At 39.0% G+C, this 57,867-nt stretch overlaps 3 protein-coding genes across 3 annotated transcripts; 2 read left to right on the plus strand and 1 right to left on the minus strand.

Moving 5' to 3' along the window:
- The first annotated feature begins 15,351 nt into the window (after positions 1-15,351).
- LOC118800135 lies at positions 15,352-28,055 on the plus strand. Its single transcript, XM_036560293.1, has 5 exons — positions 15,352-15,431; positions 17,981-18,334; positions 26,026-26,187; positions 27,180-27,232; positions 27,691-28,055. Exons 1-5 carry the CDS (start codon positions 15,389-15,391, stop codon positions 27,868-27,870), a joined length of 792 nt encoding a protein of 263 aa, XP_036416186.1. The 5' UTR covers positions 15,352-15,388; the 3' UTR covers positions 27,871-28,055.
- Positions 28,056-32,683: 4,628 nt separating this feature from the next.
- LOC118800137 lies at positions 32,684-46,753 on the minus strand. Its single transcript, XM_036560294.1, has 6 exons — positions 46,536-46,753; positions 41,203-41,249; positions 40,361-40,711; positions 37,697-37,972; positions 37,455-37,505; positions 32,684-35,781 (listed from the first exon to the last, which is right to left on the minus strand). The coding sequence occupies exons 1-6, from the start codon at positions 46,559-46,561 to the stop codon at positions 35,702-35,704; spliced, it is 831 nt and encodes a 276-aa protein (XP_036416187.1). The 5' UTR covers positions 46,562-46,753; the 3' UTR covers positions 32,684-35,701.
- A 104-nt stretch (positions 46,754-46,857) lies between these two features.
- Positions 46,858-56,714, plus strand: LOC118800147. Its single transcript, XM_036560310.1, has 5 exons — positions 46,858-47,024; positions 49,859-50,215; positions 52,563-52,676; positions 54,728-54,780; positions 56,173-56,714. Exons 1-5 carry the CDS (start codon positions 46,988-46,990, stop codon positions 56,299-56,301), a joined length of 690 nt encoding a protein of 229 aa, XP_036416203.1. The 5' UTR covers positions 46,858-46,987; the 3' UTR covers positions 56,302-56,714.
- The last annotated feature ends 1,153 nt before the right edge of the window (positions 56,715-57,867 follow it).

The following is a 57,867-nucleotide window of genomic DNA, read 5'->3' on the forward strand; positions in this document are numbered from 1 at the left end:
TAAGTGAGGTGACAGTCAGATAAGTGGGGTAATAAGGCAGGTAAGTGAGGTAATAAGGCAGGTAAGTATGGTAATAAGGCAGGTAAGTGAGGTAACAGTCAGATAAGTGGGGTAATAAGGCAGGTAAGTGAGGTAACAGTCAGATAAGTGGGGTAATAAGGCAGGTAAGTGAGGTAACAGTCAGATAAGTGGGGTAATAAGGCAGGTAAGTAAGATGCTAGAATAAACACTGGTCTGTGACGGTGGTTTCAGAGGATGGAGTTGAGTTGATACTGTATACCAGTATATTTAGAAGTGCAGTTTAGAAGCTGGAAAATTGTTTATGTGTAATATTTTAACTGTGATGGCTTGACTTCCTCATCTGGCTGAAGTGCCAGCCTGAGGGAAGGAGCTGGAACAGGTGGTGTCCAGGGTGGGACGAGTCAGTGGAGTGGATCTTCTCTGCATGCTTCCTGGTTCTGGAGGCATGCAGTTCCAGCAGTGTGGGCAACTTAACCCCAATAGTCCTCTCTGCAGACCTGATGATGCACTGCAGTCTGTGGAGGTCATGCTCTCTGGCTGAGCTGCTCCACACTGTAACAGACGTGGTGATGACACTTTGATACTTTGGAAATGAACGTAAAGAAGGTGAAGTCTTATGAGCGTATATTGATCCTAGTGTTGAATAGCTGGCAAACCAAGGACACCAAACATGCGTGAAATATCAGGGATCTCTGTAAGGAGGCACTGACAGCTATTAAAGGGACCTATTATGTCCATTTTCATTGTTCATAATTTTATTTTTCAGTCTACTGGAATAGATTTAATATTTAAACACATTATTTTACTCACACTGTTCATCTCTATTCACTCTCTGTCTGAAACGCTCTGTAAAAGCTCCTTCGTCTTTAAGCTCCTCCTCCTCCTGAAGAGTCAGTTCAGCCACTCTGTTCTGATTGGTTAACTGCCAGAGCAGTTGAGAGCGGTAGCAGAGTCGGTTTAAGAGGAGTCTGGCCTCTTCTTGTTTCTCCTGTTATATCAAAAACATGACGGCAAAACGCCAGAGGGCACCAGTGAGCACGCCTTCAATGAATGGGAGTGAATGGAGCTGAAAATGAAAAGTTAAAATAGTTTCTAATCACTAGCCACGTTTACATGCAGCCTGATAATCCGTTAATAATCCGACTAATAGCTCAATCGGAATAGAATACGTCCATGTAAATACCTCAATCGGAATAGTCTAATCCGATTGAGGCCATTCGGAATACAATTTCTATCCGATTAAACGAGGTGGGTAAACTTCTAAATAATCCGTTAAATAGAAGAATAATAGCCATGTAAACGCCTGAATCCGATTACATCCCAATCGGAACGTGTAAGTATGTTCTGCGCATGTGCGTCACGTCACGGCGAAAGTTTATACCGTTCAGCATGGCGGAGCAGAAACTGGTCTGGACCTCACGTGATGTTCGCTGTCATGGTAACGTTTACTCTAAGCGCTACTCCACGCATGCACGTCATTTTGCATCGGATTACTTGTAGTGCGCATGTAAACCAAGATTTTCTGAATATTGTGGAATAGACTGCATATAAACACCTCAGTCTAAATCTGTAATCGGATTGTATTCAATCGGATTGGCAAAAATCGTTGCATGTAAACATAGCCATTGAACCAGAACTTTCCTTTAGTTTTAGACAGTAGAAGTTTGGATTTCACTAAAAAAGCAAAGAAATCTCACCTGTGTGTTTTCTTTATTCTACAGTAAACGGGTTTTGGGCAGCAGGACACTAACATTAATACTACTACTGAGTGCTGATTGGTTAACATTACTGCTACTGAGTGCTGATTGGTTAGCATTATTGCTACTGAGCGCTGATTGGTTAACATTACTACTACTACTGAGTGCTGATTGGTTAAGATTACTTCTACTGAGTGCTGATTGGTTAACATTACTGCTACTGAGTGCTGATTGGTTAAGATTACTACTACTGAGTGTTGATTGGTTAGCATTACTGCTACTGAGTGCTGATTGGTTAACATTACTGCTACTGAGTGTTGATTGGTTAGCATTACTGCTACTGAGTGCTGATTGGTTAACATTACTACTACTACTGAGTGCTGATTGGTTAAGATTACTTCTACTGAGTGCTGATTGGTTAACATTACTGCTACTGAGTGCTGATTGGTTAACATTACTGCTACTGAGTGCTGATTGGTTAACATTACTGCTACTGAGTGCTGATTGGTTAGCATTACTGCTACTGAGCGCTGATTGGTTAGCATTACTGCTACTGAGTGCTGATTGCTTAGCATTACTACTACTACTGAGTGCTGATTGGTTAAGATTACTACTACTGAGTGCTGATTGGTTAACATTAATGCTACTGAGTGCTGATTGGTTAACATTACTGCTACTGAGTGCTGATTGGTTAACATTACTACTACTACTGAGTGCTGATTGGTTAACATTACTGCTGCTGAGTGCTGATTGGTCAACATTACTGCTACTGAGTGCTGATTGGTTAACATTAGTTCTACTGAGTGCTGATTGGTTAACATTACTTCTACTGAGTGCTGATTGGTTAAGATTACTTCTACTGAGTGCTGATTGGTTAACATTACTGCTACTGAGTGCTGATTGGTTAGCATTACTGCTACTGAGTGCTGATTGGTTAAAATTACTGCTACTGAGTGCTGATTGGTTAGCAGTACTGCTACTGAGTGCTGATTGGTTAACATTACTGCTACTGAGTGCTGATTGGTTAACATTACTACTACTGAGTGCTGATTGGTTAGCATTACTGCTACTGAGTGCTGATTGGTTAACATTACTGCTGCTGAGTGCTGATTGGTTAACATTACTACTACTGAGTGCTGATTGGTTAGCATTACTGCTACTGAGTGCTGATTGGTTAAAATTACTGCTACTGAGTGCTGATTGGTTAGCAGTACTGCTACTGAGTGCTGATTGGTTAACATTACTGCTACTGAGTGCTGATTGGTTAACATTACTGCTACTGAGTGCTGATTTGCTGATTAGTTAGCAGTACTGCTACTGAGTGCTGATTGGTTAACATTACTGCTACTGAGTGCTGATTGGTTAGCATTACTGCTGCTGAGTGCTGATTGGTTAACATTACTGCTTCTGAGAGCTGATTGGTTAACATTACTACTACTGAGTGCTGATTGGTTAAGATTACTTCTACTGAGTGCTGATTGGTTAGCATTACTGCTACTGAGTGCTGATTGGTTAGCATAACTGCTACTGAGTGCTGATTGGTTAACATTACTGCTACTGAGTGCTGATTGGTTAGCATTACTGCTACTGAGTGCTGATTGGTTAGCATTACTGCTACTGAGTGCTGATTTGCTGATTAGTTAGCATTACTGCTACTGAGTGCTGATTGGTTAGCATTACTGCTACTGAGTGCTGATTGGTTAGCATTACACCTACTGAAAGCTGACTGGTTAGCATTACTGCTACTGAGTGCTGATTGGTTAACATTACTTCTACTGAGTGCTGATTGGTTAACATTACTGCTACTGAGTGCTGACTGGTTAACATTACTGCTACTGAGAGCTGATTGGTTAGCATAACTGCTACTGAGCGCTGATTGGTTAACATTACTGCTACTGAGTGCTGATTGGTTAGCATTACTGCTACTGAGTGCTGATTTGCTGATTAGTAGCATTACTGCTACTGAGTGCTGATTGGTTAGCATTACTGCTACTGAGTGCTGATTGGTTAGCATTACACCTACTGAATGCTGACTGGTTAGCATTACTGCTACTGAGAGCTGATTGCTTAACATTACTGCTGTTGAGTGCTGATTGGTTAGCATCACTGCTGCTGAGTGCTGATTGGGTAACATTACTGCTACTGAGTGCTGATTGGTTAGCATTACTGCTACTGAGTGCTGATTGGTTAACATTACTGCTACTGAGTGCTGATTGGTTAACATTACTGCTGCTAAGTGCTGATTGGTTAACATTACTACTACTGTGTGCTGATTGGTTAACATTACTACTACTACTGACTGCTGATTGGTTAACATTACTGCTGCTGAGTGCTGATTGGTTAACATTACTACTACTGAGTGCTGATTGGTTAACATTACTGCTACTGAGTGCTGATTGGTTAACATTACTGCTACTGAGTGCTGATTAGTTAAGATTACTGCTACTGAGTGCTGATTGGTTAAGATTACTACTAGTACTGAGTGCTGATTGGTTAAGATTACTACTACTGAGTGCTGATTGGTTAACATTACTGCTACTGAGTGCTGATTTGCTGATTAGTTAGCAGTACTGCTACTGAGTGCTGATTGGTTAACATTACTGCTACTGAGTGCTGATTGGTTAGCATTACTGCTGCTGAGTGCTGATTGGTTAACATTACTGCTTCTGAGAGCTGATTGGTTAACATTACTACTACTGAGTGCTGATTGGTTAAGATTACTTCTACTGAGTGCTGATTGGTTAGCATTACTGCTACTGAGTGCTGATTGGTTAACATTACTGCTACTGAGTGCTGATTGGTTAGCATTACTGCTACTGAGAGCTGATTGGTTAGCATAACTGCTACTGAGTGCTGATTGGTTAACATTACTGCTACTGAGTGCTGATTGGTTAGCATTACTGCTACAGAATGCTGACTGGTTAGCATTACTGCTACTGAGTGCTGATTTGCTGATTAGTTAGCATTACTGCTACTGAGTGCTGATTGGTTAGCATTACTGCTACTGAGTGCTGATTGGTTAGCATTACACCTACTGAAAGCTGACTGGTTAGCATTACTGCTACTGAGTGCTGATTGGTTAACATTACTGCTACTGAGAGCTGATTGGTTAAGATTACTGCTGCTGAGTGCTGATTGGTTAACATTACTTCTACTGAGTGCTGATTGGTTAACATTACTGCTACTGAGTGCTGACTGGTTAACATTACTGCTACTGAGAGCTGATTGGTTAGCATAACTGCTACTGAGCGCTGATTGGTTAACATTACTGCTACTGAGTGCTGATTGGTTAGCATTACTGCTACTGAGTGCTGATTTGCTGATTAGTAGCATTACTGCTACTGAGTGCTGATTGGTTAGCATTACTGCTACTGAGTGCTGATTGGTTAGCATTACACCTACTGAATGCTGACTGGTTAGCATTACTGCTACTGAGAGCTGATTGCTTAACATTACTGCTGTTGAGTGCTGATTGGTTAGCATCACTGCTGCTGAGTGCTGATTGGGTAACATTACTGCTACTGAGTGCTGATTGGTTAGCATTACTGCTACTGAGTGTTGATTGGTTAACATTACTGCTACTGAGTGCTGATTGGTTAACATTACTGCTGCTAAGTGCTGATTGGTTAACATTACTACTACTGTGTGCTGATTGGTTAACATTACTACTACTACTGACTGCTGATTGGTTAACATTACTGCTGCTGAGTGCTGATTGGTTAACATTACTACTACTGAGTGCTGATTGGTTAACATTACTGCTGCTGAGTGCTGATTGGTTAACATTACTGCTACTGAGTGCTGATTAGTTAAGATTACTGCTACTGAGTGCTGATTGGTTAAGATTACTACTAGTACTGAGTGCTGATTGGTTAAGATTACTGCTACTGAGTGCTGATTGGTTAACATTACTGCTACTGAGTGCTGATTGGTTAAGATTACTGCTACTGAGTGCTGATTGGTTAACATTACTGCTACTGAGTGCTGATTGGTTAACATTACTGAGTACTGAGCCCTGATTGGTTAGCATTACTGCTACTGAGTGCTGATTGGTTAGCATTACTACTACTTCTGAGTGCTGATTGGTTAACATTACTACTACTACTGAGTGCTGATTGGTTAAGATTACTTCTACTGAGTGCTGATTGGTTAGCATCACTGCTACTGAGTGCTGATTGGTTAACATTATTGCTGCTGAGTGCTGATTGGTTAACATTACTACTACTGAGTGCTGATTGGTTAACATTACTGCTGCTGAGTGCTGTTTGGTTAGCATTAACACTACTGAGTGCTGATTGGTTAACATTACTACTACTGAGTGCTGATTGGTTAACATTATTGCTGCTGAGTGCTGATTGGTTAACATTACTGCTTCTGAGTGCTGATTGGTTAACATTACTGCTGCTGAGTGCTGATTTGCTGATTAGTTAGCAGTACTGCTACTGAGTGCTGATTGGTTAACATTACTGCTACTGAGTGCTGATTGGTTAGCATTACTGCTACTGAGTGCTGAATGGTTAGCATTACTGCTGCTGAGTGCTATTTGGTTAGCATTACTGCTACTGAGAGCTGATTGGTTATTACTGCTTCTGAGAGCTGATTGGTTAACATTACTGCTGCTGAGTGCTGATTGGTTAACATTACTGCTACTGAGTGCTGATTGGTTAGCATTAATGCTACTGAGTGCTGATTGGTTAGCATTACTGCTACTGAGTGCTGATTGGTTAGCATTACTGCTACTGAGCGCTGATTGGTTAGCATTACTGCTACTGAGTGCTGATTGGTTAGCATTACTACTACTACTCAGTGCTGATTGGTTAACATTACTACTACTGAGTGCTGATTGGTTAAGAGTACTGCTACTGAGTGCTGATTGGTTAACATTACTACTACTACTGAGTGCTGATTGGTTAACATTACTGCTACTGAGTGCTGATTGGTTAACATTACATCTACTGAGTGCTGATTGGTTAACATTACTACTAGTACTGAGTGCTGATTGGTTAAGATTACTTCTACTGAGTGCTGATTGGTTAACATTACTGCTACTGAGTGCTGATTGGTTAAGATTACTGCTACTGAGTGCTGATTGGTTAAGATTACTTCTACTGAGTGCTGATTGGTTAGCATCACTGCTACTGAGTGCTGATTGGTTAACATTACTGCTGCTGTGTGCTGATTGGTTAACATTACTACTACTGAGTGCTGATTGGTTAACATTACTGAGTGCTGAGTGCTGTTTGGTTAGCATTACTGCTACTGAGTGCTGATTGGTTAACATTACTGCTACTGAGTGCTGATTAGTTAGCAGTACTGCTACTGAGTGCTGATTGGTTAACATTACTGCTACTGAGTGCTGATTGGTTAACATTACATCTACTGAGTGCTGATTTGCTGATTAGTTAGCAGTACTGCTACTGAGTGCTGATTGGTTAACATTACTGCTACTGAGTGCTGATTGGTTAGCATTACTGCTGCTGAGTGCTGATTGGTTAACATTACTGCTGCTGAGTGCTATTTGGTTAGCATTACTGCTACTGAGAGCTGATTGGTTAACATTACTGCTTCTGAGAGCTGATTGGTTAACATTACTTCTACTGAGTGCTGATTGGTTAAGATTACTTCTACTGAGTGCTGATTGGTTAGCATCACTGCTACTGAGTGCTGATTGGTTAACATTACTGCTGCTGAGTGCTGATTGGTTAACATTACTACTACTGAGTGCTGATTGGTTAACATTACTGCTGCTGAGTGCTGTTTGGTTAGCATTACTGCTACTGAGTGCTGATTGGTTAACATTACTGCTACTGAGTGCTGATTAGTTAGCAGTACTGCTACTGAGTGCTGATTGGTTAACATTACTGCTACTGAGTGCTGATTGGTTAACATTACTGCTACTGAGTGCTGATTTGCTGATTAGTTAGCAGTACTGCTACTGAGTGCTGATTGGTTAACATTACTGCTACTGAGTGCTGATTGGTTAGCATTACTGCTGCTGAGTGCTGATTGGTTAACATTACTGCTGCTGAGTGGTATTTGGTTAGCATTACTGCTACTGAGAGCTGATTGGTTAGCATTACTGCTACTGAGAGCTGATTGGTTAGCATTACTGCTACTGAGTGCTGATTGGTTAACATTACTGCTACTGAGTGCTGATTGGTTAGCATTACTGCTACAGAATGCTGACTGGTTAGCATTACTGCTACTGAGAGCTGATTTGCTGATTAGTTAGCGTTACTGCTACTGAGTGCTGATTGGTTAGCATTACTGCTACTGAGTGCTGATTGGTTAGCATTACACCTACTGAAAGCTGACTGGTTAGCATTACTGCTACTGAGTGCTGATTGGTTAACATTACTGCTACTGAGTGCTGACTGGTTAGCATTACTGCTACTGAGAGCTGATTGGTTAGCATAACTGCTACTGAGCGCTGATTGGTTAACATTACTGCTACTGAGTGCTGATTGGTTAGCATTACTGCTACTGAGTGCTGATTGGTTAAGATTACTGCTACAGAATGCTGACTGGTTAGCATTACTGCTACTGAGTGCTGATTGGTTAGCATTACTGCTACTGAGTGCTGATTTGCTGATTAGTAGCATTACTGCTACTGAGTGCTGATTGGTTAGCATTACAGCTACTGAATGCTGACTGGTTAGCATTACTGCTACTGAGAGCTGATTGCTTAACATTACTGCTGTTGAGTAGCATCACTGCTGCTGAGTGCTGATTGGTTAACATTACTGCTACTGAGAGCTGATTGGTTAACATTTCTGCTACTGAGTGTTGATTGGTTAACATTTCTGCTACTGAGTGTTGATTGGTTAACATTACTGCTACTGAGTGCTGATTGGTTAACATTACTGCTACTGAGTGCTGATTGGTTAGCATTACTGCTACTGAGTGCTGATTGGTTAACATTACTACTAGTACTGAGTGCTGATTGGTTAAGATTACTTCTACTGAGTGCTGATTGGTTAACATTACTACTACTACTGAGTGCTGATTGGTTAACATTACTACTACTACTGAGTGCTGATTGGTTAGCATTACTGCTACTGAGTGCTGATTGGTTAACATTACTACTAGTACTGAGTGCTGATTGGTTAAGATTACTTCTACTGAGTGCTGATTGGTTAACATTACTGCTACTGAGTGCTGATTGGTTAAGATTACTGCTACTGAGTGCTGATTGGTTAACATTACTGCTACTGAGTGCTGATTGGTTAACATTACTGCTACTGAGCGCTGATTGGTTAGCATTACTTCTACTGAGTGCTGATTGGTTAGCATTACTACTAGTATTGAGTGCTGATTGGTTAACATTACTACTACTACTGAGTGCTGATTGGTTAACATTACTTCTACTGAGTGCTGATTGGTTAAGATTACTGCTACTGAGTGCTGATTGGTTAGCATTAGTACTACTACTGAGTGCTGATTGGTTAACATTACTACTACTGAGTGCTGATTGGTTAACATTACTGCTGTTGAGTGCTGATTGGTTAACATTTCTGCTACTGAGTGTTGATTGGTTAACATTACTGCTACTACTGAGTGCTGATTGGTTAAGATTACTGCTACTGAGCGCTGATTGGTTAAGATTACTGCTAATGAGCGCTGATTTTTTAGCATTACTGCTACTGAGTGCTGATTGGTTAACATTACTACTGCTACTGAGTGCTGATTGGTTAACATTACTGCTACTGAGTGCTGATTGGTTTACATTACTGCTACTGAGTGCTGATTAGTTAACCTTACTACTACTGAGTGCTGATTGGTTAAGATTACTACTACTGAGAGCTGATTGGTTAACATTACTGCTTCTGAGAGCTGATTGGTTAACATTACTGCTGCTGAGTGCTGATTGGTTAACATTACTTCTACTGAGTGCTGATTGGTTAGCATTACTGCTACTGAGTGCTGATTGGTTAACATTACTGCTACTGAGTGCTGATTGGTTAGCATTACTGCTACTGAAAACTGATTGGTGAGCATAACTGCTACTGAGTGCTGATTGGTTAACATTACTGCTACTGAGTGCAGATTGGTTAGCATTACTGCTACAGAATGCTAACTGGTTAGCATTACTGCTACTGAGTGCTGATTGGTTAGCATTACTGCTACTGAGTTCTGATTTGCTGATTAGTTAGCATTACTACTACTGAGTGCTGATTGGTTAGCATTACTGCTACTCAGTGCTGATTGGTTAGCATTACACCTACTGAATGCTGACTGGTTAGCATTACTGCTACTGAGAGCTGATTGGTTAAGATTACTGCTGTTGAGTGCTGATTGGTTAACATTACTGCTGCTGAGTGCTGATTGGGTAACATTACTGCTACTGAGAGCTGATTGGGTAACATTACTGCTACTGAGAGCTGATTGGTTAACATTACTTCTACTGAGTGCTGATTTGTTAACATTACTACTACTACTGAGTGCTGATTTGTTAACATTACTGCTGTTGAGTGCTGATTGGTTAACATTACTGCTACTGAGTACTGATTGGTTAACATTACTGCTACTGAGAGCTGATTTGCTGATTGGTTAGCATTACTGCTACTGAGTGCTGATTGGTTAAGATTACTGCTACTGAGTGCTGATTGGTTAGCATTACTGCTACTGAGAGCTGATTGGTTAACATTACTGCTGCTGAGTGCTGATTGGTTAACATTACTGCTACTGAGTGCTGATTGGTTAACATTACTTCTACTGAGTGCTGATTGGTTAACATTACTTCTACTGAGTGCTGATTGGTTAGCATCACTGCTACTGTGTGCTGGATTACTGCTGCTGAGTGCTGATTGGTTAACATTACTACTACTAAGTGCTGATTGGTTAGCATAACTGCTACTGAGTGCTGATTGGTTAGCATTACTGCTACTGAGTGCTGATTGGTTAACATTACTACTACTGAGTGCTGATTGGTTAGCATTACTACTACTACTGAGTGCTGATTGGTTAACATTACTGCTGCTGAGTGCTGATTGGTTAACATTACTACTACTGAGTGCTGATTGGTTAACATTACTACTACTGAGTGCTGATTGGGTAACATTACTGCTACTGAGCGCTGATTGGTTAACATTACTGCTACTGTGTGCTGATTGGTTAGCATTACTGCTACCGAGTGCTGATTGGTTAGCATTACTGCTACTGAGTGCTGACTGGTTGGCGAGCGGAGCAGCTCTTTGGCTGTTTGTGCTCACTGACTTCATAAATGTACATAAGGCTTCGTTTTACACTCACGGCTCTTTCAGTGTGATTTCGGAGATCATCCAGTGTTGTGGAACCAACGCCGAGCTAAATGAGGTTCTGATAGAGCATGTAGAGATTTAGCTGGAGGATTTTAAACTGGACGCACAGTTAGTATAACTGAAGTATAACTCAAACAGAACTGGGTGATTTGAGCTGATGTTGTCGAACAAGAGAGAGAAATCTGGCAGTGCTGTCCACTAGATGGAGCTAGAAGACCGTTAGTGTGAACAGCTGGTGAGCTCACTTTAACAGAACACATACTGGGGGTTTATTAAGGTCCTGTTCTTTATTCAGTAAAGCCTGAATTAGACACTTCTAAACTGTTTATTCATTACGTATAAAGCCTTATTCAGTATAATCTGTATTAAAACATAACTGGAGGACTGTTATGTGAAAATCACTTATAATTATGTCATTAGTTGTAATAATGTATGATATACAAATGATTGAGCATCATTTATCATCTAAATTCACATCTTATTACTGTAGAACTGGCAGCATATGATTCTTATATGTTCTATATAGTGTCAAGCTTATTGCTTTATGTCAGTTTATTACTTAAGAGCTAATAGTAGTTTAATAAGTCACCAATTCTACAAGATGTGTCCCATATTCTTACTCTTGTCTAACTCTTGTATGGAACACAACGCTGACACATTAGTGAAGTCCTCATTCTTTTTGCTAACCAGAAAGTCATGATTAGATGATTTGTGCTGCTAATTGACTTGTTTAGCACTTTTTGGCCTCATTCTCAATCATTTGAATAACAGCATCATAACAAAGTGTTTATAATACAACTATTTGTGATTTTCACACAAAAATGTATTATTACAGTTATGTATTATTACAGGTTATGATGAATAAAGCGTAGAGTACAGTGAATAAAGCATTTATAGAAGTATAATTTATTAACTACAGGGACTCCAATGCAAACTGGTGGAACTATTTTTAGATTACACAATTGTGTAATTAATCTTTGGGCCTGCCGGCAGCCCCATGGTCATGTAAGGGGTTAATAAATCCCCCTATATGTGTCCCTTAAAATAAAGCAATATCAAAAAACTGTAAATTAGAGTTATTTTAAATATGCATTTAAAGCTCTTACTGCTCTTGCTACATAATATTCCTGCAGTCTTCTGAAGTGTTTTAATCTATCTTAATTTACTATAATCTATCTGAACCTTCTATAAAATTATTGTATTGTAAAGATAGTAATGGTGGAATTACTATAGGTCTTTTTCATAAGGGAACAGCTTCAGGCGCCCTAATCAGTTCATGTTTCTCCATAGTAAACGTGACAGTTGAGCTGCTGAAACAAACAGCTTCCATATCTCAGACTGGCTGACCAGTTTGTTTTTCATGTGAGTTTGATGGTTTACCTGCTCTACCAGCATGACTACCTTTCCCAGGCTGGCCATTCAGCCTAGTGCAGCTGGATGTCCACTAGAGGGCAGTATCGATCTGTACTGAAAGGATGTCTGATGTCAAGCTTTTAGTTCAGGATATTAAGTGATGCTGTTCAGTAGGTTAACATTCACAGTGGTTTGAGAGGTTTGTTGAGGCCATATAAACTATACTGGAAATAAGACAAATACTACATTGGCAATACTACCTTACAGAGGAATTCCGCCAATTTTTCCACCAATTATTGGAGGAATTTCACCAATAATTCACTGGTTAAGATATAATCAGAGTCATTCAGAGTGATTTCATGTGAAATAACTCATTTGTAGAGAAATGTACCAACATTTTCTTTACAGGGATGGTGATAGGAACCAGAGGTCGCCATGGCTACAGTGTAAATATAGCCATTCTGAGCTTTTATATGGAATGTTGATGACTAGAGAGCTGGGACCAGAGGATTGGTCTCTCCACCGAATCCCTCTCTCTAAGGGCTCTTTTCACTTTCACTGGCCCTCTAATCTTTGACTAATTTCAGAAGGTCCTTCACCTTTTATCTTGACCAAACTGTTATTGTTTTAAACCAAGAGCTTCCTTGTTCTTCTTTGTACATGTGCAAGTCAACATTAATGAATGTTTTTATTTACAGCTAAACCAACATAAACCCTGTGTAAAACCGTATGGCTGTGTACTATAGCATGCTGGTCTGTGCTGTTCTTTTTAGCTAGCTAAGCTAAGCTAAGGCTAGAGTTGGCTAACTTAATGTAAATGTTTACCATCACACACTAAGTCTGGCTAATTAATTCAGTTCAGATGAACCTGAGTGATGTTGTTTTGTTGAGTTTTGTTTTAGTCTAGTTGTTCTCTTAAAGGCTCTCAATACCAATTTCCTTAGTAAGCTCAGTAAAGTTACTTTGGCCCAATCCCATTTCACCCCTCGCCCCTACTTCTCCCTTACTCCTCTGTTTTGCGTGTTTTCGTCTAGATGTAGGGTGTCCTGATTCTTGTTGAGATAGAGGGTTAGGGTGAAGTGTTAGAGCTACATGACCCTCCAAACTGAGGTTTTACATTCTGGCGCCTCAGGTTTCAGAACTGCTGCACCAGGGATCTGGTGAATATCTGACTTCAGCTTCATATCACTGAAGAATTAGGGGTGGGCGATAATAAATAATTGCCCCCCTCTTTCAAGGCACATGATGTCCTAAATGTAACTAAAGCCCAGCAGTGAGGAGCTGAACTTTACCCTCCTCTGCTGTCACTGCAGACTGGCAGGGCACAGAGCAGCGCTGGTAGCTGTTAATGAAGTGATGCTCTTTTTATTTGAGGGACCCATTTCAGAGGAACATTTCAACCACTAACCCATGTAACTCAGTTTCAAGGGGCAAGGAGACACTCGAAAACAAGGGGTAGGGGTAAAAATAAGAAATGGGACTGGGCCTTTTTGTCTAATAAGAACATCCCTCACCTCAACTCTCACTGGACGGGCCTGAAGATTGGCTTAAGCTACCTACCTAAACAAAAAATCCTTCTTTGTGAAGTTTTTGCTTCTTTGTAATAGCTTGTGCTAAATGACCAGGGCCTACCAACAGGCCCAAAGTTTTATTACAGACTTCTATAAACTAAAAATAGCTCAGCCAGTCTGCATAGAAGTCCCTGTAGTTACTGAATAATAAGGCTTAGTCTGTAATAAGCCTGAGATTTTTGGTGTAGAGTGTATTACTGACAGGTTGCTTGTTTCTCTTTCTGGGCTGAGTGTTATTGGTACTGATTAAATCAGTTCTAAAGTGTCATAGGAAACTGTGGCCGGCTTCATCACTCAGATGTTTTGACTGTTTTCTCCATTTTCATGCTTTTATTCCACTGTTTTTCTGCTTTCTTCTTGACTTGTTTTCTGATATAAGGTTTTGATGTAGTACACTCTTTAACAGGATGGTTCTCTTTAGTAAAGACAATAGAGAGACAATAGAACGGTTGGTGAATGAGGCCTGTTGTTTTCACAAAGATTCTGATGTTCACCCATGTTCTCTTATTTGGGGTTTGTTCTGAGGTAAGAACAGAATCTACACACACTAAAGAGCACAAAGGTGAGAACAGTTCTGCGCTTTAAGAACACAATATGAATCTGACACAGACTTTTTCTTAGGACCATTAACAAGAACACATTTAAGAACACACTTAGGAAGACATTGGTGAATGAGGCCCAATGGTTCTATATAGAACCATGAAAACTCAAAGAACCATTTGCAAGGAAGAGGTTTATTGCATAGTGTATGTAGCACCAAAAAGGGTTCTCCTATTGTTACAATGTCAAGCTTGCAACAATAGCAGAACCCTTTTTTGGTGCTGTACAGAACCATTTTCAAAAAGGTTCTATATAGAACCATATACAACACATTCTCCATCAGTCTGAAAAACGATTTCACCATGCAGAGAACAATTTAAGCATGCAAATGGTTCTTTAAGGAACCACTGTCTTTACTCAAGAACCCTTGAAGATGCATCTTTTTAAAGAGTGCATTGATAAACACTGTTACAGCAGTTTAGCTTCATGCATTCACACTGAAGTTATAAGGAGTGTTTCAGCCCTGACAGCTTTTTAATGAGGCATAATACAAGGCAGCCAAAGAGAACAGAGCTCATTTACATATATCAGTCTTAAAGGTACAGAAACAAAAACAGCCTGTTTGTTTGGAGGAATAAAGAGAGGATGGAAAAAGGTAATGTAAGAATGAATTTGAAGAAAATGGTAAGATTTGTTTTAAAAAATTATCCATTGCTGTTCAGAAACACCTGTTTACCAAACATGTATGGAGGTGCAAGTAATGATATTGAGCTGCATCAGCAGATCCTCTGTGGTTCTACATTACTTCATCACTGGTCTTCTGAGTTGAAGAACAGGATGTGGGGGGGTTTGAGGAAGTCTAAACCCACACCAGAGGTCTCAGCAGCGCAGTGACAGATACAGACAAGTCAGAGACAGACTCAGTGGAGGATCCTCTCTGTGACAGATGGCCAAGTTACAGTCTACGGTTGTTCTACAGCTTCTGTTTGGTGAGTTTACTTATATAAGCACTAATAATTAATGCTTGTCACTTGTGGGAATTGATTTAAAAAATGCTGGTTTAAAATCAATTCATTTTGGATCATATCTAAAACTTGCGCACTGTACAGTGCCCCAGTCACTGTATAATCACTGGATCACTATGCATTCCTGTGTGAAAGTTTGATCACCCTGGTCAAATGACATGTTTTTCTGATTTTCTAATTGAAAATAAACTAAAGCATCCTCTACATGGAACATAAAATATAAATTGGGCCATAACTTTTACACAGGTCACATTTTATGTTTTATTTTTTTTTCTCCAATGTGTTAAATTCAGTAAATAAACAGTAATTGTGTATTAAAGTGTGCAGAAGTGTGTCTCTGTAGAGGACGTGTTCACTTACTTTCACTTAGACAATCAACAACAACATGTAATTTGACCGGATGCCCAAATGTTTGCATGCAGGTCTATGTTACTTACTTTTTCATCGATGAAATCAATGTGAAATCATCAAAGAATTGCACAGTAATGACAAATTATTCAATTAAACCCTGTCGTTATCTAGGTTTAAACTTCTTCGCAGCTGGCCGCAGATATTCCAGCACGTTTGTACCGACCTGTGAAGAGAAGATAACAGAGACACACATTTTGCACTCAGAAACAACACCTTATCTACAAGAGAGATGAGTGCAGATATAAAGCCTAGTCAAACCAAGCTTGTCTAGTTAACTAACATTAGCTATATAACTTGGTAAGCTAATGTTAGCTAACTACAATAAAATGATTACACAGATAACATTAATGTTTACTTAAAAATGACCTAATTTTCAGCTATTAATGATAGATACTAATTATTAATCAACAAATGGCTTTAGCCACCAGTGACCCTTCAGTAAGACAGTGGAAACAAACATTATTATTACATGCTAACGCTCACATCACAACCAGTTTATAAAATAGTTTTGTCATTATCCCCTTAAGGCTTATCTTAGGCTTATTATTCAGTAACTACAGGGACTTCAGTGCAAACTGGCTGAGCTATTCTTAGGTTATAGAAGTGTGTAATAAAACTTTGGGCCTGCCGGTGGGCCCATGCCACTTAAGGAGTTAAATCAAAGACCTATTTTTACTGATTTCACTTAATAAAAAGTAGTAAAAGTGTATATTTTATGTAGCGAGTAGTGTTGATATTGTGACACAGTCACTAAGCCAGTAGACGGGATTCCCCCCCAAAAAAATACTTAAAACTGACCAACACCATGGAAAAAACGACATAATGACCCAACAGCCTCAAACAGCATTTGTACTTTAAAACAAAGAGGTTCTATATAAAGTATTATATGAGCGTAACTGAAATACTTTTCGATTTGCCACAGTGTGACAGTTTAAATCAGAACTATTGTAAGTCTACAGTTCCAGCAGAGGTACTTCCTTTATGTACGTTTTTGTTTTGTAGAAAAATAAATAATTCCCAGGTGGATCTGTAACTGCAGAGCTCACTTTTAAATGACTAACCAAACAACTGAAAAGACAGAACTTTGGACTGGAGACATTTAAAGACTGAGGCTTGGTCTTGACTAGTTCTTGTTCAGACTCATTCGGACTCAGTTTTGACCTGGTCTCTCTCCCACTCAGATTTAGTCTTGACCTGGTCTCTCTCCCACTCAGATTTAGTCTTGACCTGGTCTCACTCCCACTCAGATTTAGTCTTGACCTGGTCTCACTCACACTCAGATTTAGTCTTGACCTCGTCTCTCTCCCACTCAGATTTAGTCTTGACCTGGTCTCACTCCCACTCAGATTTAGTCTTGACCTGGTCTCACTCACACTCAGATTTAGTCTTGACCTCATCTCACTCCCACTCAGATTTAGTTGTGACCTGGTCTCACTCCCACTCAGATTTAGTTGTGACCTCGTCTCACTCCCACTCAGATTTAGTCTTGACCTGGTCTCACTCACACTCAGATTTAGTCTTGACCTCGTCTCACTCACACTCAGATTTAGTCTGGACCTGGTCTCACTCCCACTCAGATTTAGTATTGACTTGGTCTCACTCCCACTCAGATTTAGTCTTGACCTGGTGTCACTCCCACTCAGATTTAGTCTTGACCTGGTCTCACTCCCACTCAGATTTAATCATGACCTCATCTCACTCCCACTCAGATTTAGTTGTGACCTGGTCTCACTCCCACTCAGATTTAGTCTTGACTTGGTCTCACTCCCACTCAGATTTAGTCTTGACCTCGTCTCACTCCCACTCAGATTTAATCGTGACCTGGTCTCACTCCCACTCAGATTTAGTCTTGACCTGGTCTCACTCCCACTCAGATTTAGCCTGGACCTGGTCTCTTTCGGACTCTGCTGTGACCTGGTCTCACCCTCGTTCGGACTCAGTCTTGACCTGGTCTCACTCTTGGTCAGACATTCTGACTAGGTCTTGACCTGGTCTTGCTCTGGTTCAGACTCAGTCTTGACCTGGTCTTGCTCTCAATGGTATTTAGTCTTGATGTATGCTGGCTGATGGAGACTCATTAACCCTTTCTATTACTTTTTCAGGAACCTTTAGACTGTGTCTCCTTCACAGAGCTTCATCTGACCTCAGATCTGTCCATCCTGGAGAAAACATCACCCTGCACTGTGACATCACTGCAGATTATGAGATATCGTGGTATCACCAGAGCTCAGAGGAGATGAAGCTGCTGGTTTCTGCTGGAAAAGATAAACTGAATAAATCATTTTCCCTCAATCATAATGTGGATGAAGATCACTATGATGGAATAGAAAACTCAGGTTCAGTCAGTTTAGTGGTTATTGGTGTTAATGAGACTGATTTGGGTCTGTATTACTGTGGAGGACGAGGACAAAAGTCACTGCTGCAGTTTGGAAGAGCCATCAGACTGACCTTCGCAGGTTAGTGCTAATACGTTATTCAGTCTGCTTGCTTAGTCTTAATTTGTTGTTTGTTTGAATCAACCTATCAGTGAAAGAGCTGAATGAAGACTGCAGAAGTAGAAGGCAAGGCAGGTTTATTTGTCGAGCAACTTCTATACACTGAGGTCGTTCAGAGTGATTTTCAAATGAGAAAATACAAAGATAATTTAAATAAAAATGTAAAGTTATATAGGAGAATAAAATTAAAGACATGATTAAAACATGTTTAAAACAACAGATTTAAAAGTGAAGAAGTGTCGGGGCTCTTCTAATGACCTCAACTGGGTCCATTTAAGAGCAGCATAGTATCTAAACGCTGCTTCTTCACCTTCGGCAGGACTGACTGACTAGTTCCTAATGATCTGAGAGCTCTGCTTGGCTCATATCGCTGCAGCAGATCAGATAAATACGCTGCTTCTGCACCTTTAAGATGTTTATAGAGCAGTAACAGCTCCTATTCTAGGAACAGACTGGTAGCCAGTATAAGGATTTAAGAATGTGATGTGTTCCTTCGTTTACTCCTAGTGAGACTCTGGCAGCTGCATTCTGAACCAGCTGAAGCTGTTTGATTGTCTTTTTTGGGAGTCCAGTTAGGAGACCATTACAGTGATCAATCCTGCTGGAAATACAGGTGTGGATGAGTTTCTCCAGCTCTGCTTTAGTCTGAACATCTCTGATCCTGTTGATGTTTTTAAGGTGATAAAAGCTGATTTAGTAACTGCTTTGACACGACTACTAAAACTGATATCCGAATCTATTAGTACACCTCGGTTACTTACTACTTCTTTAGATTTTAAGGCTCTTAAATCCAGATAGGCAGCTAGTCTGTGCTTTGCTGTTCCAGAATAAAATAATCTCTGTTTTATCTTTATTCAACTGCAGAGAGTTTTGTCTCATCCAGTTAGTGATGTTCTCAAGGCACTTACAGTGTGAGGCAAGGGTACTGTAATTGTTTAGGGAGAGGGCCAAGTAGATCTGAGTATCATCTGCACAGCTGTGGTAAGATCTCCCATAGTCTTGTAGTATTTGGTCACGAGGCAGCATGTATAAATTAAATAAGAGTGGCCCAAGAATTGAACCCTGGGGGGACACCACAGGTCACTGGCACTCTCTCAGAAACATTATTTCTATTTTGACAAAGTAGTCCCTTCCTTGTACAAATGAACTAAACCAAGACCTGAGAGTCCTGAGAGTCCAACCCAGTTCTCAAGTCTATCTATGAGAATTTTATGGTAAATGGTATCAAAAACAGATGTTTTCCAGAGCCTGTATGTAAACAAATGTCATTAATGACTTTAATTAAAGCCATTTCAGTACTTTGATTAGGCCAAAATCCTTACTGAAATTTGTCCAGACAGCTGTTTATGGACAGAAAGCCAGCAACTTGCTTGAAGATGATTTTCTTAATGATTTTTCCAATATAAAGGAGATTTGGAATTGGTCTGTAATTACTTGAAAGTTGCTTCTAGATTTTTTAGTGAGATGTTTACTACCTGAAGTAAGTCAGCTGATATTGAGTGACACACTATAAAGACTTGATTGGTAATGTGTTAAGACTGCAAGTGTAAGATTTGAGATGACTCACTGTATCAATTAAAATTTCACTACTGATATCAGAAAACTGGGACATTTTACTCACAATATCTTCGTGTGGTGATGGATACGACATGGGCTCTTTGGTGGATATACATGTATTAATGGCTTGTCTGATATTAATGATTTTAGTATTAAAAACGTTTGCAAACTCATTACATTTCTCAGTTGATACTAAATCAGGGGCCATTTATGTAAGTGACATAGTTAGTTTGTCAACCCTGGCGAAGAGTATTTTGCTGTTAACATTATTGTTGATATTGCTAGAGAAAAAGGATCATCTGGCTTTGCACATTATTGTTTGCACTTTATTATTCATGTAGCCTATTTTTGAAGATTTCCTTGTGAATTTGAAGCTTGGTTTTACACCATCTGTGTTCAGCCTACATTCTCTCTTTTGGAGTTGAACTGCAGTAGCATTCCTCCAAGGTGCTTTCTGTTGACATGACATGATTTTAGCTTTAACTGGTGCTTCTCATTCATAACACTGGCAATTTCTGAGTTGAAGCTCTCCAGCAAAGCATCAACAGAGTCAGATGGTTTGCATGGTGCAGAGCAGATTTTGCTCATGAAAAGTCCTTCTAAACCTTTTCTTAAAGCAGATGTGTCCGGTCCTGATGTTTAGTGAGGTCCGCATTTCAAAGAAGACATAGTAATGATCTGACAAAGCTTTGAGACCACATCCAGAGTGTGGTCATGACACATGCTGAGAGAGTCCAATATAGCATAGAGGTCTTTGGCATAACTGTCTTTAGGATTGTCAATATGTATGTTAAAATCACCAGCAATAACAAAATGATTAAAATCAGTTGAAATAAATGCTAACATATCTGTAAATTCATCAATAAAATTAGCATTGTTTTTCAGAGGCCTATAGACAATTACTAGTAATATTCTTAGTTTCCCTTTCAGAACCACACAAAGACAATCAAAGGATGTGTAATCATCAAATGCAGCTACACCTCCGCTTTTTTGGCAGCACGTCAGACATTTATGAAGTTAAAGTTTGGTGGAGCCAAATCAATTAATATGGTTTCAGCATTACATTCGTTTAACCATGCTTCTGTTAAAAGCATGAAATTAAGCTTATGGGATGTAATAAAATCATTAATTAACTAAGATTGAAAATAAGATCTACTATTTAGAAGTGCTAACTTAGTATCGTGTGTGCTTTGCTCCAAAAGCTGTGACTCACATTTTACACACTGCAGATTGGATACATTCATATTATCTGACATGTACACCCTTTCTGGTAAGTTCTGGGAGAGATTACCGGCACACAGGGTCCGAGCTTGTTTGTACTGCTGAAATCATTACTGTAGCAGCACAGACTTGAAAAATACCAATTTACTGGATTACTTGAGAATGGGCTGACCACTTCCCTTTCTCTGAAAAAAGATAAACCACTATTGACTAATAAGTCACCTTCTTCTTTTTTTTGCTTATTCACATCAGTCTGAGGTCTGCTTGTGTCTGGATGGAGAATTAAAAGAAAAAGGCCACTCAAGACCATGCATTACAGTGGTTGGTGGTGAGCTGGTATACATGACCAAAAACAACCAAATCTTAATAAATAATTTAATTTGCTATTTCATTTTTATTTAATTATTATGCATTGTTTTGTTTAGGTTTATATATAGCAAGATGCACCAGGTAACGAATGATAAGCAACATGATTATTAATAACTTTATTAATACAGGGTTCAACTTGTGAGTGGTCATTTGTTTGTTGAGTATTTCATGATGTTTTTGAATTTGGCCCAGCCAATCAGATTCAAACATCTGGCAGACACTGGCAGTCAGCAGATCAGTAAACAGAACCAGTTCAGCGTCTTTGTGTCTTAATACCATGTTCCTGGGTGCTGATTAAATCTAGTCCTACATTCCTACTGAGTACTCTACAGCAAGGGCCTCCCACCCCCACAGAGTGTGGATTGGTTTCCAAATGAGTAACTTGTTCAAGTGTGAACCTGTGGTTGAGGAGGAGGGGGGGTTCCTCAAGGTGGCAATATGTTCCTACAGGTTTCATTCCCTCCTTAAATAGAGGCTCTTGGTTTGCACCTACAGTTCTAGAAAAACCTAAACTGACACAGAACCTTTAACTCTTGAAAAAGATTATTTAACTCATTTGCAGAAATGGATATCAAAAGTGTTTTGGGGAACCAAAAGTGGTTCATCCATGGCATTTTTTATATAAGGAAGCTTGAAAAAAAAAAAAAAACTTCTCTAATTAAAAATTATATTTCAAATTTTTTTTTAATGCAGTTTGGAACTAAAGCGTTCAGTTTTAAGGCTCCATGCCTCCTGATAATCTCAAGCTTTACTGATTAACTCATGCAAAAGTTTTGTTTTGTTGATGTTCTAAGTGAAAATAAGTTAATCTTCTACAGAGAAAACACATTTTTCGTGCACAATTACTGAATATTTACTGACTTCAACCTGTTGAAAATAAACCATGCAGGCTAAGCAGAAGTTAAAACACATTTCAGATTATGTGTTTCATAATATCGCAATTTGTTAAACTCAGCAATTAAACCGAAACTGTGAACTTAAATTTGCTCACTGTGGAGCATGGGCGTCAAACTCAACCACTAAAACGGCCACATTAAAAAATGTCGACAAAACCGTGGATCAGACAAGTACGTTTTTATTTGATTTTTAATTAATGTTAGACCAAACTGGCCATTCTTTATTCAAAGTACATAAAAAAACTTCAAGAGTGAAATACAGGCACTCGTAGTAGACCTTGAAATATTACCTGCATACTTAAATATTTAAAACCTAAATGTCCCCAGGAGCTGGGGCTAATATGAATAGAAGATTAAAATACTTTGTGGGCCAGATAGGATTGTGTCATGGGCCTGATTTGGCCTGTGGGCCTTGTGTTTGACACATGGGCTGCAGAGGAGGTGTTAACTTATTTTCACTCAAGAAATCAACAAAACATAATTTGAGCTGAGTGGATCAAAAGTTTGCTTACGAACGTACTGTATGTGTCTAGCTGATGCAAAAGTGTTTCAATAAAGAGACATAAGCAAATATCCCAGGGTTGTAAAACAAGCTTTTTTAGTCCATGTATTTTTAGGCTAAGCTATTGTTTATCATTTATTTACATCCGCGCATTTATTCACAATGCTGACTACAGTGGAAGAAACCATGAGTGATGATGACGAGGTGTTTATTCCACAGAAGCAGGCTGAGGTTCATGTGGTTACTGTAGGGCTTTGATGGAAGCGTCACGGAAATGAAAGTGCTTTAAACTGCTTTGTGTAGGTTGGTGTCCACCGTGTGTTTAGATAAAGCTGAAAATATCTTCCTAAATATTAACATCCATATCTGGGAAATAACTGTGTCCGAATGTCCTGATGTTTTGCTGTGGTTAATGGAAACTGGATGTTCAGACATCCAAAAAATTGTTCAGAACTCAGTATAGATGTGAGCAGCATTTTCACACTGAAGACATTTCTGAACATATTTATTGCAGTTAAATTTATTTAATGCAGTCAGGAAGATGGTTAAAAGTACCCCAGTAACAGTGGAGTCTATCAGCAGGGAGCATGGTGAGGATAAATACCTGTATGTGGAGATAAAGTATTCATATCTTCTTCTTGATAATGCAGTTTCCTTTAAAGGGTGGGAGTATTTTTGTCTTTCCTGTAAGACCACATTCTCTCATGTTCGGTAATCTTAGGTGGCCTGATTTAAGGGGGATGCAGGGGGACGCCTTCCCTCTGTTAAACAAGATTATTTCCATTTGTATTTTAAATTTAGACACGCAACTTACATAGAACTAGTGCAACCCAGTCCAGGGGAAAAATGTGTGCATTAAGGAGGCAATTGCATAAAAAAAAAGTACAGGTTTTCATTGATAAACAAAGTCCGTAACACTTTCTTTGATTCATACATAACACTGACACAGCTATGTCATGTTGCTGTCATGAGTTGTCATGGCAGATGTTTTTCAGTAATATAACAGAGTCATGTCGCCATTACCACTAACTGTAAAGAAATAAAGTAGTGTACAAACATTTCAGGCAAAGGTTTTACATTTAAAAACCCATTTATCTGGGCAGTGAGTGTTTATTTGCTCATAAAAACTAACATGCAAGTAGTGATTTTTTTGCATGTCAATGTGTTCATTCATTTCTGAATCTCTCCTTGAGGAAGACCAGTATTAGTTATAATCCAATACCCGCTTAATGATTTTTTATGTTGGTGGTGGATTTCAATAAATCCATGTGACGGCTTGGAGCACTGAGGAGAATCTGGAACCCAACTTTGCTCTTCAAACTAGCTGACAAGATATTAACTACTTTTTTAATAACAAGAAATTATTGTTACTTTTTACTTTTACGTATTTATGCTTATGATATATATTCTATCCATATTGGGTGATTTTACAAGAAAAGCACATTTATGGCCAAATGGCTTTAATAACGTGATTAGGTGTCTCGGACCTTTACACAGTGCTGTATGTCCTAATATTTGATGTCTTGACCAGTAATGGCATGGTGTTGCCAATCAAGAGGACAGTGCTCAAAGCTATTACAGTGGTCCAGTCTAAGACTGGACTCTGCTGCGTTGCCCTATTCAGTATGTCAATGATGCTAAACCCCCACTCTTCCACATCACCCCTAAACTTTTTTGCCTGTGCTCATCCACAACCTATCTAAGATGAATGTTCCTCATCATTTCCATAACTGTTAGTCATGCAATTTCCTCTGTTCTAATGATGCACACCAAACCTACATGAGGGCTAATAGTTAAGAGTACAATTGTAATATAATGCATATTAAGTTATAATAAAAATCTATTACATATATTTGGTGTTATTTGATTAAATGAATGATATATATATATATATATATATATATATATATATATATATATATATATATATATATATATATATATATATAACCTGACTTTTTTCCAAGTCATTTTACACAGACATACACAGTACACCCACATATACAGTCTTTTTCTGTTTAATCTATTGGCCAATATAGTGACAGCATATCATGAGAGACATCTGAAAAGACTTGACCACATAACTAGACCACATTTACACCCACCATCCCAACTGAAACTTTTTTTGTGATCAGCTTTTTAATTGGTATTTATGACAAGGGGAAAGGACGTGGGCGAGGCAGAGTGGCAACAAGTAATGTTGTGGTGACACACAGGTCAAAAGTATAGTGAACAAACAGCATCGGGGAAAAATGTTACAACATACAGGCAAAAACTACACTAAGTCCTTTACAATTTGTAAAACTATTGCAAAAGTCAATGGGCTTCATTGTCCAATGTCTTCTTAAGTCTGTTCTTAAGTGTGTTCTTGAGAAAGATCCTAAGAAAAAATCTCCGTCAGATTCATGTCGTGTTCTTAAATCACAGAACTGTTCTCACCTCTGTGCTCTTGAGTGTGTGTAGATTCTGTTCTTACCTAAGAACAAATCCCAAATAAGAAAACACTGTCAGAGTCAGAGTCTTCGTAAAAACTGCTTAAGTGGGTTTTAAGAAGAAATTCTTCTAAAGAACAGTTGAATGAGACCCAGTGTTCTCTTTAAATAATCTTGGACATACAGTTCTCAAATTGGAAGATATAAATTCCAAAAATAGTTCTGCTCCTGGCAAAAAACAAAAGGAGGAAACGTTTTCGTCTTTGTGTAGCACTGAGGAACGTCTGTTGACTGAAATGTTTGCTGTGCACTTTGTACACGAGCACCATACTTCAGCAGTGAAGAGTAACCTTTGATATTTCTAACTATGCAGCTTTTTTTGGCTCTTTCCTTTGGTCTGCAAGTCACTTTTGGTGACTTTCGTGATGACTAAATTCCCTCATTTTCCAGTAGTTAAGCCTGGCTGTGAGATATTCCATGCAAACTGTAGACATGAAGAACTTTGTCAGTGAAAGTTGTGAGGTGATCCAAAACCGGCCATTGGTGTCTTTCATTGAGTCAAAGATAAAAGAGAATCTGAATCAACAGACACAGACGTACAGGTGACAGTGGAATGTTAATATCAAGTCTACTGACCATTCTATACATCCATTCGTTTGTGCTTCTGTATTCCAGATGATGAAAATTATGAAGAAAAGACCGAAAATGCTGAATGTCCTCCAGATTCTCCAGATCCCAAGTCCTACCAGATTCTAATTGTAGTCCTGCTGTCTGTCTGTTTGGTCTCTGTCCTGATGAACATCATCTTCTTGTGGCTGTTCTGTTACAGGGTGCAAGGTGAGAACTTCCTGCTGAAGGACCTACATTCACCCAGTTTAGAATCCCTCTGTGCCCTTCCCCTTACTCAACATCCTTCCTGTGAACCCTTCACTCAGCTCTGCTGATCTACTGAAAAAAATCTAGCCTTTCAAAATGTTTTAACCTCAGAAATGCTGCCAGCAGGTCCAGGCTTATCACTCCAATAACTATACGAATAACTCAGTCTGCATCGTTTCTCATGTAGTTATTGAAAATTAGGATGGAATTAAGCCTGTGATATATATTCTAACCCAGGCTGATGTTCACTGACCACACCACCAGACCCTCCTTTGGGTACAAAAACTTTTTTCCCCTTTCTTCCTTCATTTTCTATTATAGTCACTCCATTACTGTGGAGTTCCTCCATAGTAGTGTGGATATAACTTGATATATTACAGGTAGTGGTGAAGCTGTGTATCCTCTGCAAGGTGCAGTGAAGCTTTGTGTGTTGGAGGAAGCTTGCGCTAGCCTTCACCCTCCCAGCATTGGTACTAGTGTGTAATACGGAGAGATGTAGCTAGTGGGTGGAAAAAAGTGGTTAGAACATTAGAAAATTGGGTAAAAGATAAACAAGAAACAAAGAGACAGTGGACAGACAGATATATATATATATATATATATATATATATATATATATATATACCATGAATCTATATAAAAAACTAGTTTTAGACCAAAATCTTCTCAAAACTATCATAAAACCAGTCAGTGAATTCATAACCATTTCATGTAGTAACTTTCTGTGAGGGAGCTTTTAGAGGTGGACGTCTGGTTCCTATCACCACTACTGTGAACAGTTCTGACTCTCCACGTTTCTCTAGAACAGAGTGTTTCAAACCAAAGTATGTGAAAATACATAGTTAAAAATGTTTTTCTAGATACAAACAAGTCAAGAACCAATTATGAGCTTTTACTGTTAAGAGCGTCAGTTTTGTTTTTTTTTTTTTCTAATGGAGTTTCTTATCTTTCAGGCAAGCCAAACATTTGCTGGCAAGACACCAACAGCACCCATTCACTTGAGAAGGTATCAGAAACACTCACATGAGCTAAAAAAGTTGTGCAAAGGTCAGAGACCACCCCTCATTTATTTCCAGTCAAAACAGTCAAGTTATTTCAGGTCAGGTCAGGTCAGGTGATGTTTCAGAGGAGATTAGATATAAAATAACCAAATTGATTATGAAAAAATAAAAAGTCAATGGAAAATAAGAGTGGACGCTGGAATAAAAGTAAAGAGCGACACATTAAAGTGAATAAATTGATGTTATATGTAGTATATTTTGAGGCTTCTGTGTAATTCTCTGTTAAATACGTGTTTTCTGCTTTTTTGTGATGCTAAAAAAGAAAAACTTGTACTTAATGACTGTTTTAACTGGACATGAAACAAACTAAGGCTGGCCTTTGACTATTTTACAGTACATTACATCATAAAGCAGTGCTAGCAAGGCAGTTAGCAAGTGTGTTGTTGCTTCATGTGCTTGTTAGGTGTCTCAGGAGTTGGAGATGCAGTACGCCAGTCCTGTCTACAACAGAGATCTCAGTCCTGTCTACAACAGAGAAGCCGCTGAAGAAAACACAGCGCCTGCTTCAGACAACGTGACCTATGCAAAAGTATCAAGGCCTGCACCACAAAGCGCCACAAACATCAGACACCTTCCGGCCTAGACCTTGTCTCACGTAGACTAGTGTAATCTGAGATGGCCTGAAGGCTAACAGATCAAGAAGTCACTGCTCTATGACCCTGATTCTCACAGGGGAACCCAGGTGATGCACATTTTTCCTACTAAGTGAGATTCATTAGCTGATTGGCTAATGAATGACTGTGATCTAAGCAAGGAGATTTAGACCGGTAACACCAACATGAACCACCCGCACTGAGACTAAAAACTGTGAAGCTACCACTAAAAACTGTAGTTGGAGTGGTTGGAAGAATGTTTTGCCATTGGGCTGGTGATGTTTTGGGTTGATTACTTTGGGCTGACACATAGCAACCCACACATATAAACACAGGAAAGCACAGACAAACTGTAAACGCTTCAACCAAGTCTGTATTTACAGTAATTTACAGGTTAAATCAGTGCTTAATCCAGCTTTTCCTGCTTTTAGATTGAGTAGGAATTATCCTGTTCATATTTGGTGTGACAGTATGAATCTGCCGCTGGGTGACAGACAGTGACCTACAGACCACATTACTTTTAGCATTGTTTACCAATGTAGCAGTTGCCATACATTGGTAAAGTCATATGCAAACCCAGATAGCAAGAGGATAGCTGACCACTCTTGGGCCACTGATGGCAAAGCTGGTGGCCCACTGGCTGTTTGCTCAGTGTTTTCCAGGCGTCCCTGGAAAGAGTATTAAACAAAACACCTTTTTTTATTTTCCACTCACAGTCCAATTTACTTATTTTTCCTTTATTTTTCATTAGCTTTTGCAAATTAGTTGAGTAAATAATTTAAATCTAGCAAGGTATCAGCAAAATTTTGAACAAAAGCATTTTATATTAAATCTAGTCATTCATTTTTCTCTATAATATTTCTATCGTCTTACAACCCCATTACCAAAAAAGTTGGGATGCTGTGCAAAATCTAAATAAAAACAAAATGCAATAATATCCAGATCATTTAAACCCTATATATAATTTTTTTTAAAGAATTCTCTGTTTTGAATTTAATGCCAACAACATGTTCCAAACAAAAGGCTGGCAAAGTTGTGTAATGCTTAAAAAACACCTGATAGGCAACACTGCATTAAAAACAGATATGATTCTGTAGCGGAAATCACTGCATGGGCTCAGAAACACTTCTGAAAATCACTGTCTGTGAAAACAGTTCATCACTGCATCCACAAAACTCTAAAATGCAAAGAGGAAATTGTACATAAACAGGATCCAGAAACGCTGCCACCTTCTCTGGGCCTGAGCTCATTTAAAATGGACTGAGGGGAAGTGGAAAAGTGTCCTGTGGTCTGACGAATCAACATTTGAAATTCTTTTTGGAAGTCATGGACACTGTGTCCTCCAGGCTAAAGACCACTCAGCTTGTTATCAGTGCACAGTTCAAAAGCCAGTATTCATGATGGTGTAGGGGGCATTAGTGCACATGGCATGGGTGACCTGCACATTTGTGAAGGCACCATTAATGCTGAATGATGTTCACATGTTTTGGCAACATATGCTGCCATCCAGATGACGTCTTTTTCAGGGAAGGACTTGATTATTTCAGCAAGACAATGTAAAACCACATTCTGCATGTATTACAACAGCATTGCTCTGTATTAAAAGAGTCCAGGTGCTAAACTGACCTGCCTGCAGTCCAGATCTGTCACCATTGAAAACATTTGTCACAGTATGAAATGAAAAAATGACAAAGGAGACCCTGAACTGTTGAGCAGCTGAAATCCTGTATCAAACCAGAACAGGAAAACATTTCACATCCTGAAATACAGCAGTGTCTCCTCAGTTCCCAAATAGAGTGTTGTTAAAAGAAGAGGTGATGAAACACAGTGGTAAACAGGCCCCTGTCCCAACTTTTTTGGAACGTGTTGTTGGCATCAAATTCAAAATGGGCAAATATTTTTCAAAAAACAATAAAATTCCTCAGTTTCAACATTTAATATGTTGTCTTTGTAGTATTTTCTTTTAAAAATATGGTTTACTTGATATCATGGCATTCTATAGATAACATTTCAAATCACAGGCAGTGTGTGTTTAAAATCTGTTTGAGATGTAAAATTAGTTAGATCTTGCATGCAGTAATCTGGGTGGTCTGAAGGTGGACCAGCAGTGGCAAACATTCAGCGTGGTGCCGACTTTATCAAGCCAGTGGGAATGGACAAGAGTCTGAAAAAAGCAGGGAAAAAAACATGCAACTATGGTGCTGAAAATTCAAAGAAGAAAGCACCTGAAGAGGAGGCAGTGAAATGCTCTAAAAATCATAAAACATCTTAAAATATTATATTACCAATGTAGCACTTTGCATACGTGAATCATATGAAGACCCAGATAGCAAGAGGATAGTGGACCACTTCAGTCCCACTGAAAGCAAAGCTGCCCCCACTGGCTGTTTGCTCAATGTTTTCCAGGCAGCCCACTGGTGGTTAAGCAGAGTATTAGACAAAGTGCCACTTTTCGTTTTCCACTCACAGTCCAAGCAGGTGGGCAGTGAGGATTGCTGATAGGAACTTAGCAAGCATTAGTTTATTACATATCAACTGTCTGATTACATGATTATGTCACATCTAGTTCTTATCGTCAGCTGGTCAGCCTGAGCATTTCACTGTAGCAAATAAATAAGAATCAGAAATTAAAAATTAAGGAGAAAAAATGCAGACTGTGGGAAAAGCCAACATAATCTGAATACAATGGTTAACTAGCCTTTCTCTCTTAGCTGTTTGCTAGTAAAAAGTTATTACCTAGTACCTAATAGCAGTTGTGGGAACTAAAATAAGTGATTGGGTCGCAGTTTTTTCCTCATTTTCTTTTCTCTGCCAAGACTTTAGAACACAGTGTTTAACTCTGCTAAGTTAGCCAGTCAGCTAAGTAGCGCTTAGCTGGTAAAGCTTTTATTAACTGGAACCCCACTTAGAAAAATCTAAAGAGTCACCTTAACAACAAAGCATTAATCCTCTTCTACCTGACGCCGTGCAGTGTTTAAATCAGTTCTAATGATCTCAGTTTTGAGATCAATGGCTGTTTTGATGATCAATGGCTGTTAATCAATGATTTAATGACTGATGATCTCAGTTCTGAGAGTTTGCTGTTGAGACCACTGTGTTTACAACCATGAAGTAAAAAATTAGAATGATGTAAAATGTATAGTAATAAAAGTCTTTTGATTTGGGACTTTATACCAGTGGTTCACAGTTCCAGTTGTGAAGTCCCCTTTTGCACTGAGGTGTCAAACCACTCATGTTTTCAGAGGAACAGGGGAAGTCCAAGAATGAGACTTTACTAAAAACACATCTTCACTAAAAATGCACTGACTGTAAAGTGTCTTGACTTACCTTTTAAAACAACAAAGCTGTGAAAAGTGTTCTTTGGAGCGATTCCATAGAAGAATCCTTGATCTGTGGTTATACGATACAGAGACCACAGATTAGAAAAAAGCTGGATTAGTTCTTTAAGTAATCATCCATGAAAAGGTTCTTAAGGGAACTAAAGTTGGTTCTTCTATTGTAGTGGTCAGTAATGCTCCTCCTGGAGATCTACAGTGAAAAATGTGCTGAAATTAGTACTTGATTCAGAGATGTCCATCATTTCCTCTTAAGTACGTTATCTCACACTGACACAGTTGTTGCTATAAGTGGAAATGACTGAACACGAGGACTGAAGCCCAGACATTACGTATCTTAATGCATTCACCACTTTCAAACGTCTCTTCGAGGAAGTCCAGTATTTATAGGAGTTATTGCCCAGTACTTGGTTGATCTGATCAATAACTCCTTCCGTTAAATCAACTGTGCTGCTGATGGAAATCAACCTATCCATCCGGCATCAAAGAGACGTCTAAAACCAAACTTTGTTCTTCAAAGTGGCTCGCAAGTTTCACAAGAAACACACTGCCAATATTTTAATCAGTGTATATATTTTAATCAATGTATATCTTTATTTTGCTGTTGTCTGAACAAAACCTTGCATCTCCAAAATGGTAACTTTACAAGAGAAGGAAAAACCTACTTTACTTTTAATGTAAGTCAATGGAACTAGAATGTTTTCCAAGTCATTCTGGGTCGTTTCTTTTGGTCAATTCATCATGAGATTTACAGACAATGTAAAAGGTAACAGGTGTTTTCAAATTATGCCAAAAACTGAAAAATAGCAAAAATGGAGACACAAGGTTTTGTTCTGACAGCAGCGATATATGTATGTATATATATATATATATATATATATATATATATATATATATATATATATATTTTTTTTTTTACATTTTTGCTTAATTTAAAAACTCTAAACTCTTATTATTCTTTTATTTATCTTTTATAATAATACATTTTAAACACATGTTGTAAAAATAAATAAATAATTTTATTTATCTTTTGACTCTTGTTTTTATTCTGTGTTTATGCATTTTTTGCACAGTAATTCCCTATTTTACTTTCAGTTTCACTTTGTGTATAAGAGATGTGCAGTCAGACAAATCAGTTACTCCTAAAGTCATGTGCTTATTAATGCTATTCATCTGTTCTGCAGAGTGGAACATGTGAAATTAGGTTAATTAGGCTATTCAAGGACTTCTGACAGTGGTAATCAGTTGGATCAGATCTCCAGAAGCAGAAGCCTGGCTGGTGAGCACGGCTCTACAGCACCACTCGAAAAAACTGTTTAGCTCTTCCATCTCATCGTGTAGTGTACTTTAGCTCATGGCGCCACCTGTGGGTGTGCAGGTGAAACTGATCTTCAGATTACAGATTCCTGTTTCTTCATCTTCTTCTTTTTTAATGGAGCCATGTATTGATTGATTGAAGACAAATACGTAATTGGACATTATTTATTAGCATATTTTTTAAATAATATAAAACACAAGGAAATCAATTAACATAACAATCTTATAATAATAATTAATAAGAGGACGTGAACAGAATTAAATAAACGCCATAAAGAATTTTCTTAAAATTTTTAATCAGAAATATCATAACTTCTAAAGAGATAACTGGATATAATTACATAATTGTGAATCTATATTGCACAAATTTCATAGCGAGGAACGCTGTTGACCTGGTTATGTTTGGGTGGTGGACCATTCTCAGCACTGCAGTGACCCTGATGTGGTAGATAGCCTGGTATCGTGTGAAAGTGTAACTATGATACGTTAGTAAGTTACACGTCCAATAAGATGGTATCAACTGAATATAGTTCCTCTTGTAACAAATATAATATTGTGGTTAAGTAATTTCTATGCTATTTCACTCTGAGTGCAGCATGTTGTCCACAGTTCTTCTCAAAGTTTTTATTAGACACTAAATACAGACTAAATACCTAAATACAGACTTAACTGAGTCCCTTTAACAGAGAATTGTAGTTTAATCTTGTTATCGGCTGCAGCCACCCCGGCTAGGAAAGCCAGCACAGATCAGGGTGGCTAGTCACCAGCAAAACCGCATGTGTTGTGTTTTGGATGTTGGTATGCTGGTCAACCACAGCAGGACCATACTGGTTAACCAGCTAAACCAGCAAACGACCAGCACAAGCCAACTTAGACTAGTATGAAATTCATGCTGGTCTGCGCTGTTTTTTTCAGCAGGGTTTTGCTTTGTACAACAGTAAACCTTTACTAAAACACCTGTCAGCTTCAAATAATGAGCTTTTCATTCCAGAAAAAGTCTGAAGGAGCAGAACTGAAGTGCTACATGCAGGAAATGCAGTGTGTAAAGGAAAACAACCTGAAACGGTTAGGCTGTAGTTTGTACAGCAAGTATGCTGGCTAGCTAGCACAGTAACGGATCAAGCTTCCAGACAGCGAGCATATATCGGTCCACTGGCTTGATAAAGTTGGCACCCCGATCTGGACTGCTGGTCCACCCTCGGACCACCCAGATTGCTGTCCTGCATACAAGCTCTAACTAGTTTTCATCTCCTCAAACAGATTTTAAATGCACAGAGACTTTTATTTTAGATAAAATACTACAAACAACTAAGAGAAAAAAGATAATGATTAGACATAATGTGAATGATTTTATAGAAAATGTTGTTGCTGACACTGTTAAAATTATTTTACTGATTAAAATGATTTACTAAACTAATTTACAATGTATAACTAAAGAAAGCTGGTAAAGTAAATTGGACTATGAGTAGAAAAGGAGCGATTATAAGTGGGATTTTGTCTATTACTCTGCTTAAACACCGGTGGGCTGCCCAGAAAACGCTGAGCAAAACGCAAGTGGACCACCAGCTTTGTCATCAGTGAGCCAACAGTGGTCCACTGTCCTCTTGCTATGAAGGCCGATGTTTAGTAAATTGAATATAAATTTTAAATGAATGTAAAACTGAATGTAAAATTTAGTAAATGAATGTGATCTGTCCCTTAATAAAACTTCATCTAGATTAGCTGACATCAGTTAAATAAGCTATTGTGCTAGCTGGCATACCAAACTAGCCAACAGGTTCAAGTTGTTTTGCCTCTTTGCTTAAAACACCACATTTCCTGCATGTAGCGCTTCATTCTGTCCATCAGACTGAAGGTTTTTCTGTCATAAAAGTCTCATTATTTGAAGTCGTGTCAAACTCATCACTGCAGACGGAGAAGAATAGTATTGCAGTAATGACTCTGCATGACTAGCAAAACCGAGAGTATAAGTTACACACGTAAAGTGGAAAATGAAAAGTTTTATTCAAGGCTTGGTTTTGTTTGTATATTTTCTCAGGCTTTAGTCGTAAGTCTGAGTCAAGCTGGGAGTCAATTTAGGGTAAATCTGAATCACACCACAGTCAAAACATGAAAGAGATTTGAGGGAAATCAGTAGGCTGTCATGCTGGATGAATAACAGAGGCTGCCTCTTCAGATGAGCTAATGCTAACAGTACAGCTAACCAGGACAACACTGGATGCTGATGAGGACTTGTTTTCTTATATACCAGGTCTTTTCTCCTCAGTGGACGATGTGTAAGCATGCCAGTTTGTCAGAGAAATGTGTTCATTGTTTCTGGACCGAGCTAACGTCAGCTAGTAGTTACAGCAGTTAGCAGCACAGCTGCGCTAGCTCTGCCTTCTCAGTCACATCTTTAACAAAGATTCCTAATGTTTTATAGCAGCCAAGTGTAGTATTTTATAAAATATGAGCACACTTTACAGTTTTGTTAAAACAAAAAATAGCATTTCTCTGAATTGTTAGCCTGTATATTTTCTCAGGTTTTTTCGAGATGCAGCCTGATGATTTCAGTATTGAAACAAGCCAGGCACCCCTGCACATCCCTAGTGCTGACTTCAACTTACTAAAATTACTTTATTGTTAAAGAATGCAAACGTTGAGATGGTGCTTGTGTGTATTAGGCACAGCGGTGTTGCTGGAGTTTTCAGTCATTATCATTGCTAGGTTGAGAGTCGTCCACCACCCAAACATCAGTAACTGACCATCTGTGCAGGTCTAGCAGGTATATTGTTAAATGAAATGCTATAATTAGAGCTTTTCACAAAATAAAACCCACAGAAACCAAACGAAAGCTAATATGCTAGTCAGCCACATGCTTAATTAGACGGGGTCCATATAGGGACCCCTGGAGCTAACAAGGGTTACGTGCTTTGCTCAAGAGCACAAAGGCAGTGGTCAGAGGAAGGTCAGGGACATTAGACTCGGCGAGTCTCTACTACTCAATGCCCCTAGTAGCTTGGTTGGTATTGGCACCACTAACCCTGAGGTTCAGGGCGTGGAGCCCCGTCCCACTGAGCCACTGCCTCACCCACTCGTTCTGATTTTCATCAGCAGTCGATCAGCACCACCCACCGTGACACGGCCAGGCAGAGCTGCGTTAGCAGTCAACTCAGACTGTAGCTCTGTCTCAGAGGAGATTCAGTATGAGAGCGGAGAGCAGCAGGACAGCAGAGACACAGAGAGATGGACTGTTCACCCTGACACTGCCTACAGAGAGAGAGAGAGAGAGAGAGTGGGAGAGAGAGAGAACAGAGAGAGAGAGTGGGAGAGAGAGAGAGAGAGAGAGAGAGAGAGAGAGAGAGTGGGAGAGAGAGAGAGAGAGAGAGGGAGAGAGAACAGAGAGAGAGAGTGGGAGAGAGAGAGAGAGAGTGGGAGAGAGAGAGAGAGAGAGAGAGATTATAAGGTTTATAACACATTCTGGTTAAATGCTTCCCACAATGATCGTTTGTAAAATTCTGAGAGTCCTGCCTCCAGTGAGTGTGTTTACATGCACTCAGTAATCTGATCATAATCAGATTCCTGCAGTTATCAGATTATTCAAATGGCCATGTAAACACCATATTCCGATCTAGAAATCTGATTAAGAAATCTGATAAAGAGGCTGTATTTTAGCTCAGTAATCAGATTTCTTAGTGCTGTAAACTCTTACTCTGATTTCTTTCAGATTTCTCAGTCTGAGCATGTGCAAAAACAGATGGCGGTACCGGAAATAAGCCAGCAGCAACGGCAGAAAACACTTTTGGAGCGACACTGAAATCAAATACATGCTTGACAAAATGAAGGATTTAATGTTTTTTCATCTTCTAGATGATGTATGCTCATATTTTCAGGTAAAGCGATGCGATGTTTAGAAAAAAAAGCCACGGCATGAAGTTTGATGTTGGAGTTTATTGGCTGATTGTAAAGCAGAAATCTGATTACTGTCTGACTTATGTAGACCTAGAGTTTCCTATTATCTGATTACTAAAGTGCATGTAAACACATTAATCTACATTAATCAAACCCAGAAAATCTTTTAGCAACTGGATGTCAACACAGCAGGTTTTCATGTCTAATAATGAGGCGGTTTTAGTGATGGATGCTGCACCTTCAGATGAGCTAATGCTAAAGCTAACGCTGGAGCTAGCCAGAGCAACGTAAGATGAAATGACGTGCACAAAATGCATTAATATTTATCTTCACACAGAATTTTTTAATCACAAATGTGAGCGCTGCACAATCCTATTTAATCCGACTGATTTTACGAGCTGGCCATCAGCAGCTAAGTTAAGAAACACGGTAAGATAGCTTACAGATCTTAACATTTTCCTGCACTGATTAACAAGGAGCCTCATAAAGAGCCTCAGAACTGCGGAGTTCTCCAGCTCTAGATTTCATCATTCAGATCTTGAATTAAAGATCTTGATTTTAATCCAGTGGTAGATCTGTGAAATCACTAATCTGGGCTGTGGCTCTGTAAAGGAAAGTAACTACAGGCCTAGACAGATGTCCCTAAATGATGACCTTTTGTTGCCCTAAAGCCAGACAGTAAAAACTGCATACTCTCACACTCGGAACAAAACCTCAAATCTCCAAACTGGTAACTTCACAGCAGAAGAAAAAAAAAAACTTAACTTGTAATAGAGATAAATGTAGCAAGTTTTCTTTAGAAATCATTCTGGAACATGATAAATACAAGGAGATTGCGAGATTAAAGGCGATTGTGTGAGAGCGACAGTACGTTTTTGACCATATTTTGAAATGGTAAACAGCAACATTGTTTTTGTGTATGAATAATTATAGATAATATAACTTTGTGTACGAATAGTAGAAAAACTATTTTGAAGATGTTCTGTAGATTTTGTCCCATATCAATCATCTACTTTTAAACTATTACTTACTGAAAGCACTCTGCTTTTCAAACACAACTGTTGCTTTGGTCGGAGCAGGATCTATGAGGGAAATAAAGACAAAGAAACAGTTAAATTAAATTTTACAAAGTGTTTCAAAATCTTGATTAAATGTAGATCAGAAGTTCTTCTTTCTAACATACTAAAAAAAAATCTATTTTTTGGTTCAAATTGAAATCTACCACCTTCTGGTAATTCTTGCTGTAAAATATTCTTGACCTCTATGGCTTTACCTGTGACTGAGACCCTCACTGTGCTCAGTGCCAGCCCATCAGCGTCGAGCACCTTGTAGATCCCGCTGTCACTGGCCCTGACCCTCCTGACCACCAGCTTCCCCTCGACCTGCTCCACTCGGGATGTACCGTTCTTGTTTCTCTCTTTACTTCGCTGCCACAGCTCGATCCACCCAGGGCCCTCGCTGCTCTCGAACACCAGCGTCTCAGCATGGCTCGTGTACGTTTCCAAGAACAGGTCTTTTCCACTCTCCACTGAACACCTAAGCTTATGGTCTGTGCAGAGAGACAGAGAGGCAAAGCCAGATAAAATTACCTCAGCAGTTTACCTAGCAGTTTGAGTTCAAGGAGCTCTTAATCTTGATATTAATTGTCCCGTAACTGTTATGCAACTAATATGAAAGGTAGGGGTGGGAATCTCTAGGCACCTCACGATTCGATTCACTTACGATTCAGAGGGCTGCGATGCGATTATAAAACAATTATCGATGCATCTCGATGCACCTTTTTTTTCTATACAGCATTTCTATTTTCTCACTGAGTGAGGACTTGGTAATGTTAAAGCAAAGTATTTGTAATGATCTATAATGAATTTACTTCCAATATCTCTTATTAATAAATCAAATGGAAGTGAACTGGAAGGCTCTAATTCACTGCTCTTGTTTGGAGACGCTGCTGCCACTCATCTGCAATAAAATGCGCTGTTACGGAGAAATAAGATCTAGTGGTAATGGATGACCACGCAGCGTGTTACAGCCATCCTACCCGGTTTTAGTGACTTTATAACTTTGATTTTGGTCTCGTTGTAGAGAGTTGGGGAATCGCTGTGTCAGTAAAATATCTTCGAGACGGGGCGTGTGCAACATTGCGCGAAAGCCCTGTTTCTCGACCAAGCAACGATGCGTTATTCACATTTATAAGTAGCGCAGTCGGTTTCCTGGCAAGTTAAATCTGCAACGAGAGACTGTCAAACACTAAAAAGTCGCAAAGATGAAGTCGCTTCTCTTCCGAATTTTCTCGTTCCACCTTAAATGGTGCCGCATTTACATTTGAGAATGAGAAGCAACTTCAGCCTGGTAAGACAGTCGAATGTTGAGACATTGTACAAAAAACTGCTCTAGTTTTGAGGAAAAGTTTTCTGGTGGAGCTGCACTTACCCACTTCCAGTTCCGCCTTTTGCGTTCCGTCAACATTACGTTATAAATTAAATACTTAGAAAATCGATTTTTGACATTTATGAATCGATTCAGAATCGCCCACGTCCGCATCGCGATGCGTCTAAGAATCGATTTTTTTCCCGCACCCCTAATGAAAGGTATTTAGATATGAGTGAAGATGGAAAGTTTGGGCCCACCGAAGAGGTTTTAACATCCATTATATTACACTAGACATATAGTAAAAGAAAGGTCAGGTCAAGCCAACATACTTCAAATTCAACATAAAATTTTAGGTTGCCTTGAATTTTTAAGCTGACCCAACTTTTCTTAATTTAACAATACAAGTTGGGCCTGGTTGGGTCAGGTCTCAAATTTAGTAGTACCCGTCAAATTAATAAGTACCAGTCAGGCCAAGGGGGGTCACAATTTATGCTGATGTCCCCCTATAGATTATCTACAACTGCTCAGAATGATAACAAACTCAATTGATCAATAGCTTTACAGTTAGGTTTTAGGTCCAAGGCTAGGGTTAAGAACAAGATTAGATTTAGGGCTTCCACTGAAGTTAGGCGTGAGGGTGAAGTAAGTTTTTGGTTAAAAGTTAAGGAAAGATATGGAGAATGTCATAAATAATTAGGTGAATTTAAGCTAAAGGCATGGTGAGCATCTGCAAAGCATCAACAGCAGACCACCAAACGTTTGGGTGCCCTACACACTTAAAAAACCTGGTTCTTCAAGAGTTCTTTAGTAAAGACAATGGCTCTATATAGAACCATGAACATTCAAAGAACCCTTTGCATGCTTAAGTGGTTCTTTGCATGGTGAAATCATTCTTCAGATTGATGGAGAATGTACTGTATATGGTTCTATTTGGCATATTTTCTTGAAAAGTGTTCTCTGTAGCACCCGGAACGGTTCTTCTATTGTTACAAGCTTGACATCATAACAGTAGAAGAACCTTTTTGGTACTGTATTGAAACATCTACAGCACATTCCTCATCAATCTGAAGAATGATTTCACCATAAAAAGAGACATTTCATTATGCAAAGTGTTCTTTGAGTGTTCATGGTTCTATATAGAGCCATTTTTTTTTACTAAAGCACCCTTGAAGAACCAACTTTTTCTAAGCAAAAATAAGTTAACACATCCTCCACACAAAATTTGCATAAACGTGACATTTTTCTGCAAATTGTAGTGAACAGTTTCAGTTTACCTGCTGATGTTACTGTACTGGAAAAGCATAAAACAAACAGAAGCATGTTCTCTGCTCCTGGAGGTGTACCTTCCAGCAGACTGTAGCTCCAACCCCTATCAGCCCCACCTGAACCATCTAATTATTGGTTTCAGAGATCCTTAATTAGCTGGAGGAGGTGGTTCAGATGTGGGTTGGAGGTGAAAACTTTAGGAGGGTAGATCTTCAGGAAGAGGATTGGTGACCACTGCTGGGGGCCCAAACTTTTGTATATGATTGACATGCACCTAAAATAAGACACAACAAGTTCTCACCAAATACCAAAAGCTGGACGCTCTGGAGGAAAATCCTTTCCTTGATCTTTGACTGACCAACTACCAGATAGCTCTCGTAGATCCCTGCGTCACCGAACTGGACGTCTGTGAAAAACAGGGAGCAGTTTCCTTCTTCCAGCATCTCCTTAGGGACATCCACCCGATTCCTAAAGGCCTCTCCCTGAAAGCTCCGCTCTCCAATCCGTTCAAACACGGTGTCGGTCACGGTTTCCCACTGGATGTACGGTAACTGGGATGAAGCTTCCACATGTGACTTCCACGTACAGGGCAGGACAGCCTGGAGCCCAACTCCTGACCATGTGTGAACAACTGAGGAGAGTGGAGACGAGCCTGTAGGAGGAAGGAGAACAGTTAACAATCAACATCAGACATTTACATAGCAAGCTGTGATTGACAGTAACTAGCTACATTTGCTCCATCCAGTTTACCTAACTGAAATTGTAAAAGATTTGAATTTGGGTTTAATTTCATTCTGTTGTGTTGGTTCAGCTCCTGGACTGCTTTACTGCTGCTCCCTCCTCTTACTTTGGAGCTTTATTACCAAAAGGATCCAAAAAGGGAAGAATAGAGTCTAACAAACCTCAGTTCCTATGCTGAGCTGGGTGGACTAAGATGTTCTACAAGAGTTCCACAGAGCAGTGGTTCTCAAACTGGACCTCAAGGACTCCCAGGGTGTCTAGATTTCTGGATTGTTTGGGGTCCCTGAGAACTGGAATGAGAACCACTGCTAAAAGGAACTCAGTCTGTGGGCCTTATATTTACTACAAGCAAGTTAGGACAACTGTAAATGTACAGACTACATACAGAACAGGTTGACTCACCAACATAGGAGATAAGCCAAAGCCACATGATGGGGTACAGACACGTCCTGAGAAAGACCAAGATTACGTTAAGACTTCTGCACATAAAACACAACTTTTTCAGATGGCAAACATGCAACATTATATCATTCTGTTAGTTGACTGCAAACTTTTGCAAGCAACATAAATAGCAGGGGGGCGGGAAAAACTCGATTCTTAGGTGCATCGCGATGCGGACGTGAACGATTCTGAATCGATTCATAAATGTCAAAAATCGATTTTCTAAATATTTAATTTCTAACGTAATGCTGACGGAACGCAAAAGGCTGAACTTGGAAGTGGGTAAGTGCAGCGCCCGGACAGTCTGTGGGGCACATAACAAAAACACAGCTGGATGAGAGAGAAATCCGACCGGCTCCCTCTGCATTAAAGCCAGGTTAGATCAGAAGTCACAACACAAATGATAAGAAGAGCCATTTTGTCCTTTAACATGAATCAAACCAGCTTGGGAGCCACAACATTTGATGTCCAGTATGTGTCAGTGTGTGATGATGTCTATCAAAAAATATAAACGAAAACGCCGATTTACTTCGCTCTGCTTTAAGCTTTAGCTCAGTTATAGCCGCTTTCCTCCCATCTCCCAGGAAACTTTTCCGCAGCTTATTGTAAAATGTCTCTCAACGTTAAGCTGTTTTACGAGGCTGAAGTGGCTTCTTTTTCGCCAGCTTCTTGTTCTAATTTTCCTGTTCCACTTTAAATTCTGCCTGAGGCGCCAAATGTAAATGGGGCACGATTTAAGGTGGAACGTGAAAATTAAAAAGAGAAGCGAGTTCATCTTCACAACTTTTTAGTATTTGACTCTTGTTGCAGATTTAACATTTCAGGAATCTAACTGCGCTGCTTATAAATGCGAATAAGTCCATTCCTCTCCAAATGTTCGTTTTACTACAAATGCTACTAGCCAGGCGAGACTGCGTTGCTATGTGACCTGCAGTCTGCACGCCAGTGAAACGGCTTTCGCGCTATGCTGCACACGCCCCGTCTCAAAGATATTTTACTGACACAGCGATTGTCCTTTGCTTCATCACATGTGGTGCTGTTTTTTTTTTTCCAGAAACTGAGGTACGGAGATCCATGTGAAAGTACTTAAAGTTTCAGTCCCTGAATGAGATGAATGAGCGAAACCCTCCAAACTCCTTTCACCAATGAGGTGTGAGGTGCGAGGGATATCTTTGACATTTGAAGCCGTTCTGCTACTTGTTATGTTTTTATCACGCTCTAATGACATTACAAAACCCCCCCAAAAATAAGAGTCAGTGTCAGGTGTGCACAGTTTCTGCAGACAATTACAGGCCACCCACAAGATTTTGTTTCATAAAAGAGTGCAGGTTTCATCATCAGGTGTCATCAAGTCATCATGCTAAGAAATGTTTTTAATCCATCTTTATTAAATTATAAATTAATAATTAAAATGACATGTAAATGACATGTAAAAAATAACAGTAGGTAATCAGATTGCATTACTTTAATACAGTAATCATGTGGATTAGGTTTACAGAGTCCATATTAATCAGGTAGTCAGTAATCTGTACCAGGTATGTTGCACTCTCTTCTTGAGCTGCCACTCCTAGGTAAGATGTGTAATCCCGTGTAATCATGATTTGGACATTCTTTCACTGCATTAGTGATCTGCCCTAGTTATTAACTTAATTACGGTTTGATTTTCATGACGATCACAAACACAAAAAAGATGCAAAATTGTGGCGCTGACAAATATTTATAATGTTTTTGTGACAGGCAGCACAGGGCTAACCCAGCACAGATGAGGATGGGAAATGGCAAATATAGCACAATGAACAATTAATTGCTTAAACACAAACAGATAAATGAGTAAATAAATTAATTAGTTGATTAATCAATCAATGAATTAATATTGGTTTTAGGTTATACATAGCCATGTGATGGACTGGCAACCTGTCCAGGGTGTATCCTGCCTTTCGCCCAATGACTTCTGGGATAGGCTCCAGCTCCCCCAGCGACCCAGAAAGATAAGTGGCTTAAAAATGTGTGTGTGTGTAATTATATTATATTATATAATAATAATAATAATAATAACAGCTATTTTTTGGCCAACAAAATAGCAACTGGGGCCCAAATGGGGAAAAAATGTGCTTGCACCCAAATAAATTAGTATTATACTGCTAAACCATGCACGCACAAAATTAGGGCCCCTAATGTTGAATATGTTCAGATTTTATGTCTGTACTGCATGATTTACTCTCTTTATCTTTATCTTTACTTACTTTATTTCGGTCGGATGTTCCTACTGACCTACAGAATCCATAAACATGATTAGCCTATTGATCTGTTTATAAATCACTTTGTGCAAATCACAATAATCTACCTTCAGCTTTTCATTGTTTTATATCTTCATAATTTAAAATAAGATCAACAAAAGAGTTTATATAATGAGCTTTCATATCACATCTGTTCTCTTTTCTTAGTTCGTGTTCGTAAAGCACCTATTCACTCTGCACTTCATCTAACTGCTTGTTTCACATTCATTGACTTCCCAGTTCTACTACAGTGATCTCCACTACCTGATTTCAGTTTCTCTTCTGCTGTGGAAATTCTTCACATTTTATGGTCTCATGTTCTAATGAACAACGAATTTTAACCTTGTGACGTTTGAACGTTATGGATGTCTCCCAATTGACAGCATACTTGTTTATTAGCTGGGTCCACATTTGTGTCCCAACTCATACTGAAACTAATAAACGACATTTTAAACACAGGTAAAGTGTTCTTCACAACAGCCTATATGCATGTGATAAACCTTTCAAAACACATAAAACCAATCAGTACTTAGAAAATGTTATTTTTACCTGTTCCAGCTCACTATTACTACTCCTTACCTTGAAATATAACCATTAAATATTTCAAAAATCATATTATTCTTGCATTAATGTGTGAATCTATTTAACATCTCACACTTGAAACAGCCTGTTACATGAGTCGTCCATTACAGGTTATGAAAAATGTCCATTTAGTCCCTAAACATTCACTCAGTGCTGTTACCTGAACACATTCACAGCTATGAAATAGCTGGAAAATTCCACAAATCACATGTTCAACAGGAATTTACGTTATTTACATTTTCTGAAGATCAGGGGAAGAAAAGTTTTTTTTTTTTATTTTGGTCGTATTAGTCGACCCTTTTTACTTTTTATGTTCAACCCTTTTTTCTTAAGTTATAGATTGAAAGTAAACGATTCATTTAAGAATGTTTAATGTCCCCACCTCATTGGCACCTAGATACAGTAGCAAGAGGATAGGGGAACACGATCGCCCATTGACGGCAAAGCTGACGGCCCACCGGCTTTTCACTCAGCGTTTCCCCAAGCGGCCCACTGGTGGTTCAGCAGAGAGTCAGACAAATTGCAACTTTTCCTCACTCATTTTCACTCACAGTCCAGTTTACTTATTTTTTCTTCCTTTCTTTCGTTATACTTTGTAAATTAATGTAAAGTAAATCATTTTAATCCAGCACAGCATCAGCAACATTGTCAACATCATTTTATATCAGGCCTCGTCATTTTTTTTTCTCTGTTGTTTGTAATATTAATGTTATTTTCCAAAATAAAAGTCTGTGTGGATTGAAAATCTGTTTGAGGAGATTAAGAATTAGTTAGGGTTTGTATGCAGGACAGCAATCTGGGTGGTCCAAGGATGGACCAACAGTGGCACGCAGTCGGTGGAGTGCCGACTGTATCAAGCCAGCAAGCCGATATGCGCCCTCTATTTGGGGCATGGATGATAATCGACAACATTTCATAACATGTTCTCTCAGAAATAAAGGTCCTAAACTGTCACTGGGTCAGTCCCCCTCTTGTCACTGGGGTGGTACCTCAAGGCTCCATCTCAGTACCTTTAGTCAGGGAACATAACTGAACCATAATCCACTGAATGATATGTTCTAAGCTGTACTGACTCCACACACCCCGTCTCGTCTCCAGGCTTTTATTTTACTGTTCTGTTTAAAACATTCGGTTATGAAAAGGTACAAATACGAACTTTTCACCTGGAAAAACTTATTAAAGGTTCACAATCAGACCTTAAAACCACTGTTGGAGCTTTGAGGGAACATTTACACTGTTTGTACCTTGATGAACGAGAAATGTACCTGAACAGAACCTTTATTTCTGACAGTGTATTTGCTGAAATGTGGACCAAATTTAAGCCACTGTCAGCAATAAACCCTGTAAAAATGAGACTGTTCCTGAGATGGGTTAGCACATTACTGAGTGGTTTAATGCATGTGTTCCTAGATTTAATGGAAAAGGATTTATTATTCTCAGTGTGCTGCATGCTTTAGTGTTGTCTTGCTCTGTCACACCCACATTAAGCTGAGAGGTTAATCAGGAGGGAGTGCTAGAACAGAAGAAGCTCTGAAATGTTCAGGGCAGAAGGTACAGCAGGAGTGGAAACACTGAGAGAACTAAAACAGAGCTACTGGGAGAGATTCAGAGCCCCTTTAAAGCTGGCGAAGGCAGCTGTGCAGCTCAGGGGCTCTAACGATCTCTCACTGTGGAGCAGCCGCAGGGAGATTCAGCTGCACTGCTCAGTTTCAGGTTCCTGATAAACGCTTTGTTTCTCACCCGGTTTCATTTTCCACCCGTGTTCGAGGAAAAACCCGCCTTGTGTGCGGGGATTGGCCGCCAGAATCAAGCCCCGCCCCTTGTGCCAGCGTTGGTTGGTCGAATATGACCTATTAACCAATCCTAGCTCCGGAGGGGTTTCTCGGGAAAAAACAACCAAAACAATCGCTGCTCTGTTGCACCTTTGCAGAAACGAAACTTATAACGCTCCGCCTAGCGGCCGAAAGGTGTATTACTGGAACAGCTGCTTTACGTCAACTAACTGTCCGCTTATAATTGAAGCGCGCACAGAATGCAGTGTTTATGGGCGCAGATCTACCGCAAAGCAACTCAAGTTTAAGTAAAAATAATAAATAAATAAACGCTACAATCCAACAGGTGGATTTTAAAATGTAAATAGACTTATTTGCATGCATTTGAGCTGACATTGCTCATCTCTGTTCTAGATAAAATATTACGAGACATGTAAGTGTATATTAGCTCTGATATAGACTCATGCAAAACACACACACACACACACACACACACACACACACACACACAGACACACACACACACACATATATATATGTATGTATGTGTGTGTGTGTGTGTGTGTGTGTGTGTGTGTAAAGCTGGAACGTAGCTGTCCGTTTAATAAATGATTATCATATAAATGATTAATATCTTAATATCTCGTGTAAAGTCAGTTCTTACCAGCTGCTGGTGCTCCTGGTCTCCATGGTCAGTGGTCTGGGGGGGTTAGGGGAGAGCTGTGAGCGAGCTCGCGCTGTGAGCACTGAGGCGTGAGTGAAGGAGTCATGAGTGTCTGCATCTCTCTTATATACAGAGCGAGCTCGCGCGCGCACTCCTCTTTCCTCAAAAACGAAACGAAACTCAGAGCATCGCACTGAAGCTGCCTCTACGCAGTAATCAGAAACTCAGTCAGCGGTCAAACCACAGACAGACAGCCCTGACTACTCACAGAGGAGAGAGAGAGAGAGAGAGAGAGAGAGAGAGAGAGAGAGAGGGAGGGGAGAGAAAGAGAGAAAGATATATACAGAGAGAGAACAGAGAGGATCATTAAAACCTCCACTCACTCACAGACTGAACCCTCAGCCCAGAGAGAGAGAGAGAGAGAGACACAGAGAGAGAACAGAGAGAGAGAGATGAGCTGGTGTATTTGCCCTCTGCTGCTCTTACTCAGTGAGTATGATCATTGATTTCTGATTGACAGGTGGAGTCTGTGTAGAGGAGCACACACAGCTACTTAGATTTTCAAGCATTTTTTTTGCATATTTGATTGATGTAGTGAGACAACCCATTGATTGATGGGCTGACTGATCAATTGATTAATTGATCAAGCCGTTCAAGTGATTGCTCGTTTGCTTTGTTGATTGATTTACCCAGTTAATTTCCCTGATCCATAGTGCTAAAGGTGATTCAGTGTTTTACCTTAAGTCAGTTACCTGATTGCCTTAACGTTTGGAGCTCAAGCAGTAAGTTAGCACAGGATATTGTTCTGTTAACTGACTGCTGGAGGTTCAGGTTACTGACAGTTGAAACACTGAATCCTTTTAACAGGTGTGAGCTGCAGTCGACTCCTGCTAGATCTACAGGTATTCTTTCTCTGTGGGATAGACTTCTAATAGGCTTCCTTCACCTTACACACCTGGACAAGCAGTGGCTTGACTGCATTCCAGAAAAAAAACACAAACCCTCTTACTCCGCTCATCGTTTCATATTATTTATTATTATTTATCATGTGCTGATCCCAACTTTTAAATTTGCATTATTGATTAGCAAAAAAAATTAACCTTTTTTTTTACTAAAACATTCATTCAGTTATTTTTTGTCGATTTTTTTTTCTTTTAATCTTTTTTAAACATATCGGTGATTTATGGCTTATTGGCTTGCCCTCAGTTATTTAGTATTTCATTTTTTAAAATGTGCAGTTTCAAGTTCTAAATTATTGATTAGAACTGCTCAGGATGACTGCGCTGAGCAGAAATAGTCAAACTAGCTTTTTCTCTCTGTGCTAATAAATTCTGACAGTGGTTTATTTCCCATTTGGAATTTTTAAATTGTGGGCGAGTAAATTCTTTTCATCTTTGAAATCAAATCTTTCAGACAGTTTTTATTTTCAAAATTATTTCTGCAAAATGGCGGGAACACAGAATTCCTACAATACTTTCAAACCCATTTGAAGCTACACAATGAGTTCAAAAAGGCTTCAACTAAAAATCAATTTTATAAAATCAAACTCTATAAACCACTTTCTTTAAAGAGCCTTAGCCTATTTTCTTCTAGCTTTTTCCTGAATAAAGACAGTTCTGTTTCATTAACTTACACATTACGGAAAATTGCTGTGTCCTTCATGGTTTAATTGTTTCTTTTATTTATTTTCATTCATTTATTTAATAACTCAGATTCTAAATCATTCTATGACTATCCCGAGAGTCGTTATCATTCGAGAGATCATAGATTTTCTCTTTCTTATTGTTGAGGGATCTATTATATACAGAATCTCTTACAGAGGCAACCAATGGTCTCCCAGTCTTCTGGCCATCAAAATAAATTTTCCTGATAATGAAGTCATAAAAAATTACCAACACATCAATAATGTAGGCTTATGTTTGGAGAATGGATCATAGCCACGTTTCCTGCCATCTCAACAGACAGTGTGCTGGAAAAATGAGAAATACCAATTCAACCTAATTCCACCTAGACGCTCAGGTTCTGCTGCTGGACCAACAAGAAGAAATCCAAAAAATCAAAAATGAATACAGATTTTCTGGAGCTTTAAGATTCATTTGGGAATTCAGGGATTTCCAATAATAGTTTTACTGTTCGGTTTTATTGTTTCTTACTCAAACACATCATGTTTAAAGAAATATTAAAGCATGAAGGAGTCAGAGCACATGTGTATTTTATATGTTAATCAGATATAAATGTTTTTATTCAGAAAAAAATTTAGGAAATAGCATTACTCGCTTTTGAGAAAATATACAGTCAAAAAGGCCTAAAAAACAGATTTTTATTTGTGAAGCCGTTTTTGGTGTAGCTTCAAATGTTGCATTCAGAAATGAACAATTCATACATTTGATACAAATCATCTTTCAAAATTTTGCAGTCCTTTTGAAAACTAATATTTAAGATTTCAGCAGTGAAATATTTCATGTCCCACCTTAAAAAAGTACACCCTTAAATAAACGAACCTGCTGCGGGAATTTGTGAACAGGAAATCAGTTGATTTAAGCATTTTCAGTTATTCTGTAAAGAGTTAAATTCAATATTTAAAATGTAATTCAGAACCTAAAATTTGGCATTATGGCCCATATTAAATCAAGATTTTTTAAGAGGGAAGTCCATGATGTGACCAGACAGGCCACAGGTGAGATGTAAAATGAGCTTCCCACATTGCCACAAGATGGCTTATCCAGAAAATCAGGTCCAGTCTGCTGGCACAGACGCTGACAGAGTCTAGAAGTGACACAAGTGACACAAGGCCCAATCCTATCCGGCCTGCTAAAGTATGTTGATTTTCTATGCTCCAACTCTCCTACCCCGAGAACAATTCTACACAGTTCTACACAATTCTACCAACACCAGTTATATCACCAAACACACTAGTGGCTTATAAGCTGCAGTTCAGCCAGTATAAACACCAAACCTCAGCTCAGCAGCTCAGAGCCCAATGAAAGCTTAATGACCCTGCAGCAAAGAAAGGACGCCAGGTGTCTAGTTCGATCAGATAGGTAGGTGTAAAAGGCTGAGCTCCTGGGAACATTTACATTTTGAATATTTCAAATATTCATGTAATATTTCAAGCTCTACTACAAGTGCCAATAATTTACTGCTGACTTTTTTGCGTATTTTGAATAAAAAAGGGCCAGTTCAGGTTACAGCACAGCATTCATTAAAAACGGTCCACGGATTTGTTGAGAAGGCCCCTTTAGTGGTTGAGTCTGACACCCCTGATTTAAAGCATGAAAAGCAGCTAAACATCTAAAATGCAATCATCTGATGCTCTTGAACAGGCTTCTCCAAACCGTGCTGGGGCTCTTCATCTACCATTGATGTAACTGTTCGTCCAGGAGAAAACGTCACTCTGCCATGTAACGTGCCCTTCAGCACCGACATGGTCTGGTATCAGCAGAGCAACGATGAGCTGAAGCTGATCATCTCAGTGGTGAGAGGGAATCTTCAAAAAGATAGTGTTGTGAACTACAACGCAAATTCCAGCCACTTTCAGCTGTCTGCAGAGAGTGTAAACGACTCTTTGAACCTGGTCATTGTGGCTGTTGGAGAGTCAGACGCTGGGCTCTATTACTGTGGAGGACGACTCAGTAGGCAATACAGACACTTTGGGAAGGCCATCCGCTTGACTTTTCCAGGTAAGAAACTTCCAGTCATCTAGAGCTGAATCACATTTACAGTTTCTGCCTCAACAACTAGACTCAGCTCATGAAGGACTTAATAATGCCTCATGAACTCAGTCATGAATGTTAGAGCAGGAAAAATGTCATACAGAGTGAATTTGGAAGTACCTTTAGCGCTCAGCGCTCAGCACCTGTGTAAATGTCACCAATATAACACTATTACATCACCAATAAGCGCACCAGAATGTAAACTAAAATGGTATGTTGGTTTGTCGATTGCGATTGCTAGAATTATTACACTGCAAAAAGGTGAAATAAGCTAGATAGGAAGCTAACATCATTTTTGGGATGAGCAATTTGGTCATATTTTTACACTCGACAGAGAAAAATAGCTTTCTGCTCAAGACTCTGTCTAATTGTTGACTTTTTTGTGAGTATATGTCCACAGAACAGTGTAGTATATTGTTTCACATCAGCCAATAAACTAAGCTAACGAGCAAGCTAGGTGATTAGCCAAATTAGCTACTTAAAATGACCAAAAAGACAATGAAATGGTTAATCACAGCAACATAATGGTTCGTAGCAGCTGGAATATAAACTAGAACTAGAACAGCTCAACACGCGCTCCTTAGCTTGGTCTACTTTAGATTTTGATAGGCATGTTATTTGGGCATGTTTTTCATGTTTTGTTGTATTGTTATTGTCATATTTAATATTTCTATACCTTGGTTTTACTTGCATTTTTACTAATTTGTATGTCATTTTAGTCATTTTTCTTATCTTGATCTTTTTTTAATGTTTTCTTTTTTATCTCTATTTATATTTATTTTGCTCAATGATTTATCGTTGATTATGCTGTGTTGCTGTGACCGTGAAGGATAAGCAACATAGATTATTTAAAGCCACTGACTTAAACCTACTCTGATGGGTGTGATGCTGTTAGAGAACGGTTCTAGGATAGAGCATAGGAAAGATGTTTTCTTTTCTATGCTCCATTATAGTGCAAGGAAAATATGTTCACTTGGAAAATCAATAAAACATAGAATTTGAGCAGGGGTGCCCAAACTTTTGCGTACAACTGTATATCTGTAACGTGCAGTAGAGGCTATTGATGCTTTATGTTATTGGTAATGAGTGAAGGATTTTTCCTGTCAGGTGTTTGATAAGGAAGTGACTCAGTGATCCTGTGACGAGCGTATGTTCCATGCAGCTACAGCGGAATTACCCTTAAAACCCTTTACATCTTCGCATGGTGAAATGGTTCTTCAGATTGATGGAGAATATGCTGTATGGGGTTCTATATAACACTATACAGCACATTCTCCATCAATCTGAAGAGCCATTTCACCAGCAAAGAACACTTTAGTTGTGCAAAGTGTGTTCATGGTTCAATATATAGAACCATTTTCTTTACTAAAGAACCCTTGAAGAACCATCAAGTGAGGTAGTGTAGAAGGAAAAATGAGTTGTGCAAGAGGGAAGAACCTTTTTAAAGCTTAGAGAACCTGCATGTAATGTAGATTTTCACCTTTTTTGATGAAATTGCATAATTTAATGGTTAAGATGTAAACAGAGTCGTTCAGAGTGGTCTGGTGTTATATTCTCTGTTCTAGAGTCAGAACTGTTCACAGTGGTGGTGATAGGAACCAGACGTCCACCTCTAAAAGCTCCCTCACAGAAAGTTACTACATGAAATAGTTATGAATGCAATGCCTGATGACTGAGACATGATAGTTTTGAGAGGATTTTGGTCTAAAATGTATTTTTAAATCTGTTCATGGTGGAGGGATACACGCAGGGTGTTACAGGGACAAAGAAAAGAAAGTTTCTCTAGAATTAAGCGTTTCACACCAAACCACTCTGAATTGCATCTTAAACATTATTTTTAATGTTTACATCTTAAACATTATTAAATGTAGAAATTCCAGTGGAATCTGTGGAATTTATGAGATTACAACTTTTTAAATTATAACATTTATGAAAATCCCTCATGTAGTACTGTATGTAACTAAGGCTGTTAGTTATAAGAAGCTGTTAGAAAGCATCACGTTTAAAGACACAGCTTAGAAAAGAATATCTGTCACTCAAACAGGCAGACCCCGGTCTGAAGACCACCGGCAGTTTCTGTTTATTGGTAACTGTTGTGGTGGAACATGTCAGCACTCATAGCGAAAGTTGCTCGCCCTGCAGGACCCCAGTTTCCTTGTTAAACCCTGTGTTGTGCCTGTTTTACTGATTTCACTGAAAAGCTGTGGTTGTTAAACTCTTCAGCAGTTTCCAGCCACAGGATGCGCAGCACTCGAGTCTACAGCATGACTCCGGCCTGCCCTGTGGTCACTCCTCAGTGTGGTTTGTGTTTCAGGTGCAGAGAGAACCGAGAAAGGAACTGGACTCTGCTGGAAGCTGCTCATCACCTCTGCCTGCATCCTCGCTCTGGCGCTCCTGCTTTGCGTCAGCGGGCTTTTATACAGACTCGGTGAGGGTTCAGATGAATGAGGTCTTGGTGAGGGTTCAGAGAATGAGGTCAGAGGTTCAGCCGGACCGCTGAGAGTGGAAGCGTGTTGTTGATCTGCTGTGGCATGAAGCTTAAAGGGCAGCTTCTGCGTTTTATATTTTGTGTTTTATTTTTCCAATATGTTCTCAGCAAAAAAGTGAATAAATAGAAAACGGGACTAAAATCGAATTTAAAAGTCGAATTTAAGTGTGTTCTCTGTACAGGATGGGTTAACTTTTACAAAGCATGTAATCACAGTTGTGCTCAAACTTTTGGATATGACTGTAGCTGTCAAAACTCTAATTAAACCCAAAATAGATAAATAGATTTAGTTGTTTAATTCAGAAAAAAAGAGCTGTAGTGTGCACATAACTGTTTTTCATAGACTTTTTTTAATACAACATTTTGAAAAATTGCTGCCTCAGTTTTATGGCAGTGTTGTAAAATAAGCTTTTCTAATTTTTTGTAAAATAAGCTGCTTTGAGGTCAGCCCACCTGGTGCACACCGATAAAGAAATCTTGATGCCATCTCTGCCCACTGTGGTTTTCTTGGTTTGGTGCAGGAGCCTCAAAGCATTTACACTGAAGTTTCTAGCAGCATTTTAACTCCATCAAATATTTACATTTAATTTTAGCAGATACAGTACAGTTGTTGATACTTCTACAGTGGAAACGTTTTTGACAGTATAGTAATGCAGATATCTGTGAATGTAATGTACTGTGTGAGGATTTCAGGAGAAATGTGCCATGAATACTGACAAAGGAGACTCCTAAACCCTAATCTTTACCCTAATCCTAACCCCTGACCCTAATCCTAACCCTAATCTTAAAACTAACCAGACTGAAAAAGGGTGCCTTTTTTAATTACAACATTTAATTAAAATAAATACATAAAAAAAAAAAACATTAAGATATTATTAAATTAAATAAAATTAGGATGCACAAAAACATAATTTTGCATAAAATGTGATCCTGTCTCTTGGTGACTGGCTGACATGAATGATAAACTACAACCTTTTTTTCGAAAAAGTTGGGACGCTGTGCAAAATGTAAATAAAGCACTGTGATGTGCAAATTCTATATTGTACAAAAATACTACAAAGACAACATATCAAATGTTGAAACTGAGAAATTTTATTGTTTTTTGAAAAATATTTGCCCATTTTAAATTTGATGCCAACAATGCGTTCCAAAAAAGTTGGGACGGGGGCCTGTTTACCACTGTGTTTCATCACCTCTTCTTTATCAACACTCTGTAAGTGTTTGGGAACTGAGGAGACACTGCTGTAGTTTAGAAAGTGAAATATTTTCCTGTTCTTGTCAGTTCATCAGTTCAGGGTCTCCTTTGTCGTATTTTCATTTTATAATGCGCCAAATGTTATCAGTGGTGACAGGTCTGGACTGTAGGCAGTTCAGGACTCTTTTAATATGGTGCAATGCTGCTGTAATACATGCAGAATGTGGTTTTACATTGTCTTGCTGAAATAATGAAGACCTTCCCTGAAAAAGACGTCATCTGGATGGCAGCATATGTTGCTCCAAAACCTGTATATATCATTCAGTATTAATGATCCCTTCACAGATGTGCACTAATGTACCCCCACACTATCAAGGATGCTGGCTTTTCGTCCCTCTCCTCTTTAGCCTGGTGTCCATGATTCCCAAAAAGAATTTCAAATTTGAATTTATTGGACTACAGGACACTTTTCCACTTCAAATTGACTTTTTACTGTTTTAACACATGCTTTACCCATAAATGACTTGTTATAGTGTTCCATTATTTTTCTATGTCGTTACTGTCGGAACAAACCTGTCCAATAAAAGTATGACTCTTTAAACGAGAAGTAAAAAACATCCTTAACTTACAATGTAAATTAAAATGTAATAAGATTTTATTCTATATCATTTTTTCTTTTGCTCTGTCTGATTCAAAGTTTTCTTCCCAAAGTGGTGATATATTGACAGAAGTGCTGAACTGAATTGAACTTATTTGAAGTGAATTGAAGATAAAATGTAATTCCTCTTTCCTTTAGGTCGTCCATCATCGTTCTGTATGAACTGTGTGAAACAGAACTCCAACCTGAAGGTAGTGTGATGTCAGTACACTTACAGTATTATTTTAACCATGCAATGTCATTGTCTTAATGGGACAGTTTATAGAAATGGTGCTAATAATAACTGAAAGTTCTAACTGTTCTAACTGTTCATTAGCTAGTTCTGTCTCACTGGACCCTCAATAGATTATCTATACATTTTGAATTTATTAACAAACTGTTGAAAGTTGATTCTCAACAGTGTTTGGGTTAGGATTAGTACCAGGGTTAGGTTTAGGACCAGGCTGAAGGTTAGGCTTGGGACCAGGCTGAGGGTTAAGTTTAGCACCAGTTTGAGGGTAAAGTTTTCGGTTTAGGCTGAGGGCTAGGCTTAGGACCAGGGTTGGGCTCAGGATCATTCTAAAGGTTAGGTGTAGGACCAGGCTGAGGGTTAGGTTTAGGATTAGGTTAAGGGTTAGGCTTAGGACCGGGCGAAGGTTTAGGCTTAGGTTCAGGCTAAGGGTTGGGCTTAGGATCAGGCTGAGGGTTAGGCTTAGGTTTTGGGTGGAAGTCGATATTGGCGTTAGGTCACGGTTTCATTTTATGGAAAATGAAGGTTCATTTAGTAGATAGTTGGTAAAATGTAGGTTAAATCCAAGATAAGTATCTATGAAGCATTTACAGTGGGCTATCAAAATAGAGCATTACCACTAATACTAACCTGTGACCAACTACCATCAGTCCCATATTAACACAAGACACAAATTCAGGTCTTAAACTGCTTGAAAAGGAACTTACATGGAGTGTCAGTTTCAAATGAAAGCTCATTCAAGCTCAACTGAAGCTTTACCTTATTGATTTAATTAGCTTAATTTACATTGGTTGCTGCTTTTGTCTGAATTATGGAGCCCTGCTGGTGAAACAAGGCCCCAAGATCAAGATCATGCCTTATTAAGCTGAGGTCAAGACTTACTTATTTCTTTGCCGTGCCTTATTAAGTCATGGCCATGCATTAGAATTTGGTCCCCATGCCTTACCAAGTCATGGCTACAATTTAATTATCTCATTCCCACAGCTTAGTAAGTCATGGCCACGCATCATTTTAATATATACAGGATGTCACCAGCAGGGCTCTGTAGAAAGTAGTGTGATGACCTACTGTTGTCTTTACAAACTAAGGGTAATTGCCTCTAAATCAGGGGATCTCCAGTCCTGGAGGGCCGCATTCCTGCACAGTTTGGTGACTTTCCTGCTCAAGCACACCTGATTCAACTGATCAGCAACAGGTTTAGTTGGTGTTCTAGAGCAGGGAGATCACCAAACTGTGCTGGACTCCTGCCCTCAGCTCCCCACCCTGCTATAAAGCAACACGTGTTTCTATGGTGGAGTCTGACAGACTCTGTTTCCTGTCGTCTGATTCCTGCTGCCTGTTTCTGCTGTTGTAGGCGGCTGATCTGCAGTATGCTAGTCTCAGACACACCGCAAAGACCCAGGAGAGGCAGCCAGCACCTGCTGACCACAACGTGATCTACGACGTGGTTGCCAAAACGATCCCAACCAATCCTGGCGTTTAAACTAAACACCCGTCTGTCTGTTAGAGTACATCATCTCTGTCGGAGAAAAACTTTGTATCTCCATTTCTGCTTATTTTATTTTCTTGTAGAATCTGAAAATGCTTGCTGCCATTTATACTGTGCCAAAATTTCACAGTGAACAGACGAATAGATTTGAAATTTGTTAACATCAACTTACACTGAAAGTCAGAAATGTTTCTTCCTTCTCCTGTAAAGCTACTTTTTTGGACATACAAGGTTTTGTTCCCTGAGCAGTGATATGTCTTCATTAATCAGTATTATATAAGCTCATACAGAAGCTGGTTCTTCTTCAACAAGATTACAGAAACCTTTATTAGTATCAGATTGCAATTTATTACATTGTTTTTATTTCCAAATGTTACCTTATATTTCACAAAATGTCACAGTGATACTTTTTAAGCTTCTTTTTAGAGAGAACTATGTTTTCTATGCAAGCTGATCAAAATAAAATGGTTAAATATAAAGTCTAAAGGTCAGAAAAAACGTATTTTTGAGAGTAAAAAGAAAGTTTAGAAATGTGATCACCTGACTGCAAAGTGGCAGCAGAGCTGCTATAAAGCATAGCATCATTATGACTGTATTACCCTGGTGACATGTTAGTTTCGTGTCTGCTACAAGCTTCGACTGAATAAAGTGTGAAAGAAAATGACAGTGATTTCAGCTGTATTAATGCACGACTGTCTGCTATATAGGGGAGCTTGGGGCTGTGGTCACAGTGCTGTTATCTGGACTGTGGAAGGGAGAAATGTGTAGAGATATTGATGGTGAAATGTTATTTATTTAAATTTTCTGTTATTTCTTAAATGTCCTCTATTTTTTGACAAAAGAAACATGAATTAGATTAAAAGAGGTTTAGTAAGTTTAGTTAATTAATTCTCTCTGAGTAGTTGATGTTTTTGGTAGAGAGCTGGTTGGACCTAGAGACTCTGAGTAATTGATGTGTTTGATAGAGAGCTGGTTGGATCTAGAGACTCTGAGTAATTGATGTGTTTGATAGAGAGCTGGTTGGATCTAGAGTCTCTGAGTAATTGATGTGTTTGGTAGAGAGCTGGTTGGATCTAGAGTCTCTGAGTAATTGAAGTGCTTGGTAGAGAGTTGGTTGGTTCTAGAGTCTCTGAGTGATTGACAATTTTGGTAGAATGCTGGTTGTACCTAGAGTCTCTGAGTAATTGATGTGTTTGGAAGAGAGTTGGTTGGTTCTAGAGTCTCTGAGTAGTTGTTAGTTTTGGTAGAGAGCTGGTTTGATCTAGAGTCTGAGTAATTGATATGTTTGGTAGAGAGCTGGTTTGATCTAGAGTCTGAGTAATTGATATGTTTGGTAGAGAGCTGGTTGGATCTAGAGTCTGAGTAATTGATATGTTTGGTAGAGAGCTGGTTGGATCTAGAGTCTGAGTAATTGATGAGTTTGAGAGAGAGCTGGTTGGATCTAGAGTCTCTGAGTAATTGATCTGTTTGATAGAGAGCTGATTGGATCTGGAGTCTTTGAGTAATTGATGTGTTTGGTAGAGAGCTGGTTGAATCTAGAGTCTCTGAGTAATTGATGAG

Source organism: Colossoma macropomum, unplaced genomic scaffold (assembly GCF_904425465.1).
Source record: "Colossoma macropomum unplaced genomic scaffold, Colossoma_macropomum, whole genome shotgun sequence".
NCBI classification, from domain to species: Eukaryota; Metazoa; Chordata; class Actinopteri; order Characiformes; family Serrasalmidae; genus Colossoma; species Colossoma macropomum.

Coding starts and splice junctions, on each gene's coding strand:
- LOC118800147 (XM_036560310.1), top strand. CDS start 46,988: ATGAGCTGGTGTATTTGCCCTCTGCTGCTCTTACTCA. Junction 47,025..49,858: donor CCCTCTGCTGCTCTTACTCA/GTGAGTATGATC, acceptor GCTCTTGAACAG/GCTTCTCCAAACCGTGCTGG. Junction 50,216..52,562: donor CATCCGCTTGACTTTTCCAG/GTAAGAAACTTC, acceptor TTTGTGTTTCAG/GTGCAGAGAGAACCGAGAAA.
- LOC118800137 (XM_036560294.1), bottom strand. CDS start 46,561: ATGGAGACCAGGAGCACCAGCAGCTG. Junction 40,712..41,202: donor TTGGCTTATCTCCTATGTTG/GTGAGTCAACCT, acceptor TTCCTCCTACAG/GCTCGTCTCCACTCTCCTCA. Junction 37,506..37,696: donor AGTGAGGGTCTCAGTCACAG/GTAAAGCCATAG, acceptor TTTCCCTCATAG/ATCCTGCTCCGACCAAAGCA.
- LOC118800135 (XM_036560293.1), top strand. CDS start 15,389: ATGGCCAAGTTACAGTCTACGGTTGTTCTACAGCTTCTGTTTG. Junction 18,335..26,025: donor CATCAGACTGACCTTCGCAG/GTTAGTGCTAAT, acceptor TCTGTATTCCAG/ATGATGAAAATTATGAAGAA. Junction 26,188..27,179: donor GTTCTGTTACAGGGTGCAAG/GTGAGAACTTCC, acceptor CTTATCTTTCAG/GCAAGCCAAACATTTGCTGG.